This window comes from Ochlerotatus camptorhynchus, unplaced genomic scaffold, assembly GCF_037179485.1.
Source record: "Ochlerotatus camptorhynchus isolate MF236.1 unplaced genomic scaffold, CSIRO-AGI_Acam_v1.1 ptg000092l, whole genome shotgun sequence".
NCBI classification, from domain to species: Eukaryota; Metazoa; Arthropoda; class Insecta; order Diptera; family Culicidae; genus Ochlerotatus; species Ochlerotatus camptorhynchus.
Genome location: NW_027040582.1, coordinates 1,178,122 through 1,250,210, shown reverse-complemented (window position 1 = coordinate 1,250,210; position 72,089 = coordinate 1,178,122). Strand labels below are relative to the sequence as shown.

The 72,089-nt window shown below is 42.2% G+C and overlaps 4 protein-coding genes across 4 annotated transcripts; 2 read left to right on the top strand and 2 right to left on the bottom strand.

The window, feature by feature from the left end:
• The first annotated feature begins 12,776 nt into the window (after nucleotides 1–12,776).
• On the top strand, nucleotides 12,777–13,485 carry LOC135698631 (heterogeneous nuclear ribonucleoprotein L-like). The gene is made up of 2 exons (XM_065218689.1): nucleotides 12,777–13,146; nucleotides 13,211–13,485. The coding sequence occupies exons 1-2, from the start codon at nucleotides 12,777–12,779 to the stop codon at nucleotides 13,483–13,485; spliced, it is 645 nt and encodes a 214-aa protein (XP_065074761.1).
• Nucleotides 13,486–32,244: 18,759 nt separating this feature from the next.
• Nucleotides 32,245–34,884, top strand: LOC135698630 (uncharacterized). The gene has a single exon (XM_065218688.1). The coding sequence runs from the start codon at nucleotides 32,245–32,247 to the stop codon at nucleotides 34,882–34,884; it is 2,640 nt and encodes an 879-aa protein (XP_065074760.1).
• Nucleotides 34,885–35,637: 753 nt separating this feature from the next.
• Nucleotides 35,638–40,715, bottom strand: LOC135698629 (uncharacterized). The gene is made up of 3 exons (XM_065218687.1): nucleotides 40,493–40,715; nucleotides 36,135–40,428; nucleotides 35,638–35,698 (listed from the first exon to the last, which is right to left on the bottom strand). The coding sequence occupies exons 1-3, from the start codon at nucleotides 40,713–40,715 to the stop codon at nucleotides 35,638–35,640; spliced, it is 4,578 nt and encodes a 1,525-aa protein (XP_065074759.1).
• A 14,270-nt stretch (nucleotides 40,716–54,985) lies between these two features.
• Nucleotides 54,986–62,439, bottom strand: LOC135698641 (uncharacterized). The gene is made up of 3 exons (XM_065218699.1): nucleotides 61,702–62,439; nucleotides 55,714–55,970; nucleotides 54,986–55,634 (listed from the first exon to the last, which is right to left on the bottom strand). Exons 1-2 carry the CDS (start codon nucleotides 62,048–62,050, stop codon nucleotides 55,897–55,899), a joined length of 423 nt encoding a protein of 140 aa, XP_065074771.1. The 5' UTR covers nucleotides 62,051–62,439; the 3' UTR covers nucleotides 54,986–55,634; nucleotides 55,714–55,896.
• Between the last annotated feature and the right edge of the window lie 9,650 nt (nucleotides 62,440–72,089).

The window sequence follows — 72,089 nt, the reverse complement described above, 5'->3', positions numbered from 1 at the left end:
CCGGTCTTTTTGTGCGTACCAATTTACTTATAGTCAGCCTTTAGGTACAAATTCAGCCATGATGTCCCAAATCATTTCATTGAAATATCAACACATCCAGCTGATTCTAATGGTCGCCAGTCGATGCCGGAAATAGCAGCACTAATCGCAGCATACTCGGCTCGACGGAAATCCAGTGTACGATTATTTTCAGAACAATCCTCGAACACGATTTGCGCTGGGAGGTTCATCAGAACGTCTAAAGCAGGGTGGTCAGCATCAAGAAAAATCAGAGATTCTATGGCCAGAGTTGCAGCTTCGTTAGACAGAACAAGGTCTAGAAAGCGATCGTTCCTATTCGATGCACCGTTGATCTGCGTGAGGCCATGTAAAGCGAAATCGTCGACAAGTGTTGAACTAGATAGACCTTTCGTTCGACACCGTAGCAAAGGCTGGTTATAATCTCCGAGCTGCAGAGCATAGTCATTGAATTCCAAATTGGAAGCAATAGCACCGACAGAGTTCACATGGTCCTGAATACTAATGACATCGTTGTGGCGGTCAGGAGGTAAATAGATCACGCCTACACGAATAACTCGACTTGGTGTCTAACCCAAAGTTGTGCTAGAGAATCGGAAACAGGAGTCGGATCGATATAGCCTCCAAAGCTTCTAAATGCCTGAGCTTTATTTTTCGTGCTGCAAAAGAATTATCGGATATCCACTGATTGAAGACCCGGTATTGTTCCTTAGTTCGCTCTACATTGGAGTATGCAGTTGTGTTCTGGGCACCTAACTATTAGAACAGCACACAGCAAGTAGAAACTATCCAACATCAGTTTATTCGTTTTGCTCTTCGGCGTTTGCCTTGGAAGGATCCATATAATCTCCTTAGTTATGAAGATCGTTGTAAACAAATTGAGCTAGACCTTCTGGAGGTTAGTAGTCATTCATCAATCATTTTTTTTTATTTGAAGGGTGCGCGCAGCTAGCCACAGCAAAACACAACCCCCCCACGCCGTGAGAAATCCAACCAGCCACTGGCCACTCGTGGCACTGTTGTCGTAGCGGTGATAACAAATGTAAACAGCTGTCAAACGCGACTCGGTCTACGGCTTCAGCGGTCTACGGTCCATTTACAATTGTTCACGGGGCGTGGGGGTTGTTTTAGCTTCGTTAAAATCTCTAAAAAACTACTAAATGCAACATCTTTTTAAGGGCTTCATGTAATGATATCTACAGACAGTCTGGCAGGTTTGATCTAATCCTTGAAAGCCTTTTTTTTTAACTACAAGAAACTCTTCTATCCTAACCAAACTAGAATTTCTGCAGCCTGATATGGTTGGTTCAGCGCGCTAGTCAGTCAATAAAACACAGATACAAATGTAAATAATTGCAAAAACCAACAGATTTAGTAACGAAAGAAGTTCCAGAGCCTATGGGCTGGATATAGTGAAACACAGATAAATCGAAAAACTACAAGCTTTTCGTAAAATCATCACTTGAAAAATATTGTGATCCGCCTGTTCTGGAAAAGTTTGGTTTCATGCAGAAACTTCAGCAACCGCTTCTCAGAATCATCTTCGTTGCGTAACGCCGTAAAAAGGCTTGTGGAATCGATTCCGTATTTCGTCTTGGCCGCTTCAAATTTTCTGCAGTGCAGAATAATGTGACGAACGTCAACAACGGTCCCTCAGCATTCACATGCTGGCGGAGCTGTTTTCTTCAGCAGAAATTCATGCGGAACCCTAGTATGACCAATGCGCAGACGAGTGAGTATGCGTTGATCGGCAGAGCTGTACTGATCGATCGACTTCTTCGTTTCCCTTTTGACTTCCTTCAGCTTCACATCTGTCAATTGTGCCCAACGTGCTTCCCATAGCTGACGAAAGACTTGGTTCATGTTTTTGATGAAATCACCCAACAAACATTGAATGTTGAATAAGAGCTTATTCAGGCAAAAATAAGCTTCTTCAGCCAAAAAATGGCCTTTTCAGCTGTTTATCAACTCAAATTATTTGTTGGGCAATCCTTGGTACGGCGACGTTGATTGGTGGACTGTTTCGTGCTTCACTGGCTAGACGGTCTGCTTCTTCGTTACCGCGAATTCCGGCATGACCGGGGATCCAACAAAGGTGGATCGTCCGTCCACGTAGTAAGCGCTCGACAGCTGGCCGAATCAGACAGAATTATAACACATTCGAATGATGCTCTTGCAGCGATGACGGCCGACTTGATTGCAAAGGCCTCCGCCGAAAACACGCTACATTGCTTGCTGAATGCTGCTACTAAATACACCTGCTCCAACTATGTTCTCGCATTTAGAACCATCCGTATAAATAGCCAAAGCACGGTTAAATCGGTTAGCCAGCAACTCCTGCGATGGGACGCACTGTATTCGGGGGATCCGCAGCTTCCGTTTCAAATCCCAAACAATATGCGGCTTGGGTTCATACCACTCTCGGTTGGCGAGACGTGTTCGTACAGCGATGTTTGGAAGCTCTACATCAATCGTCGCCAGGCGATCGGACGCTCGTTTCACAACTGGAAGATCGATATTCCTGGAATCCTTCTCCATCAAACGAATTGCAGCACGAATTATGGCTTGCATAACCATTAAATCGAATGGAAAAGTGCCTGCTTCAGCCATAATCGCTGGAATCGGACTGGTGACGTACGCCCCTGAGGCGAACCCGACCATCCGGTTGTAGATGGGTGCAAGAGTCTGCACCACCGAATCCTTCGCTCTACTGACGAGCCGAATACCGTAGATAAGTCGCGACGTGACGATTGCTGATCCGATACACAACAGAGAATCGCGTTGCCCTCGTGGAAGTTTAGCCCCGATCATCTTCAAGATCCGCAGTCTAGAGTCACACGTGTTTTTGACTACCTTGTAATGGTGTTTGAAGGACAGCGACCGGTCAAGGTTGACGCCAACAACTTTCAGTTGATTCGTCCTCGGCACAGCTGTACGGTGGATGAATATATCGTTGCTGGGTTCTCGACGGGCGTTGGGACTGCCGTAGAAAATTTTTGATTTTGTTGCGGAAATTGTGAAGCCGACGCTTTTCGATCATTTGTTGACAGCTTTCACTGCAGCCTGTAGATCTCTATACAGAGGACGCTCCTTACTCCTCCGTACCACCAGCAAAATATCGTCCGCATAGAGAAGCACGGCAACAGTATGCGGCACCACTCTGAAAATCGGCTGATCGCTATAAGGAATAACGTGACAGACAACACTGACCCTTGGGGGACTCCGTTTTCCAATGACATTTCACCCGATAAATGTTCTTCCACGTTCACCCGGAAAGATCTGTCGGTGAGGAAACTGTTCAGTACGTTGAACATGCGCCCACCCATCTGCCACTTACGCAGAGTGCGCAAGATACCGTACCACCAAGTGGTGTCGTCCGATTTCGACAGATCAAGCGATGCAATCAAGCAGTGTTCGTCCCGATATGGCAATGACCTATCCAACTCCACCAAGTATGTATGGACGCCTCTCCCAGCTCTAAAGGCGTGCTGCCTCTTATCCAGTCGTCCATTCGACTCCAACTCAGTCGTCAATCTGCGGTTCACGATACGTTCGAACACTTTTGCGATGCAGTTGGTCAAAGTGATAGGTCGGAAGCAGCAGGTCCAGATTCAGAACAGTTTGGCTTCGGAATCTGAACTATTATTCCGGTTCGCCAGCTGATAGGGTAAACGCCACTACGCCAGATTCTGTTTAGAAGTTGCAACAGCGCGATTTTGACGGATACAGGCAGCTCATCCAGGGTGAAGTCCGCGTTATATATCTCGTCGTTGTCCGGAAGAAAATCCACGCGATCCCGTTCCGCTCTTTCCTTCGCTGTTTGAAACAGTTGGGGATAGCTTGAGGTTGCTGATCTCTCACAGTAGTGCTCGGCCAGTTCTTCTGCTATTTCTTCCACTTTCTCCGTGTAGCCATCGGGTCGCTTGATAACCGCCTTGCTGTATTGTCGTTTGCCTCTCAGGGTGTTCATCGTCTGCCACATTTCTGCCGTTGTGCTGCTAGGTGATATTTTTCCGACAAAGTCCTCCCACGAATGCTCCTTAGCTTCCTTCACTGCCTTCTTAGCCGCTGCCTCCGCTTCCTGGAACTGCTTCAAAACATCCGCTGTGTCCGATCCTGCTGTTCTGCTGCGCTTCAGTGCTCTCAGAAGTTTTCGACGCCGCTTAATCGTCGTTTTCACTTCCGGGCACCACCACGGTACCGATTTGGAACCAACTCGTCCTGATGTTCGAGGAATGCTAGCGGTTGCTGCTGATAATATCCGATCTACGAACTCATCAACGTCAATCTCGTCATCCGGTTTGATGCTGCTGGAAGCCATCTTCTTCGCTTCGTGGTGATCTGTGAGAATTCAGGTGAAGAGACGGTGATTGGAAAGTGGTCGCTGCTGTGGGTATCCGGAAGTGTTCGCCAGATAAATCTGGGAGCTAGCACCTCCGAACAGATCGAAAGATCTATGGCAGAAAATGAACCGTTTGCTGGATCCACCCGCGTGTGTGATCCGTCATTCAGGATTATCAGAGCTCCGTCAGTGTCTTTTCAGCGATGTAGCGGCCAAGCGCATTCGATGCCGTAGAACCCCAGGTAGGATGGTGTGCATTGAAGTCGCCAAGTAACAACATTGACGCGGGCAGACGCTCCAAGAAATCATTTAGTTCTGTTTGGCACTGTTGCTGGGAATTCGGAGATATTTAGATCGACACTACCGTCATTGGCGTCGGAAGATGGATGCGAACTGCAATGGCTTGAATATCACAATCGATATCGATGCGCTCGAATGGAACCCCTTCACGGATGGCAAGGCCCACTCCTTACTGCCAGTACCGACGACTACTGGTTTGAAGAAGCAGGGTGTAGTTCTGGCCGGCAAAGTCTGGCGCGACCACACGATTATCCACTTTCGTCTCTTGCAGCGCTATAACGGACGGTTCATGCTGGCTGATGAGCAATTTGAGCTCGCTGATGTTGGCACGTAGACCACGTATGTTCCACTGGAGGGCAATACATTTCGTGGGATGACTACTGCTGACTGTTGCTGATGACGAAGATGATGCTGACGGTCTACGCGTTGGACTTGACAAATCGGCTGGATTCCAGGAGGAAACAGAGGGTGCAAGACACTCGTGACTGGTCTCACTCTCGTCCCCCTGGACATCCACTTCCCTCCTGGGAAGGGGGGAGGTTACTTCACGCTCTCCCTCCCCACACCGATTTCGGAATACTGTCTGTTGCAGTAATGCTGACGGTGGAGATGCATCTCGACTTTGCTGTTGACGACGAACTTCAACGGCGGGAAAATTCTCGAACCGTTTACTAGGAATGATAGTGCCGGTGGCACTCACAATGTTGTGGTAGCTAGTGTTGGCTGACGGTGGATTTTCGATTGGCACTACATGTCGACGGTTGATTTCATTGGGTGTATTGGGTGTAAGCGGTAAATATCGAGGTGGTATTATGGTAGGTAGGTAAGTGGTCTGTGACTCTAATGTTTCATAATTGACCGCAGACGGGGATTCTCTATCAACGGGTTGGGGTAAGACGTCCCGAATGGATCCTCCAGCCTGCTGCGCTCTCTCCTGTGAGAGTGAAGGGGGTACTACACTTTCCCTCCCTTCAAGTCGATCGATGTCGTTGTCCGTTTCGCTTGTCCGGTATGTATTGCTGGTCGGTAAACGTTTGGAGGAATGAATCTTATCGAAGATGCTGACTAGGGGGCGTCTCTTCGATCTCATCCTCGTCGACGCTTATCGTTTCCTGGTCGAATGTCGGTGTTTTTCAACGGGCTTCTTCAGCGGTGGGCTTTGTCGGCCGGGTGAGTTGTTGTTGCTCCTGTCGTGCCTTTTTTTCTTCTTGTTGTGTCTAGATTCCGTTGTCGCTGGCGATCTACTTCTGAGATGCATCGACGGTGCGGCTACCTGTGAATCTCCGGATTTTCTCATGAGTTGAGAATGCAGGTTCGATTCGATTGCTTGGCTCGATTGACTTTCGGAAGGATGGATCGGTTTACTCGGCTGGGCCAGAGGGGTTTGTTGAACTTACGGTGTTCTAATCAGTTTAATGTGTCCCATTAATTTGTCAATCTTTTCGTGCTTCTTCTTCATCACTTCAAGAAGTAGAGCAATTTGGGCGTCTTTCTCCTCCATTTTCTTCTCCAGTTCCTCAAATTTTTTCCGGTCGGCAGTCTGCTGGGCTGCAGCTGCGGCGTAACTTCCTGTCCCTGTTTCGACTCGCTTGCGTGCTTCAGGGTACGTCAGATTATGATCCACTTTTAGACGGATCACTTCCACTTCCTTCTTATAAACCGGGCATTGACGGTTGTTCGGACGATGAGGTCCATCACAATTGATGCAGTGGGCAGCTGCTGCACACTGTTCATCCTCCGCCAGTTCATGATCGGCAGAACAGTTAAGGCAGCGTTTCGGACCAGGACATCGGACACGGGGATGACCGTATCGGACGCACCAATAGCACAAGAGAGGATTAGGGTAGTACGGACGGGTAGCGACACGAAGGACACCAATTTTTACATGCGACGGGAAGTTGCTCCTGTTAAACGTAAGGATCAGGGCTGACGTGTTGACTGGCTTATCGTGCTCTTTGCAAGTGATTCGCTGGACTCGAATGACCCCCTGGCTAATGAGACCAAGTAGGACATCCTTCTCCTCCATGCGGATCGCCTCAAAGCACGAAATAACACAACGGCTCACATTCAAGTTGGGATGCAGCTGAACAACGACCTCAGTACCATCCAAAAGAGTGGACAACTTTAGCAGCTTATTGACCTGGACTTGATTCCTAACTCTGAGCGTGTATCGAGTTCCTTGAGCTTCTGTCGATGCTCCTTCAATTGACCCGCCTGCAGCATCTTCTACCGACTTTCCAACAATGAAAGGATCCGACTTTAATGGTTTTTCTGCATCCTTACTGGTTAACAGAAGGTATGACAGTGCACCAAATTCACGCGTTGAATTTCCTAACCTTGGCCATTGTTCCCTTGACCCTCCAGGGTCGCCGCTACTAGCGGCCGTCATTACCGCCTTACCCTACTCTACCACTTTCTCGCGCTTACACACGGCGGACGTTGGAAAAAGGTAAAAAGTAACAACGGTCACTTCCCTTTTCAGTGAAATTCCAGAAAAATTCCATACGAATTGCACACAAGTAAATGAAAATTACTTTGACCCGCTTTACCTACTTTTGGGTTCCTGCACTATAGTGCCGAGATGAGTGAAAAGAACTTATTTTTTGGTACTTTTTTCTAACCGTGTAGAAGGCTGGTTCAAACTTGGATTTGTTGATTGATAAATTTTGATGGTCAAGTTGTGAACCCACCACAGCATGCTTTTGGCTCTACTGTATATGAATGATCAAATCTAGACTAACATTTAAAAGGGGCGGAAATGTCAAAATGTAAAAAAAAAAACATATTTTGCCACAAATAGAGAGAACAGTTAACAAACTACTCGATTAACACGAAAAAGCATAAGAAAATATCATTTCAAATCATCAAAAACGTTTCCTTTAATATGGCGTATTTCCAATTTTCAACTCTAGCTGTGTTTAAGATTTATCTTTTAAAAATATAATGTTTGCAAAACTGTTGAGGAGTGACATCTTCGTCCCCTTTAAACTACAACCCTGACGTCCACTGGATATAACTGCGACCGCTTCCTATTGTTCTGCCATGTCTACCTACAATGAGAGTAGCCGATACGGAGTGAGATGCCAGGCTGTATGGGAGATTGTAGGAGTCACTGCGTATTCTAAACGCAGTGGTGAATATGCTCGTGGGAGTTGAGGCAGTAGTAAGAGAGAGATCTCATTCTCCCTGTTCCAACGGATGGCCCCGAACTTCATCGATCGTCGGTCTGTGGATGACCAGTGGTATTTTAGGAGCAAATAGTCAGTTAGCATTGTCCGATCGTTAGCACCGGTCAAGAGCCACGCATGGCTAGTTTTTATCGTTTAGATTAAGTGTCTATTGTTAGTTTAAGACAATAAATGTAGTTTGTGTAGTTAGGGTTTTTTGGTTAAATAGAGTGTTTTAATTAAGCCGCGAGTGTAGTGATTTTACGGCGAAAGAATTCCCCACCAAAAACCTATCGATTACTACCATTAACCCATTCGAAGAGACCGAGTGTTGAGGATCCACCCAGTCGAAGGAGCCAATTATCCAGTTCCCCAACATAAACTTTTAAATTTTTTTGGCGACTGGACGACGTGAAGATTTATTTGATCATACTACAGCTCCTACTGTTACTAAAAGTACGCTTAAAAGTTGAGTTTGTATATTATATTTAATAGTTTTTCAATCGAGCAGAACTTTTGACAATACTTACCTCATCCCATGCCTCTTCCATTTTAAAAACGGCACCAAACTTGGTACATCTCAATAAACTTTTATAACGTGCCGTGAGCCTTAACGTGCCTTACAGAATGTCATATTGTGTTTCGGCACCGTGTGCAGAGTTGATTCCCCCTTGATTTGGCTTCAGATTATCAGCTTTAATACTATGCTGTAGCTGTCAGTTTCGTCGAATAATTTTTCCTGAAACGGCAATAGCATTTTGTCTTTAGCATTGATTTCTTTACGTGTTTGAATTCACTGATTGTGAGCATTCGATGCCTGTACCATTTTTGCATTAGTATAGTATGATTGTGTGACAAGTACAATCATATTATATGTCCAGGGAAGTCGGGAAATTTTCGTGCCTTTACCGACTTAGCTAAGGGAAGCCCGTTAACAAATCATTCCAAAATTTTGAACAAATGTCTCGTTGCATTTTTCGTTACCGATAATACTTGTACTAGTAAGTACAATTGCACCTCTGATAAAACAAGACCTCTCAAACACGAGCCCATACCACAATTGACCCTCATTGAAGCGTAACATTTCGGCTTCGTTGCATTGTCTGCCTATTTCGTGCACACCCTTACAGAGGCTAAAAGGGAAACATGCGTTTAATTTGATTCGGAAAGAGAGCATCGAATCCCTCATCTCGACCCGATCGAACTTCCTTCATTGCTCCAATCCATCGATACCCTGAGCGGTGATAATGATATGTAGATTAATAAGTATAAATTTTGTTTTATCTACTGCGACTAATCGGAAAATTGTAATTTATCGCTTTCGGGATCCCATCAACATCATTTGTGATTCGTGTGATTGACACGCTTTTTGGTCGCATCGCCGGGCAGCGTTCGATTGATGGGTAGCATATTCCCGGTTCCCAAATTTTTGACATGTTAATTTCCAAATGACTGCACGCTTCTTTGTCAGGTGGCCTCGGTGCCTCCGAAAAATAAAAGTCGAACAGATGTTCCACACGGTTGCCTGACGAAAGATATTTTGCATTTCCGCGCACGTCATTGACATAATTTCGATTTCGATTGCAGTGGATTTATTTAGATGCACGCACATGTGTTCCGGGCTTTTCCCGGGTATCTGTCATCGTAAATAATTGGACCGTGACTCGGCGGATCTCCGGCAGGACAATCTAATCCTCCCAGCAGCAGAAGCAAGTGTGTAAATAGTCCGACTGACTGCGGCTCCGGGAGTCAATTCGGTAAAGTACTCGGAATTAACCTCCCCCCGAAGGCTTTGGGCGTTTTTGCTGTTGCTTCTTATGTCGGCGAGAGGATATCGCAAGTGCCGGTCAGGCAGCGGCGAAAGGTGACGTGGCATATTTGGACATAAATCACCCTCCCGGTTCCGGAGTCCTGCAGAGTGCGTAGATGATTATTCATGATCAGGATGAGGATACCTACATTTTGGCTGGCGAAAATAAAAATACTCTTTTTGTGTGAGGGAGCGTCGTTTTGGGCATAAATCATACCGGCAGGGGGAGATATATTGTCACGGAAAGCGGCTAGGCCATTCGAGTGGCCAGCATAATCCATTTATAATCGACGCAAATTTCCATCCGAACTAAGGATGTGTGCAGGATCAGTAGGAATCTGAGCAAAAATATGTGCTGTTTTCTTTGACAGAAAATTGATTTATCGGGATCGGAAAAAAAGTTTGAATGGTTGGAAGGGATTAGGATAGACTAATTTGTTTATTGGAGACTTAATAATCATAGTGTTCAATGGAGCGTACTGCTTTGCTAAATATACATAGAACAAAGTTTTGACTGTGTGTTACATAGGGGCCTCAGATAGAAATTTTCTCGACTTCCCTTAGCATAGAGTACCTACCTGCTTACCACACAATATACAAATCCAAGCATGCTTAATAATCCAGGCCTCAGTCGTTCGGTAAATTTTGAACTACAGTTTGAAAATCAGTGAAAACCCTAATAATAATTTGTAAATTTGCTCGGAACTTGTACAGACTTTGTTCAGTTTACCCAATTTATTTATAAAAAATAAATCTCATGTGTAACGGTCATTTTACCGGCTTGTTCTGCTGTTCAAAAACCCGGTAAAATTCTACAGAGTTCGGTGACCTGAACTAGGTGTGTGTAAAGCTCGATTCAAAGTAAATATGGACGCACGGATTAATACACCACCGCACCACTGGTGGTTGGAACATAAAACGTTTGACAGGCATTTGTTGATGTTTCATTGAAAAAAAAAATTGTGAAAAGTTTTTTTCGATTGATCGACGCATGCCGAAATTACGGATCATGGAACTTGAGAAAAGAAAATTAATTGTGCACAAACATCTAGAGAACCCTTCGTGGTCTGCTTCAAAAATAGCAACAGTGTTGAAATACCCAAATTCAACGGTGAGTCTTGTAATCAAACGTTACAAGGATATTCTGAGTGTGGATAGAGCACAGCGCATCTTTCAGAAAAGTGGCACTAGGGACAAAGAGCTGAGGAGAAAGGTGTTGAGGTACGGGAAAAGCAACCCAAGTGTCTCCATACCTGATTTGGCAAAGAAATACGATTCCAACTATTCCACCATGCGTAACATCCTTTCAAGAGAAGGATAATAGTCTTTTTGTACCAGTAAACATCCGAATCGCTCCCTAAAACAAAATTTAGTGGCCAAAAAGCGAGCATGATTACTATGCGAACGAGTTTTGACGAACTTTGATGGCTGTATTTTAATGGATGACGAAACATATGTCAAAATGGATTACAAAGAAATCCCTGGACGAAAATTTTACCTGGCAACTAGTCGTGGGGATGTCCCTTCCAGGTATAAATTTGTTTTTGCTGATAAGTTTGCTCGGAAACTAATGATTTGTGGCCTTAAAACCAAGGTTTTCATCAAATCTCACACAATGACGTCGAAGATTTACATTAAAGAGTGTCTGAAAAAGCGGATTTTACCCTTCATTTGGCAACACAAGACCAACGTTATGTTTTGGCCGGATCTAGCCAGCTGCCACTACTTTAATGAGGTACTAGAATGGTATGATGCAAACAATGTTAATTTCGTCGCCAAAGAGATTAATCCTCCGAATTGTCCTGAGTTCAGACCGATCGAAAAATATTGGGCAATTGTCAAGCGAAAACTTCGAGGATGCGGTAAAAAAGTGATAAATGCACAACAAATGCGTTTAAAGTGGAATAATTTCGCCAGATCATGATGGCATCGATCACAAGTAAAGTGCGACAGTTCGTTCGAAACGGTGAAATGTAATAACTTGTTATATATCGTTTGAAAGCTGAATAAATACCTTTTTTTTTGATGTTTTGATCAACCGTGCATATTGTTTAATTCTTGAGTTATGATCATTTGAAAGCGTCCAAATTTTCTTTGAATCGGGCTTTATGGCACAGAAACAACAGAAGCGTGAAACGCTTTTGTTACGTATTTCATTACTTTACGTGATCTATAACATGTACATGCAAACCAAAAGTTTATTACAATGAATGTTAGTTCCTTTTCCTCCTCTCTGTTCAGGAAAACCGCAGCGAATGGCAGAAGTTGACATCGTCTGCAAGATGCAATTATTTTTTATATTTTTTTTTATTGTTATGTATAACACGAGGGGTGGTCATTCTACACACTTATTTTGCGCCAACTTTTTTCTCAGTGTGCCACAGCTGTGCTGACAGTACCGAGAAGTCATTGAACTGACTTTTGTTTGCTTGTGAATAATGCCTTTTTTTGCAACCCGGTTTTTTAACAGCTCTTGTTTATGTTTTGTTTTTCAATGTTTACAAAAACGACACGGACTCCAGTTGGGACTACACATTGGAAGCAGCCATCTCCAAGGATGCCTGCAACGGACGAGCCTCATTGCTACACGATCCAACCATCAACAATCAATACGAAACTAACGATTTTAAATTGGCTCACTACTTGACTAGCCTATTGGTCCCAAGCAAACGATTAACGTACCCCATTCTAGTCGAAATTCTACTACTACGCAATGTTTGTTTTGATTCGCTATGAAAGTTTGACAGATAACATGAGGGGTTATTAGTTTTTCCTATGTTTCGAGGGTTGAATCGATTAGCTTGGGACCGAAGATAGTACCAGAGCTGAGCCAAAAAGTTGAGCACGTTATTTCGGGACCTTCTAGTCTTAGAGTTACCTCTATGCTACCATCTTCAGCGGAAAGCCGACCCCGTACAACGACCGTCAATTTTTAGTCAACCCTGGTCCTAAACCAGCCCTTCTGGGAGCCGGCGGAAAAACGGATTTGCATCGAATTTTTCACCGCCCGAGTTTCATCCGTCGGAAAACTAGAAACCAACATCTGCCGGAACACACGTCGGACTGATAAAGGACGCACCGCCGACCCGAAATGGACCAACCAACTTTAAATATTCAACCAGCACAGCAACAGGGCGCAATGATGATGGTCTACAGACTCGAAAACAACACAGCCAACACCGATAAGCTATTCAATCTGTACGAAAATGTCAGGATAAAGTTTCTGAAGAGTAAAGAGGGTACCGCTATGGTCCAGATGGGAGACGCCATCGCAGTCGAACCAGTCGAACAAGTCAAAGCAGAACTAGAGGCCACCAACCTCTACGCCCTGCCGGACAATTCGATCAGCTTCAAGGACTACAGCGCCTCCAAAAACAATCGCGTCCTTTCGTTGACTCAGGCCAGCAAAAATCGCTTTGTGCCACCGAGCAAGATTCTCCTCTGCTTCAATATCCCACCCGAATCTGCTGCTGACTGCATTCGCCACCAAGGACTGTCACCCGTCGCAAGTGTGAATGTTCCCGCTGAAATCGGAACGTTCCTCCTTCGGATTGGTCGAGTTCTCAAGCGTAGCCCTGGTGGTGAACGCCATCATGTGCAACCACAGCGCAATCGATCATAAAGGCACACGATTCCCGTTCATTATGAAGCTGTGTTTCTCCTCCTCCAAGACGATAAACGGTGCGTGGAGCAACGAGAACATCGAAAACATGGGCATGGGCATGGCACCAGCACCTGGCAACACAATGTCGGCAGCGGCCGCGACAACCGCGACACCGTCCGGTGGAGTGACGCCCATTTCGGTGCCGGGCGGTTGTCTCAAATCCGAACACGATGAACCAATGTAAGATGGAGTCCATGTCCTTAGAAAGAAAGCTAAAGCAACTACGTAACTCGTTTGTCAGCTCTCACCCCACTATCAACGATCATCATCGTCATTTTCTGCACCATCCAAGACCACACATACACCCCCCTCCTATGTAATGGCCTTTCCAACTCGATTCGAGACTACACGGCGAAAGATCGATCTTGATAACATCCACTTATTGAAGGGAGAAAACATTGAAACAATATCAAAGCTGAATTTAAGGCACAGTCCAACGTCCGTCAAGACATAAACTAAATAGTGAATTGCTAGAGCCACGGCTACACGAAGTAGCAATACTGCTTCCACGGCTGCGGATGCTTCCTGCTGCTGCTGGTCCGTCTACTCAAAAATTCGTCAAAATAATGTTTTAGGAGACGGACCAGGAGCAGCAGCATTAGAAGCAGCCGCAGCCGTGGGAGCTGCATCGCTAGTTCGTGTAGCCGTGGCTGGAAACCTCGGTCCGGTCACGATACCGCTGTCAGCTGTTCTTCGGACAGGCATCAGGATGGGCGCTGACCATTCGATTTTGGAGAATCAATGGCGAGACTTGGTGCAGATTCACGGTTGTGTTTTGAAACAAATTGATTATATTGTGGCAACATCAATAACACATTTTGACACCTGCACACTGCGCTGGCGCCTCGGCAAACGCAGAAAAAGTCCAGTGTTGCCAGTAGCTTTAAAGATCATAAAAATTGTAACCATGGGTGCCAAACCGTGCCAATGACTGTGTCCAAGCTTGTTTTTGGCACACTATGCGGAGTGTACAGCTCCTTGGTTCCAATAAACTTTTACAACACGACGTATAAAAAACATGAACTTCATTTTGAAACGTATTCATATCATCATCATTTCTTATCTCTAAAAATAGTTTCATGTCATCAGCATAAATAAGCACTCTGAGATTTTTAAAAATAAAAGAGATATCGTTAACGTACAAAATGAAAAGAAGAGGTCCCAAGTGCGAGCCCTGTGGAACTCCTGACGTGACTTGAATTGGGTAAGATTTTTTCTCGCTGAATCTTACAATTTGCTGACGGTCCGTTAAATATGACTTAATCCAGATGAGGAGTTTCATCTCAATTCCCAATTTTTTTTTTCTTATTTAAAAGTCTATCCAACGCTTTACTGAAGTCAGTGTAAAGAGTTTCTATTTGGTTTCCCTTGTCCATTGCAGTTAAAGACTTTTTCACATGACTTTTACTTTTCATTCGATTTACGCGCAAAATAATAATTGAGCGCATCGTAATATTTTGCACATTTCCTGGTGCCATTAATTAACCAACTAATGTAAATTAATCAATAAATTTAGAATATTGTTTTTGATTCCAAAAACTAGTTGAATTTGAGAAGAACACGAAACATAAAGGTGATTGCATTTCTGTTCGATTGCAATACTCTCAAATTTAATCTATTTTTTTTTCCTAGGATTTGTTTTTCGTCGATCTTGTTTTCCGTGCTGAGCACCAATGCTACCGACCAGCTACCGATGCCAGGAAGGCAGCTCCCACACCTGGACCCTACCTACCGACCCATCAACTCATGAACCGGGGACCAACGGCTTTACTTCCATTCCGAAGGAAGGCGTGATCAGAGATGTTTTGCCTCAGAACATCCCGGCGGCACTGACTGGGATTGAAACCAGGCCTACTGGGGTGAGAGGCAATCACGCTTACCACTACACCACCGGCGCCGCTAAAAAATTTAATTTAGTAAGAATAAGAAATCATCGGAAAAATCTAATAGGAATGTTCGATTGGCTCAGATTTTGATAGTTTATTTGGCTCAAAACATTATCCCCGCGCATCTCTCCCTCTGAGTATTTCTAAGGCTCTGAACCATTTGGTGGATTATTTTAACTCGAGAGCCACATGTGAAAAGGACATACAAACTTTTTGTAAACAAACCTAATTAGGCCCTTTTCTCGCCAACCGAGGGTCGCCCACGCAAACCAACAACATCATCGGGAAGGGGAAAGTTCCTTTACCCGGTGATGTTGATGGGTTGCGTTGGTGTCATATGGGTGGCGAGAAAAGGGAATAAGAAGCTTTGTTTACAAAAAGCTTCTATGCCCTTTTCACATGTTGTTCTTGAACTTCGTTATCTTTTAACCCTGCTATTCGAGCGTGGTTACTTCTGACAGACAAGAAGTTAAATTTTGACAACCTTGGCTGAGTTCTTGTCAAAAACTGGTCGATCAACACCACAAGGATTTTCGAACATATAAAATAACTTTCGAAATGTCACTCGTGGTTAAAGAGTTAAATTCAACTCGTCAAATGGTTCATAGCCTAAGGAAAACCAGCTCCTGTTATTTCGTAAATGGATTAGTATCCGGCACAAGGGGTAGGTCACTCTGCACTCCAATCTTGGGTCAACATTTTTCTCAGTGTGCCGCAAATTTACCTCTGTGTGCCACTGATGTGGTGATTGTGCCGGCATAGAGCAAGCTGTGATTTTTTAACATACGTATTGTATGGTATATTTGGCAACCCGGTATTTCTGACAGCTTGACTGTTTAGGTTTTCAATCGCAACGGCCCCGAAAATGTCGAATATCGTGCTCGATAAGGATTCCTTCTACCGACGAATAAAACGCCTCTACGCCAGCTGGAAGGAACCAGAGTTTTCCCATGATGATTCGCTGCAGAAGGTGGATTGCATTCTGATGGCGATCGGCGTAGACGAGGAAACCATCTTCAACAAATCAACCTCGATGAAGACTTCGCTGCTGGAATACAAGCTGACCGATACAATTACAGTGCTGGGCGAAAAGTCAATATTTTTCCTGACCAGCACGAAGAATGTCGATTTCCTGAAGTAGATCGAGAAGGACGATGAGGAGGTCGTCGGTGAAGCTATTGGTTCTGCAAAAGAACGACAAAGACAAGGCCAATTTTGAAAAGCTGATGGAGGCGATTAAGGGATCCAAGGATGGCAAAACTTTGGGCGTCTTCTCCAAGGAAAACTTCTCGGATGAATTCTGTGAATCGTGGCGAGCCTTCATCAATAACAAGAGCTTCGACACGGTGGACATCAGCGTCCCAATCGCGTACATTATGTGCTCCAAGGAGGACTCCGAGGTTATCACCATCAGACGGTAGAAGTATTCAACAAGTACCTCAAGGATCACATCATGGAGATTATAGATGCTGATAAGAAAGTAAAACATGCCAAACTGTCGGAGGCCATCGAGCAGGCTCTGACGGGCAAAAGGTACGTCTCCGGTGTGGATACCAACTAGTTGGACTTGTGCTACCTGGCGATTATCCAGACGGGTGGCAATTACAGCTTGAAGTTCAGTGCATTCAGCGACAAGTACTATCTGCACTTTGGATCGATCATCTGTGCTCTGGGTGCGCGTTACAAGTCCTACTACTCCAAACTCGTCCGAACGTTGCTGATCAATCCGACGGAAACGATTGATAAGCAATACACCTTTCTGCTCAATCTGGAAGAGAAACTGCTGAAAGTGATGGTTCCGGGCAAGAAGCTCTCGAGGGCTTTCGACGTTGGAATGGTTTGTACCAAGAAGAAGGATCCCAAGCTAAGACGTTCGGTTTTACCATCGGGTTGGAGAATTCGATCGTAGTACATCAACAAGTGAAAATCGGTTTAAAAAGTAAGTTAATTAGGTTGAGTTGAAACAATAACATTTCCGTGTGATTTTGCCGTGAAAATTAGTTCGGTATTGTTCAAATGAATTTGGTTTGGTAGACGACCAATTGACCGACTACTTTTCGCGGCACAATCACACGGAATTTGTATTGCTTCCACTCAACCTAATTAACTTTTATTTTTGTTACAAAAATCGTATAAAATGACACATTACCGAAAAAATAAACAAATCTTTTACTTAATTCTAATTGAAACCGAAATTTCACTTCAAATTTACAAACGTCGAATCGGTGAAAGGGTCACCGTTTTTACCCTTCACCGCCATCGAAGCATATCCATCGTTGCCCTAGTAGTTGGATCAGGAGTTCTTGATTAGGCAGTAATCTTCTCCTTTGAGTTTTCCGTATCCAACCGCCACCACTGCATGACCCAATCCATCCAAATTGTTCTTGTATTCCGGATCGCAGTACATTCGATTTGCGTACTAGCTGAAAGACTTGTGACCGGCATCGATAGCAATTGACAGCCCTAGAAAGCCAACATTTCTAATTTAAATGTAAACCGAGAAGTGCATTGCTAGTCTGAGTTCCTTTAGTATATTCAATTAGAGTATGTTTCTGAACCACACAGTCAAACAGCACGTAATGTTATGAACAACTTCAATGACAGCTGTCAAGCAGTGCTGCCATTTTATTCAATGAACAATCCAATGCCTACGAGATTGTGCCGAAGGTGTGCTGAAGGATGTGCCGAATCTACTTTCGGCACACTGTGCTGAGTGACTTACCACTTGATCCGGCAGCACTATGACCAACAATCAATATGTAACTAACGATTTTAAATTGGCTCCCTACTTGACTAGCCTATTGGTCCCAAGCAAACGATTAACGTACCCCATTCTAGTCGAAATTCTAGTACTACGTAATGTTTGTTTTGATTCGCGATAAAAATTTGACAGATAAAATGAGGGGTTATTGGATTTTCCTATGTTTCGAGGGGTGAATCAATTTGCTTGGGACCGAAGAGAGTACCAGAGCTGAGTCAAAAAAGTTGAGCACGTTATTTCGGGACCTTCTAGTCTTAGAGTTACTATGACTGTTGACTCGCTTCTCTTCGACGAGGTTGATTCTTACGATGGGACGTCGAAGGTTTGCTCAAGGTAGCCAAACATTTTCAATAAACACACAACGGGAAAACGATCGTCACGTACGCTCACGCATACTGTCACGATCTTATATGTGGTTCTAAAATATTAATTTTGTTAAATCTAAAATACAAAATTTTGTAAAATATAAAAAAATATAATAATTTACTTGTAGCTTCTAGAAATGGTTTTTGTTTAACTGCAGAAGGATATAAATAGTCGGGAGTGCGCCGTCGTTGGAGTAGTCATCATAACTGACCAAGCCCCAAGCGATGGTCTGTTTTCTCGGCAGCAACCATTGTGTGGTCCTCGTCATTGTTCTTCATCAGCAGTTCTTTCGGTCGATTCGTCGTCAACTTTGGAAAGCAACCGTTTGTGATGAGTGTGTAAGTGCTGACCACGTTTTGTGTCCATTGCTGCAATGGAAGCGCTCTGACCTTCGTTGGCGTAACTGCCATACAATGAAACCACTGGAAGCGGCTCCAGTTCTGATGGAGGACAATAAACACTTTATCTTCCGCTATCCAAAAAGCCGGATAGCGGAAGATAAAGTGTTTATTGTGTAGTACCTTTTGACTATAATTTTAAGATATATTGTATAGTGACCAAGAATCCTCAGCTCTGTAAAGTTAATTCATTTGTGCCTTATCAAATAAATCAATAAACAACTATTTATGACACTTAACTTTACATCACTTAACAACTGATTAATCTTATCTAGACTTTACTGAAGGAGTTCAAGAAACATATTCTAGTCATCATTTTCTGTATATTCAAGATATTTGCATCAATAAACATTTTTCAATTTTGGACCCCGTCCCACCCCGTCTTACGGTACTCTCCGATTCTAGTGATGCAATTAAAACCAGAACAACCAACTGTTGAAAGGCAATCTACCTACAACATATTAAGTTCATTTGATATTGTCGAGTGGTTTGATTGGTAAACAAATTGCTCCCAAACCGCACTATTTTGCGGTTTGTTTGATGAGCACTCACACTTCCGTCATTCTTTTGCTACCTTATCAGGGCAATGTGCGTGCTCACGTGCGTGTCACGCATAATTCACCCATCCCAACTTTCTGCGGAACACACATACATACACCTATCGCATCTTAATGATAATCCATTTTATGATGTTGCTGCTGATGTTGAGCGGAGATTGTTTGCAGAACTGTCAGCAAGTATAGTAATTTTTTTTTCGTGGTTGACCAATAATTGCTGATTAATGAGCTCGGTCACGTTTTGTTTGCTTTAAGGCTACATTACTGCAGGCGTGTCTTAAAGTGATTGCAAAATCTCCAGCGTCCAGTTTTCGTCCTTCCACTTCGATAAGGTGCCGAATTGAATGTGAAATTTTAAGGAACACTTATGAATTATTGATGTGGGCAAGACGTACGATGTGTGTCTCAGGGGGACGATCCAAGAAGTGATAGATCTTCGGACTGTCCAATTTGGAATTTCCCAGATAATCCTTCAACAATCCCTTTGCCAGCAGCGTGGGTGTTCATAGTGGATCGAAACCGATTACAGATCTATTAGTAGGACGTGGACAATTGCCGAAAATAAAGAAATAGATCACCAGCTTGTTCTGTTTGTTCCGATTGTCCCTTCTTCATCGAGCCCGGTTTATTCGGTGGGAGGATTTATTGCTTTGGGTTGATGTATTTTCCCGGAGGGAATTCCCAACAACGGAAACATGTGCTAAAAGAATAGCATTGGAAATATGTTTTATTCATTTGTACCTTTTTCAGATACGTTGCTTTTATGTGTTTTTGATAAACCACCGCCGCATTCGGAAGGATTTACCTTCTTTTGACCACCAGTCAGTCGGAATTATGACAGATTTATTGCCACTGATAGTCGCTGATTTATGGAAGGGATATTTCTTCCTCAAAGAAAACGCAATCGCATATATCTCTGCATCCCATCTCGAAATTTCATTTCTTAAAATGCAAAATTGATCCAACCGTTTTTCCTCACAAATCGTCTCATCCCGAAGCCAAGGTAATAAATGAGAATTTAATTGTGTCCTTAGCAGACGGATCATTTTGACGAAATCAAGTGCATGTATTCATAAAAGCCAGATGATGGTGTCGTCGGTTTGGGTGAGAAGGTGTTTGGAGATGCAAACAATTTCCCCCTGCAACCAGAAATGGAACAAAGAAGCTCCCGGTCGGTTGGTTCGGAACGCTCGCAGTTGGCTTCAAGGACTTTGGTTTTTGTGAGCTGGCGGTAACCAACTTGCCTTGACTGGTGCTGCAACTGCCACCAAAGGTATTCATAAAGAGAGTGTGGGAGTGCATATGCTGATAAGGACGCTACTGGTGCTCGAGAGCCAACAGCGTGAATGCATATAAAGCTACAAAAAGCGAGACGAGGAGCTTTTATTATCCTCCCAACTGCAAGGTTTGGCCGTTGGGCGATGCAGGGTACTGGTTGTAAAGTGCTCGACGATGGGTGGAAAATGCTATGAATAATGAATGCTATTTACATAATTTTCACCAACTACGATGAGGACGACCAGGACGACAACGGAAGTTCGGAGATGTTAGTTTAAGCTTTTGCTGATGTGTGTTGTGTGTGATGTAAGATGAGATTGGGATATGGTTTGAATTTGACTCATGGACCAGCGGGAAACGTTTTGATTGATGAGAACACTGAAACGCAGACGAGGGATTTGGTGAAGTCATTTAGCAAAATTAAGAACAAATTAGAATTCTTAAACAGTCAATTCATCAATTCTTATTTTCCTTAACCTAGAGTACGACACAATGCGCCGTACTGTAAAACTCAGGAGTTTCCAAGTTTCAAACTAGGAACGAGTTCTATTAACACTCCAAACACGGTGGGTAACAAATTTTACGCCCACTACGAAGCCTCCGATAACGTGTGACGGTCAGTTTACAATGACATATCTTAGCCATATCCTGATGAATTTCAAAAATTTGGGTACCACTAGAATTCCTAAGGTAGGGGAAATGGATGTAATGTCGGCCTAAATGCCCCTAATTTGTGCCCATACATATATTCAGCAATCGAAGAAATTTTCAATAACGTTAGCGTTAGCGTTGTTATGATATACTTCGTAGATTGGATACTAGCGACACTCACGTCTCTTCTGAAATTCTCAGTTAGACTACTTTCAGGAATAATGCTGGGCAGTAAACATTGGTTCCAATCTAAACAAGAGTAACAGAAGCATGACTGTCGCTATTCCCGGCCACGCCCATCTTTACCATAACTAGGGATAGGGAAGAAAATGTTGATGTAGAACTTACTTAACGAGAGGCCACCGACTTAGCGACACCCTCATAAGTGCTACGGAGTTGGAGGGTTGGGTAGGGTATTCGGTTAGGATTCACCTCAAGTTGGCGATGCAACCAAAAGTATGTATTGTTTATTTGTTGTTTATTTAATCTCTCGATAGTCAGCTATCGAAAGAACATATTTATTTTGTTTAGTGATCATGAATTGTAAGAGTCATAACGGGGAGCTTGGGATTAAACCCATGATTTTCTGCTCAGTAAGCAAAAACGATCCCTCCAAGGTCATCGAGCATCTCATAACCATAACACTTCATGACAAAACGGATTCACGACAACAAGAAAAAAATGGTCTTCAGGAGAGTTTATGGATGTCATGAAAGTTTTCGGAACAAAATAAAATATTGACAAGTTCAAAGCAGTACCAAAAACTGCAATGAAGTTCAGAAAAAAATCAGGTTTTATAAGAGATTTTAGGGAAAGTTCCGAGAGTATCAAAAAAAAATTCAAAAATTTAGGAAAATTACGGGAAATTGCGGGAACTTTAAAAAAAAATACCCAGAAACTCAGGGAAGTCAAGAGAGATATTCGGAGCTCTTTTGTGTTGTTCTTATAACATCATGAAAGCACGCTTATACCATAGAGGTAACTCTAAGACCAGAAGATCCCGAAGAAACGAGCTGAACTTTTTGGCTCAGCTCTGGAACCCTCTTAGGTCCCAAGCTAATCGATGCACCCCTCAAAAACATGGGAAAATCCACGAACCCCTCATTTTATCTGTCAAATTTTCATAGTGAATCCAAACAAACATAGTGTAGTACTAGAATTTCGGTACGATAATCGGTAATGGTACGGTAGAATGGGGTACGTTAATCGATGTACTTGGGACCGATAGGCTAGTCCAAGGTGAGCCAATTTAAAATTGTTAGGTTCCACTGGTTGCTAATACCAACCGGTGAAACTAACGATTTTAAATTGGCTCACCGCCAGTCCCAAGCAAATCGATTAATGTACCCCATTCTTGTCAAAATTCTAGTACTACACTATTTTTGTTTTGATTCACCATGAAAGTTTGACAGATAAAATGAGGGGTTCGAGGATTTTCCTATGTTCCGAGGGGTGCATCGATTAGCTTGGGACCGAAGAGAGTACCAGAGCTGAGCCAAAAAGTTGAGCACATTTCTTCGGGACCTTCTGGTCTAAGAGTTACCTCTATGCTAATACCATAGAGGTAACTCTTAGACTAGACGGTCTCGAAATAACGTGCTCAACTTTTTGGCTCAGCTCTGGTACTCTCTTCGGTCCCAAGCTAATCGATTCACCCCTCAAAACATAGGAAAATCCAATAACCCCTCATTTTATCTGTCAAACTTTCATAGCGAATCAAAACAAACATTGTGTAGTAGTAGAATTTCGACTAGAATGGGATACGTTAATCGTTTCCTTGGGACCAAGAGGCTAGTCAAGTAGTGAGCCAATTTAAAATCGTTAAACTTTCGGGGTGGTTTAATTAAAACAAGAATCTCACAGCGAGTCACCTTAAATGGAGTAGTGCCATAACTGGTATCATTGTATATATGGGATACGGGTATACCTTGACATAACGTAACTGTCACTTTTCACTTCCATCGTTGATTTCTCAGAAACAACAACTCAATCACACCAATCAACAGCACCAATAGATGGGGAATTGTCTCATGTTTTTGATGGAGTTGTCAGTTTACATGATTGAATGATCGTTTGCGAAAAATCAACGAAGAAAGTGAAAAGTGACAGTTACGTTATATCGAGGTATACCTGTAGTGCCATAACTGGTGCACTTGCCATAACTGGTACACCTACCACAAAGGTTAGCTCAGAAATGGTAGTCTTAAGCCGACCCCTTTGTTTTTTTTTGCAGTGTATCGAAAGGTGAAGCAAAGTTTTGCATTATCGTTGTTATTTTTAAGTCAAATATTATGTTTTGTAATAATCTGAAAGCATTTTGGAATTTACCAAAATACATTAAAAAAAATCTATCGTTTTGGTCTAAACTATACAATTTGGGGTCGGTATGGGACCACTCTCCTTAACTGTTTGGCATTTATTCTGGAAAGATGGTTTCATGGGACTTTAACATTCTTTGCACACAGGGTACAGTTATCACTATTAATCACTTTTTGACTCTCGAAAATTCACTAGAAACAATTACGGACTATGAAGGAAATGGTGTGCTGAAGCAGAGACCATAAGCAATCAAAAGTAAAGAGCTGTCTACGTCAAAATTGGTTATTTTATGACAGTCCTCTACTGACACTACTGACAATTCGGTCAGTAGCACCATCGCTGAGAACCAATAGGGGGGGTGTCGGTTTAAGATATGACAAGCTTCCCCTATATATTATTAGGTGTATGGATACCACGTGGACAACTTGGCAAAATGGAATACTTTTACCATAGGTGACTTCCAAATGTATTTCCCTTTCCATACGTAATAGGAGATTTGCAAAAGAGTAACAACTCATTGCGAAATCTATCAAAATCTTACACCGCTGCTTAACGCTCATTTTTGGCTAACAGCCTGAAATTCGGCATTGAAATTCATTGGCGATTTTCTTCGGCCTATTGAAAGGCTGTATCCAAGACACGACCGTAGATTTGACGTAGGGTTACGAAAGGTAGTTTTGATGTCACAGCAAAAGTATAGTCTATATTGAATTGATTTCTTACCTGGTTATCAGAGAAAAAGTTCGATAGGTTGAAATTCGGAAGCAATTTGAGAGTTCCGTTTGTGAGGTGTTCTGTCGATTTACATGTAGTACAAGTTAATCCTGGACGGTATGTCTTGGATACAAGCTCTTACTCTTTAGTTAACTCTTTTATCAGTCATTTGTGGTCCTGAAAAGGACCGGTGGGTTGGAAGCTTGGAAGCCAGTTTAAAACAATGCTGTAGAAATTTGTCCTCGATGTTCTTGGAGATGATAGCGATGCGGAAATGAAATATGCATTAGGGAAAACGCATCAATCGCAGAATCAAGACGAGCAACCGAATCCGATCAGTGGTTGCGGGGAGCCTTGATAGCTAGCTGCTTCCGGGGAGCCTTTCGTTGTTTACTGGAGAACATCACCACTCACCAGCGTTTGTTGAGACCGGATGGAATTCAATTTTGAATTCTGTGTTAGGGAAAGCACTGTTCGCAGGCAATCGGTGATCATTTTATGATCATAGCAACACTTGCACATTTGTGCAATTTTGAAAAGTGACATTTTGAAAAATGGTTAATCCTATTCCTTTTCCTATTGGTTTGCGAATTCATAATTAAAACCCATCATCTCTGGATCAAATTAAGACCACTTACATGCCTCGACCAACTTTGGATTCAGAAATTGAACTGTCAATGTTGCCTTAAAATATATGGTATGTTAGATTTTAACATATTGGAACCGACATCCTTGAAAAATGCCCAAAAAGTACTCTTTATCAAATTTATTATTATTATTATTGAGTAATGCTGAGCTACTAGGGTGTTCAACACGGATGAGACTGGCAAGCTGTGAGTTGTTTGGAACGAAGGTGACCCGCTTGGCATAGATGGTCCACAGCGACTCACAAAGATAGATCTAACATACCATATATTTTAAGGCAACATTGGGGGTGCAATTTAAGAATCCAAAGTCGGTCGCGGCATGAAAGTGGTCTGATTTTGATCCAGAGATGATGGATTTTAATTCTGAGTACGCAAATCGATAGGATTTTTTTCTGCGAATCTGCTTAACAATCGATTCTCTTCGTTGATTTTCTCTTTATATAGCCAATATAACCAGTTACCACTCTGCATTGAACAAATTCTAGAAAATTGTTTCGCTTAGCTGTAGCAATGCAGAGAGAAAATCGACTAAGAGAATCGATCATTGCCTTTACGCCCTTATGCATGCTCACTGTCGAAGTGTTCATTTAAGCAGATTCGTAGAAAAGAAACCTATCGATTTGCGTACTCAGAATTAGTATTTTACGTCTCAGAAATCGATTGCTGACTAAAGAAATGGATGTTAGTTTTATTTAAATATATTGTCAACTAATTGCAGACGAATTCTTCCCATACCCCAGTGTCATTTAGAGGGAACTACATTGTGTGAACATGCAGTTATACAATTATGGGCACTCATGACAGGGAGCCCGTGGATTTGAGGATGGCGGAGCGCACACATCTAAAAACTCAGCGAGTAACTAGATCTAAATTAACCAAACGTCCCCGACTGTTCTGAGTCTCCCTTGGAATAGAGTAAATAGTAATCTCCCAGAAAATTTTCAGAATACTTCCAGGGATTGACGGCACCGGATTATCAAAGGAGTCGCAACGCAACTTTTAGAGACTGCTGGTCAGTTCTGAGAGGATTCCTCACTCAAGTATCCTGGGAATCTCCAGAGGTGCAGAGGGCCAACATGAGAAACCTCCATTCTGAGTCGGAAAAGAGAATCCATATTTAGTAATCTCTCGTGAACTGCGATGCAGAAGATATTAATAGCAAACTAATCTGGAACTGGTCTAAGACATATAACCCAGTGAGTATTGACACATTACAATGTTGTGATGGAGCACGGACGTGAGTAATAAATGCAAAATGCAAATGCAAAATAAAACTTGACAAAACATTGTCAATCCCCTTATTCTTGGGCAGGGCCTGACGATGTGAATCTGATTTTGATCAGTGAACGGGCCCCATATGGTACATTTTCTCACTATGAACCTGTCATTTCTAGCCTATCTGAACTATTTAATAAATGGAAACCATAACATGGGTTTCGCTCCCCCTAAGTGGGCTCTCCGCATCCTATCTCTGTCTTATCTCAAATGCCAATGGTTTGAATGTATCAATATAAACATTGGAATGTTGGATGTTCAATCAAACAAACCCATATCCCACTCACTTGACCAGGCTTCATAATCGTCCAGTGGGCAGTGCGCTCTACACTCCAAGCTCCCTTTTTTTCAAATTCACCCCAAATTTTATATTTTACCCCTTTGAGTGTTGATTAATCACAATGAAACATTGTGACAGAGCACGGACTTGAGGTTACTAGAGTATTAAATAATCTAGGTCCTATTTAGGATTATATTTGAAAAATCCAACTTTGGCCAACGCCCACCAAGAATTAGGTTTAAAGGTTCTTAAGAGGAAATTCAGAAATCTTTCAGCACTTGACAAAAGGGTTTCAAATGCATTTAAAGAGGTTTGCTAGATGGGTTTAGTAAAAAGGTTTATCCAGACGATTTGTCATCGAGAGTAAATCAGAGCATATCGAAAGGAATCTAAGGAGTAAAATATAATGTAGATTGATTTTGAAGTGCACTGAACATGTATTTAAAAGTCCATAAGACTAACCTCAGAAGTATTTTCGATATAACAATAACTACCATAAACCTTTGGATAATCTTATCTGAATACGTGAAAGATAACTTGAAATTTAGTTGAATTTCCTTTCCAGAAGCAATAATCTCGGCGAACACACGCAGATCTGCAGTCACCAAAAATACCACCACTTAATCATAATCTAAAATCAATGGCGATTTTATTGTGTCCTGTGAAGTGTCCAGCCAAACTTTCCTGCTACCAGCCAGCAGTGTGGCTGACAATGAACCGATCCTTTGTACACATTACTCGGAAGCTCTCCATCCCTAGAGGGGTGCTGTTCTCTCGTGTCGTTCTAACATGTGTCGCCTGCAAATATTTGTCGATTTTTCTCCACTTTTATCCATCCCATATCGATGTGGGAAGTGGAAAAATATCATTGCTGCACAGGAAAAATATTGCCAAAGTGGACTCCGTTTTCAAAGAATAACAGAGTGCTGGTCAGTGCGGTTCTTTGTTCTGTCTCTTGGCAGCGAGCAACTTCTTCAGAGCACACATGGTGAATTAATTTCGAATCATGCAATGAAATAAAAAAGCAACTCAAGTACCAGAAACGGAAAACAAACCGATCATAATTTAATCAGAACATAAAGGGACGAAAATTTCCTTATTATGTGTGGTGACTCGAGTTGGGATGGACCAGAAAATTACAACTATTCACCAAAATGGGTAATTGAATTTCGATGAAGAGCGAACGCGTGGTTCGGTCAATAAAAAAGAAGAAATGATTTTTTTTTCCGGACACCAACTGTCATAAATTACCGGGAGGAGTCGAATCTTCCGGGCTCGGAATGTCTGTCTCAGAAGAGCACATCTGAATAGATGATCCCGACAGTACGACTGCTACGGATGGTTAATCCAATAAAAAACGATAAGTGCTCGGTGACCGTTTCTTCGCTTGACCGGATGTAATATTCTCCTGTGCTCGTGTCGTGAGGGAAGTGAGCGCAACTGATGTTTTCGCTGTAGTTGCTGCTGGTTGTCAGGAAATGGATCGGAGCACAACCGGATGCTGCTACACTAATAAATAATTGTATTAGATATGCAACATTGCTTGCGAAGAAAGAATACGAACTTGGCGAAAATGATTCTAGATTTTGGAAAAAAAAACTCATGCAAGCGTGAAGAGTAAGCACTGAAAATGGCTTCTGTTTTTCTAAAACTCAATGCTAAATCACATTTTCCTGAGACAAAAAAAAAGCAGCATAGAAAAATGTATTTACACAAACCTCTCTTCTGAGGATGTAATCTTTGCTATCAAATTCGTTCGAAGCATTTACCTTTGAGCGGCAGATGACGCGATTGTACCTGTCTCATAGCGTTCGTATGAGAAAATAGAAGAGTTGCCAGTCTTCTTGATTTGTTGTCTTCGATTTTACGCTAGTTTACATTTCTAGATAGAGCTGGAATTAGGGCGTAACATCCTTTGTAAACAATGTCTTTTAAAGATGATTTCTAGGAACTCAAGGCATATCCACGTAAGCCATCATAACCGTCGGGTAGGTCATTGTTTACAAAAGCTGTTGCGCCCTAATTCCAGCTCTATCTAGATTTAGTGCCATTAGGTGTGATAGCTTTGAATTTCTGACAAAACGTTTTTTCATAACACTCTCCTCCCCCGCAGTTCCCTCAATGCATTTTAAATCTAATAACATAGACATCGATGTTTCAATCAAATCATATAAATTATTTCGATAGCAGCTGGAGCATATGTTGACGTATCGAAAACCTTCTGAATAATGCACCGTCAATCCTGCCATAAACCTTCCAGAGCGATTAAGTCATCTAGTTTACGACAACTCCCTGACATCATTAACCAATTTACGTCACCAGCAATCAACATAAACCCCGATATTTGAACCAACCGAAAATCTACTATCGCAGTTAATTGCTAGGCGTCTGCATGTCAGCAAACAACTCTATTAGAGAGAAGCCCAAATTCAACCTAATTGGATCCCCTATGCGCCGTTTAGAAACACTCAAATCCCTCCTGCAATGATAAGTGGCTGCTTATTCTAAACATCACCCACTGGGACCTGCCAGAGCTTCATGCATGTCCGGAGTGGTAAAAGCATGTAATAGCCTGACGCAGGATGACAGCAAACTTTCTCCCGAAAAAAAAACTGAAACACCCTCCTCCTGCCGTAAAACTACGCATTTTCTGCCTTTTCGGAAAAACCATAATTGAGATGCTGCCGTGGGTAGGACTGACATATGGCCCAAATTGTCAAAATTACACGTTGTAAAGTCAGTGCTGCTTGCGGTGACAATAATGTAGTAATTTTTATTACGACGATAGTTGCGTCGGTCGAGCTGACATGGGCTCTGGGAGTGGCGGGGAAGCCATGCATGAAGAGTTGAAGCATCCGAACGCGACTGCCAGATGACAGTTGTCCCACGCGCGCACTTTGACACGTGCTGCCCGGGTGGACTACATGCAGGCGGTGCCTTTGTTTTTGTCATTTTTATCGTTTGAGGTGATGATAAACTCCGAATGAGATTAGAAAACTGCTTGCGTTCTTCCCGTTTAATTATGTTTACATTGCGCCGAACGTATTTGCATACTGACCGTTGGTCAATTTTTGCAAACCCGCTCCGGGAAATCCCGGGAGATGTCTGCCCAAATGAAAAATCAACATCTGTCTCATAGGTCGTTTAATTGAATCACGTGGTCCTAGGTGACAAAAAGACCGTTCCTGGAGGAGTGTGTGTTAGATATTAGATCGTTTGGGCGATGGCAGCAATTAGCATAAATCTGTGATGGATGGGTATGAGTTTCCAACGGCAAAGGCCTATGGCAGACGCAGGAATTCGGGTAATTGATATTTATCGTTATGGGCCCGGAGCCAGTCAGCGACAACGAGCTCATCATCATGTTTGACAACATTAAATTTAATGTTTAATTGTATCTGTCCCGTTTCATCGGTTTGTCGGAGCATACGAAGCACCTCAAACGATCATATTCACTTCCACTAATAGCGTGATTAGGAACATGCTTCTGTGGTACGCACGGCAGGAACAGTCAATTAATTTATAGTAATTACTGGCAAATGGCTGCTGGTAATTTGTAGGGCAATTTAAAATCATTATTATGTACGGTGGCATACCGATGCAATGGCAATTCGTAGGTACAGTTACGTCAAAGATTTCGCAAACCCGCTTCGGATCCCACCCCATTGCATTGACTCAGGTCAGTAACGCGTTGTGTGTTTCACCCAGATTACTTGCCCCCAACTGTGAAGAAAAGAAAGAATCTGCAAGATTGCAATAAATTATGCATCCGAACCCCACTTGCACTTACATTACTTTTCTATTCCGATGCGAATCAACAACCTCTGCTCCGGGCTGAGATTTAATATTTGCATACATACGCACAAATGGACATTGTGCGTGTGTACCTAATGCATTCAATGCAATCCACCCAGTGCAAACAAATCTTGAGATGAACTCTTCCCCTCCGCCTTTCTGGAAGACCGGCAGCAACAACACCAGATGCAATTGAGTGCAATCTTTTGTCCTCGGCAAAGTAAAAGTAGGATAAGGATTTCTTAATCTTCAGTGATGCGAAAGCCACTTGAACGTGGAGAGAAAGAGCGAAGCAGGATAAGAAGTAAAGAGTGCACTTTCGATAAGTTACTTGCAATAGGGGTGGTTCTGCAGTTTAAGGTGATGGCATTTGGAACAACTCTCCCAGCTTGGCATACCATAATAATAGGTAGGATTAGTCGTCTATGGACATCAAGTTTATTTTCAGGGATATGGTGGACTTCCTATTGATAAGCGGAAACAGTGATCTTATCAAGATGTTGCACTTAGTGTTAGTTTTGTCAATGTGCTCCAAGAAGCTTGCTGTCTAGTGTTAGTTCGAGGTACACAACCTCTTTGGACCTTTCCACCACTGCAGTGCACTGTGCGGTTCAAGTTGATCTTATTATTCTCAGACGGAACAAGTCAGGGAAATTTGGAATGAGGAAATATGATGACCTAAGTCTTTGCCACGTTTATACGGCCTTCCAGCCGTTGAAATAATCAGACAGGACATCCAGTCCTCTCTGAAGTTTGGCGGTCAGAGCTCAGATGGATGTGTCACCTGCGAACAGAAACGACCATTTGGAAGCGGCCGGACTACTAGAGCACCTTTCTAACCCAACATTGCTGATGGAATTGGTGGAAATACTACCGCCCCACACCAAGATGCAATGGGCGGAACATATGCAGCGGTACCCGGTTATCAATCTTAAAACCTTCGGCGATTTCATGCACGGAGTGGTTACAGTGGTTAGCAGAGTAACAATGTATGTTGGTGGGAGCAGCAGAAGCACAAAGGAGCAGTCAACAGTCACCTTAGCGGAGCAGAACCCATCTGTGAGTCAGCGAGCCAGAAGGAGCGTGTATGTGTTTGCTGTAAGAAATTTGGTCATCGTATAGCAGAGTGCCCGGTGTTCAAGTCGTATACCGTGAACGATCGATGGAAGCTCGCACAAACAAACGGTCTATGCCGGAGTTGTCTCAACGCACACGGTAGGAGGAGTTGCAGAAGTGCGACACAATGCGTGATCGAAGGATGTCAATTCCGCCACCATCCACTGCTGCATTCAAACCGTTCGAGCGGTCAGCCTACGCCAAGGCTCTCAACGGTGCAGAATCACACTCATCGACAATATAAACAAACTCTACAATTTCGTATTGTTCCTGTCATCATCTCAGGACCCCGAGCGTCCATCGAAACGTTCGCTTTCCTGGACGACGGGTCAGATCTATTGCTGATTGAGAGCAGCCTGGTGGAGCAGCTCGGTATCGATGGATGGACGAAACCGTTGTGCCTCAAGTGGACAGGGAACGTTACCAGAGTCGAGTCGGAGTCGAAACATGTTCGAGTTTCGATTAGAGCGGCGAACAGTCAGAAACAGTTCACCCTCAATGACATTCGTAGTGTGAAGGAGCTAACTTTGCCGGAGCAGAGACTTAACTACAATGATCTTGCGCAACGTTACCGTTATCTTCAGGGTCTGCCAATTGCCAGCTACGAGAAGGCTGTTCCCCGCCTGTTAATCGGCGTAAATAACGTGAACCTTACGGTACCACTGCAAGTGAAAGAAGGCAAGAAAGGCGAGCCTATCGCGGTAAAGACCAGGTTAGGATGGAGCCTCTTCGGTGGAAATGGTAAGGAGGCATCACATACGCTGAATTTCCATGCCTGCAAATGTACGAGTGATCAGGAGCTACACAATGCGGTGAGAGATTATTTCACGGTGGAGGATGCAGGTGTGAAGCCAGCACCAGTGCCAGTACGATGACGTGGAGCTCCCAGATAGTTACAACATGGCAGCCAAGCGTTTCGAATGTCTGGCGCGCAAGATGGTTCGAGATCCAGCACTGGCAGCCAACCTGAAGAAGCACATTGCGGAGTACTTGCTTAAAGGCTATGCGCATCGCGCTACGGAAGAGGAACTAGAACGAGCTGATCCGAGGCGCGTATGGTATCTACCGTTGGGTACAGTAACAAATGCAAGGAAACCCGGTAAAGTCCGTCTAGTGTGCGATGCGGCAGCTACAGTCGATGGAATATCACTGAATTCCATGCTGCTTAAAGGTCCAGACCAGCTTACGTCGCTTCCGGCCGTGCTACTTCGTTTCCGGCAGTATATGGTGGGAGTTTCTGCAGACATTAGAGAAATGTTCCATCAGCTGTTGATTCAAGAGTCAGATCGTCATGCTTTACGATTCCTATTTCGGAGTGATCCATCGGAACAATTGGAAATCTATATAATGGACGTGGTGACCTTCGGAGTCACCTGTTCACCAGCGTCGGCGCAGTATGTAAAGAACACAAACGCTGCAGAATTTGCTGATGTCTTTCCACGGGCGGTTGAAGCTATTTTGAAGAATCACTATGTGGATGACTTTCTCGATAGTTTCGAGAGCGTTTATGTTTCCCAAGAAGTGAGAACCATACACCAAAAACGAGGTTTCCATCTCAGAAACTGGCTATCAAACAACGCTATAGTGCTAAACGAACTGAAGGAAGAGGAAACTTTGGGAACCAAGATCCTCTGCGTGAGTCCAACAGACGGATGCGACCGAGTATTACGAATGCTGTGGCTCACGGATGAAGATGAGCTGCGGTTTTCGATGAAAATGAAGGATGAAGTTCAGGAGGTAATTTGTAGAGGTGATCGGCCGACTAAACGGCAGATGCTGAAATGTCTGATGGGGATCTTCGATCCATTGGGACTTCTGAGCGTGTTCCTCATTCACGGCAAAATACTTCTTCAGGATGAATGGCGAGCTGACCTGCAGTGGGACGAAAAGTTGCCGGAAGCAATATTCGACCGATGGATCAGGTGGACTGGACTGTTTCGTAAGATTGGTGACTTACGAATCCCTCGCTGTTACTTCAAGAAAGCGACCACGCAAACATACGATCAACTTCAACTTCACATCTTCGTTGATGCAAGCGAAGCTGCATTCTCCGCTGTAGCTTACTTTAGAGTGGTCAACGCTGAATGCTCAATAGTTGCTGCCAAGACGAAGGTCGCACCGCTCAAGCCACTCTCAATTCCACGCTTGGAACTACAAGCAGCAGTCCTGGGAAGTCGCTTGATGTCTTTTGTACAGGAGGGTCACAGCGTCGAGGTGAAGCGACGATTTCTGTGGAGTGATTCCGCGACTGTATTGGCTTGGCTGCGAGCTGACCACCGCCGCTACAAACAATACGTAGCGTGTCGGATTGGAGAGCTACTATCAAAAACGGACATAGCAGAATGGCGATGGGTCCCCAGCAAACTCAACCCTGCGGATGCGGCGACAAAATGGGGAAAGAACTCGTGTCCTGAAGTCACTGACGAGTGGTTCAGAGGCCCGGAATACCTTCGTCTCCCTGAGAACGAATGGCCGAAGCAAACCAAGGAACTGGTGCAACCAAAAGAAGAACTACGGCCCTGTTTTGTGATACAAGGTATAACAATTCCAGCTACCATAGTAGATTTCTGTCGATTTTCGAGGTGGAGCCGGCTATTAGGAACAGTTGCGTACGTGCACCGTTTTGTGGACAATTGCAGGCGTAGAAGACGAGGAGAAGAAACACAATCATCGTATCTGAGCCAGGATGAGCTGAAGAAAGCGAAGAACACATTGATGCAAATGGTGCAGTGGGAGGAGTATCCTGAGGAGATGAACTTGATACTGGGAAGAAAAATGGAGCTACACAAAACGAGCGCCTTGTACCAGTTGACGCCAACAGTGGATCAATACGGAGTTCTACGGGTCGGTGGAAGAACTGGAGCTGCGCCACATACTACGTTTGATGCCAAGTTTCCAGTAATTCTCCCGAGGAAACATCCAGTAACCAGTTTGATTGTGGATGATTTTCACCGAGCTTTTCGCCACAGGAACTCCGAAGCATTGTGTAATGAAGTTCGCCAATTCTACTATATCTCTCGGCTGAGGACGGTAGTGAAGCAAGTAGCGGTTGCTTGTCAATGGTGCAAGTTGGCGAAGGCAAAACCGAAGGTACCGCAAATGGCACCACTCCCTATGGCTCGCCTGTCGTCCTTTACCCGACCGTTCACGTACGTTGGAATTGATCTGTTCGTCCCGCTGTCTGTGAAGGTAGGAAGGACTACTGCAAAACGCTGGATCTGCTTGTTCACCTGCTTGACAACTCGTGCTGTCCATGTGGAGGTTGTATACAGCCTTTCCACACCGTCCTGCGTGAAGTGCATTCGCCGTTTCGTTTGCCGCCTTGGAACGCCAGCGGAGATTTATACAGATAACGGCACCAATTTCCAGGGTGCAGAGAATCTGTTACGAAAGCAGATTAAGGAAATTCACGACGGACTGGCAGCAACTTTCACAAACACAGATACCAAATGGATCTTCATACCACCAGGAGCACCTCACATGGGCGGTGCTTGGGAAAGAATGGTGCGATCGATAAAGACGGCCATGCAGACCGCTTAAAACAACGATCGAAAATTGGACGACAAAGGATTGGAAACGCTGGTCGTTGAAGCCGAGGGTATCGTTAACAGTCGACCGCTCACGTACCTGCCACTGGATGCTGAAGAAGGTGAAGCCATTACACCGAACCACTTCCTGATGGGAAGCTCAAGAGGCGTACGCCAACCTACTGTAGCTGTTCAGGCTCTCCTGGCCTCGATTTTTTGTGGAATGTATTGCGAAATAACTATTTACACCATTTTTGTTCCATTTAACACTAAAACATTATTTATTTTCTCTAAAACTACATTTGTAAATTTCACTTGTGTCTCGCACAAAGGTTCAACTCCGAATCCTTAAAAACACGATGGCGGCGCACATCCGCTCGCACTTTTTTCTCTCGCTCGTTCGCTCGTTCCATTTTCCGTCCGTGTTGCCATGATTTCGTTGCTACACATTTCCTTGCCAGTGCAACCAAAATCGATCATAGCAACCGATCCAAATAAAAGTGAAAAAATATTGCACAGTGACAGTCAGTCTCGAAGTCCTCCTCAAGCGAACGGATGCTCGCTTACATTCTGCCCCGCGGCTGCGAAGCTGGAATACGAAGATTATCGTTGTCATCTGTCGGCAAGGGAGCCAACTTGCAAATGGATCGCTGAAAAGTTCCATTGCAAGTCTTCACGTCGACCACACGAACCAAGGAATCCTTTCCCGGGTGAGTAGCAACAACTACGCCAAGTTTCCACACTTGAGGTGGAAGGTTGTCCTCGATTAACAGCACCACTGTTCCGGGTTGGATGCTTGCTGATGCTGCAGTCCACTTGCCTCGTGTCTGCAACGTTGTCAGGTATTCCCGAGACCAACGTCCCCAGAAATGCTCACGAAGCTTATCAAGATATCGCCATCGGGAAAGGCGATTGTCAGGCACCCCTTCACAGGATGGTTTTGAAATGCAGACCAGCGGCCTTCCAATTTGCAGATGTGCAGGTGTGATCGGAAGAGGCTCATCAGGACTGCTGGAAACGTTGAATAACGGTCTAGAATTCAAAATCGATTCCACATGGGTGAGTATGGTGCTATACTCTTCGAACGTAAGTATTGCGTTCTGAAGAGTTCTTTTCAGGTGCGTTTTGACACTCTTCACCCAGGCTTCCCACAAGCCACCAAAGTTTGGTGCTCTGGGAGGGATGAAATGCCATTCTATCTCTCTAGCCAGCAAAACATCATTGATCTTTTGGCGATGGACTTCACCTTGAAAATCCACGTACAGCTGATGAAGTTCGTTTGAAGCCCCCACAAAATTGGTGCCATTGTCTGAAAACATTCTGCGAACCTGGCCCCGACGGTTGATGAAGCGCTCCAATGCTGCAATGAACGCTTCGGAGGTAAGATCTGACACTAACTCCAAATGCAGATTCTTTGTTGCCATGCACACAAACACTGCAATATATCCTTTCACTAATTTTGGCCGATATTTCCCTTGCTTGACCGTAACAGGACCGGCGTAGTCAACACCGGTGAATTCGAATGGAGCGGCAACATTGACACGTTCTTCAGGTAGACTGCCCATGAGCTGCTGAATTCCTCGAGGCTGGGTACGAAAACACTGGATACAACCTCGCGTAACCTTCCTGGTTGTGGATCGACCTTTCAAAGGCCAGAAATTTCGCCGAACAATTGCCAATAGGCCAGAAGGTCCCACGTGCAGGTTTTCGATGTGAAGAGCTCTGACGATCATTTCGGCTACTGGATGATTTGGCAAAACAAACGGATGTTTGGTCTCGTATGATAGTTCCGATTCCTGCAAACGACCTCCAACCCTCAACAGATGATCATCGTCGAGCAGTGGACTAAGGGTTGCGAGTCGCTGTGGAATTTCACCTTTCTCTACGCTATGGATTTCATTAGGTAACTCCAACATCTGGACTACCTTCACAATGCACTTGAGCGAGCTTCTCATTTCAGGAACTGTCACAAATTTTGATGAGATTCCTGGGCACTTAGTCGATTTGCGTCTACAATTCCGAACAAAACGCAGAACGTAGGCAATTACTCGTTGCAGCTTACGGAAACTGCTGAACTTTGCAAACACGGGCAGGGCCTCGATGTTTTCCGCAACAACCGCCGTCACCTTCAACTCTGGAATCTCCAATTCCCGAATCGGCGCGGGTTGAGGACTGCAGTACTCTTCTTGTCTCAGGAAATCAGGTCCACTCCACCAGAGGTTATTCTTACATAACATGGCTGGAGTCTGACCTCGGGACACCACGTCAGCAGGATTGTGTTTTGTGTTCACGTACTTCCAAGTGTAACGATTCGTGAGCCTGTTGATCTCTGCCACGCGATTTCGAACGAAAGTTTCCAAAGAACCGAGTGGTTTCTTCAACCAAGCCAATGCAATCTGACTGTCAGACCACAACGTAACCTCCGAGTAATCCATCTCCATCACTTCAATCACCTTTGCCCCCAGCCGCGCTAGAAGCAAAGCAGCAAGCAACTCTAGTCTTGGAATTGTTGTCGCCTTCAACGGTGCCACTCTTGATTTCGCACACATAAGACGCAGTTCCGCACTTCCGTCAGGCAACACACATCGCAAATATATGCAGGCTCCGTACGCTACTATCGAAGCATCCGCGAACCCGTGGATCTCGTACCGAATGGCACCAGATAGCTTAACACATCGTGGCACTTGAATCTGATTCAGCGTCGTCAACGAAGCTCGAAAATTCACCCACTCAACCAGAATGTCTTCCTCCAGTTCGTCATCCCAGTTTAACTTGGAAGACCAGAGTTTTTGCATTATGATCTTGGCACATACTATCACCGGTGAGACGAGTCCCAACGGATCATACAGCTTCGAAATTTCAGCAAGGACGCACCGCTTCGTTAGCGATCGGTTACTGACCTCTTCTGACCAACTCTCGAACGTGAACTGGTCATTCTTCGTATCCCAGAACATTCCGAGTGCTTTGATTCCTTCCTTGACACCACTTTCACCAATCCTCACTAATTTTTCTCGTTCTTCTTCAGGCACACTTTCAAGCACTACCGCTGAATTCGAGCTCCACTTGCGAATCGGAAATCCGCCTGCGGATAGCAACTGTTTCACTTCCAACAAGCGTTGAGCAGCTTCTTCTTCTGTATCTGCTCCAGATAGCATATCATCCACATATACATCTTCTATCACCATCTTCGATGCAACTGGGTACCGGTGTTTTTCTTCAACTGCTAATTGCACCAAGCTTCTGGTCGCAAGAAACGGTGCTGCAGCCGTTCCGTATGTCACTGTTACCAGTTCCAAAATTCTCAGGGGCTTTGAAGGATCCTCTCTCCAGAAAATCCTCAAAAATCGGGTGTGGGTTCCATCGACACCGACCTGCCGGTACATTTTGGTTACGTCGCCGGAAAATCCAAACGTATGGCGTCGGAAACGAAGATCCACGGAAAATATATCGTTCTGGACGGTTGGTCCAGTTTTCATCACGTCGTTCAGGGAGTACTTCGAAGATTTTGCGCTAGCATCAAATACTACCCTTACTTTGGTTGACGAACTCGCCAGCTTAAACACCGCGTGGTGCGGTAAGTAGTATCGCGGCAGTTCAGATACGTCTTCTTCTTCTCTGATCTCTTTGCAGTGCCCAAGCAATTGATATTCTCGCATGAATTCACAGTACTGGCTCCTCAGATCTGGAGCGCGGGATAGCTTTCGCTCGAGAGTGTAGAAACGCTTCAATGCTAGGTTTCTATTGTCATCAAGCTCAGCGACGGTTTCCCGAAACGGCATCTGGACCACGAAACGACCAGATTCGTCCCGGCGATAAGTTTCCAGGAAATGCTGCTCAACTTCTTGTTCTTCAGTGTTCAAGGGTGGAGATTCCGTCACCTCCTCAACGGACCAAAACTTCTCCAGTTTCTCAGCTAGTGGATCTTGTAATGCAACATTTGTGATCAAAATAGAGCCACTCACCTGTTGGTACGGGTCGTATGTACCAGTAACGATCCAGCCCAGATCCGTTTCTCGCAGTGACGTTGTACCATTTGACAGCGCCACCTTCTTGGTTCCAAGCAAATCCCAGACGTAATTAGAAGCAAGCACCAAATCAATTTCGTGTGGCTTGAAGAAATCTGGATCCGCCAACCGCAACCCTTGCGTTACGTTCCACGATGATACATCGATCGCCATCGATGGTACATTCCCAGTCGGCCTTTCCGAAATCAAGCACGTGATGTTGTCTTGAAGTGAGCAGTACCTCGACGAGAAATTCAGGTTCATTCCTTTCTTTGCTTGAGTCTTCACTGCGTTTGCTCCTACTACGGTAATGTTGCATTTCAGGGTCGGCAAACCGAGAACTCGTGCCATCGATTCCGACAAGATGTGTGCCTGTGAACCTGAGTCCAACAGCGCACGGCAAGGATAGAGACGACCGTGTACATCCTCCACATCGATTATTGCCGTCTGAAGCAGCACCTGCTTAGTCGATTGTGGCAACCCGCCGCCGAGACATGACGTTGTTACCGAAACACTACTTCTGCCTTCCTGTGGATCTGGATCGTTCCTGTCAGCAACACCCATTTGTGCTGCAGGTTGCTCCTCCGGTTTGTCCTTGGGCTTCTGTGGTACTTGCGCTTCTGGCTGATCCTGATGCAGCATGCTGTGGTGCTTCTGGTTACACTTTGAACACGTTCTCGTTGATAAACATGATCTGCCCATATGGCCCTTACGCAGACAGTTAAAGCAAACTCTGGCGTCCTTCACTTTAACCAACCGTTGCGCAACGCTCATGTTGCGAAAGGTGCTGCATTTGAAATTCGGATGGTCTCCACCGCACAGTTCACAGACAATCTCACTAGACGTTGTGACTGCAGCAGAAATTTTCGATGCTTTACTTGGTGGTGCCTTGGTAGCTGCTTGCTTGGTAGAAGACACCGACGATGTGGTCGACTCGCACCGCTCCAGTACCAAGCACCGCTTTCTGAGGAATTCCATCGTTTCATCATACTTCGGAAGGTCTCCATGGTCGAGAGTACCCTCCCATAACTCCCTTGTTTCTTGGTCGAGGGCACCTGCTAGAATGTGAACAACGATAAGCTCCGACACTCCTAACAGGTGCTGTTCGTGGAACTTCAGATTTTCCACATGTCTTGAACATTCATCAGTGAGGATACGCAACTCCTTAGAGGACTTCTTAGCCATCTTCTTCAGCTGCATGATACCTTGTACGTGAACGTCGATAATCAACCTCTTGTTTTCGAAGCGTTGTTCCAAAATCTGCCAGGCTTGCTGATAGTTGTTGTCTTGGATTGTTTTAGCGTCGATGATCCCTGCCGCACTTCCTACTAGCGACTTGTCCAGATGGAACAGCTTCACTGCATCCGAGTCTGGAGAATTCCTCATCAAATCCTTGAACATCGACTTGAATTTAGGCCAATTTTCGTACCGCCCATCGAAAGTTGGCAATGGGGCACGAAGAGCCTGCTGGTGGATGACAACCTGTGGTTGACCGTTCGGCTGGACTCCAGCGGGAAGAACAGCCCGATTCTGGTTGGCGTTCTGAGCGTGAGCTTCCAAGCGTCTCAATGAAAACTTGCGTCTCGTTGTAGATTGTCTCGAACTCGATGAGCTTACCTTCATGGTGTTCCTTTTGATTCTCCTGGATAGCTTGCATGATGGTGTCATGCACTTCGTTGAATTCGTCGTAATACTTGTCCACATTCTTTGCGTGGACACGAAGTTGTGGCATAGACATGCCTAGAAGATTTTCTTGCACTGCCTGGACCGCGGCATGGATCCTCGACAACTTGCTCTTCACTCCTCCGCGTTTAGAAATCAGCGACTTCAATTCCGCCATGTTTTCTTTCTTCGGTGTAGTTACTGGTGTTTTCTTTTCCTCCTTTATTTCTTCTTCGTGATCGGTGTCCGGGTGTCCTAGTAAAACGCGCCACATGGAATCGACAGATCAGCAGCGGGACTACTATCTGCCTGGATGAAAGCAGCGGGACTGCTTCCGGAAATGTTCCCGACCTTGGAACCAACAAACAAAATGGCGGCACGCATTCACTTTGCTTCACCTTTTTCACTTCACACTCCGAAATCAATTGTTTTCACTCTGCACCCATCGACTCGTCGATGATGCAAATAGCTGTCTTCAGTTTTCCAGTCACTTTTTAATGTTTTTAGAGTTCACACACACTGTTCACTGTCTCTGAAGATTCTTCAGTCCATTCAGGACGCCATTTTGTCTCTTCCACTTAGGATCTCATCCGGCTCCGATGGACCAATGTTCAGGCTCTCCTGGCCTCGATTTTTTGTGGACTGTATTGCGAAATAACTATTTACACCATTTTTGTTCCATTTAACACTAAAACATTATTTATTTTCTCTAAAACTACATTTGTAAATTTCACTTGTGTTTCGCACAAAGGTTCAACTCCGAATCCTTAAAAACACGATGGCGGCGCACATCCGCTCGCACTTTTTTCTCTCGCTCGTTCGCTCGTTCCATTTTCCGTCCGTGTTGCCATGATTTCGTTGCTACACATTTCCTTGCCAGTGCAACCAAAATCGATCATAGCAACCGATCCAAATAAAAGTGAAAAAATATTGCACAGTGACAGTCAGTCTCGAAGTCCTCCTCAAGCGAACGGATGCTCGCTTACAGTAGCCTTTAGTGATCCAGCTTCTGCAATGAGAAACTCCTGGAACCAGATTCAACACCAATTGGGTACGGGAATACCTCCCAAAGCTGACGAGGCGGATGAAATGGTTCGGCGATGTCAAACCCGTAGCTGAAGGAAACCTGGTCCTAATTGTCGACGAAACCTGCAGGAACGGTTGGATTCGTGGACGCGTTAAGGAGGTCGTGACAGCGAAGGATGGAAGAGTTCGGCAAGCTGTTGTACTAACTGCGAGGGGGATATTGCGTAGGCCAGTATCCAAGTTGGCTGTATTGGAGGTTGAGTCAGGGGGTAACACTGGGATCGATGGCCAGTGTTACGGGGGGGGGGGGAGGATGTTGCCGCTGGGTGCACTGCTTCAGGTTGGCGTTCCGCGTTGTCGCCCCAGCTGAACTTCAATGACGGCTGTCAACGGTCAGCTCAACATATGACAGGTGACAGTAAGGAAAGAAGGGGACAAAATACTTCCGACGAGGAGCAACAGAACGGATAGCGAAGCAACAAGCGAAATAGAGTCTACTCCAGCGAACATTTGTTATTCTAAAATTTATTAAACCCCAAACGATTCAATTTGTTACTAGTAGTTTGCCTAATTAAAAGCACATACATAAATTGTAAGTTGTACACTTTAAACCTATTAACACACAATTGTAATACCCTAAAATTTGTTGCACACAAGTAACAAACATAGATTTCAAGCATACCATTTGCACACGTAGAACACCGTAAGTGTAAGTAAACTAACCTATAATTTGTTAATCTATTCCTAATACACTGAATTACACTTGCAGTTTAAAGCTGCGCTAAATCGAAAAGATTTGTTTATGTGCTGCTCAAAACCCGGTGTCCAAAACGTATAATTTTTCATTCTGCCTGCCGTAACAAAACATTAAAACTTACGTTACTAAATCGCTTCAGAATATTCATAATTAATTCGGAAAGCACTCATTTCAGGAAGTACTGAATCACTTCAGAAAAATTTGGAATCACGCCGGAAAATAGAAGTTTGTTATCACTTCCGAAAGTACTGAATCACTTCAGAAAGAATTGAATCACTTTTGAACAGTTTGAAATCAATTCTGAAAGTAATGAATCACTTCAGAAAAGCTCTGAAATTCTTCGGATAGTATTGAATGACGTAAGAAAATTTCTGCATTTCAGTCTTTCCAGAAACTTTGCAATCGCTTCCGTAAAAACTAAATAATTCCGGAAAGAACTAATCTATATAATCCATAATCTACCAGGCGTTACTGGGCTTGTACTGGGTTAGAGGTCCATCTGTCATTAAAAAAAAACTACAAGGGACAGCCCTATGGTGTTGTACGCAATGATGACATAGAATTACGTGGTCTTATATAATAAATCTTATTTGTTAACTGCAGCAGGAGCTTGTGTTTTGTGTAGGAATAGGCATTTGAGCGGGGTTCTCTCTGTAGTTGGCCCACAGCAACTCACGAAGGGCTACTGATTCCGATCAATAGCGGTGTGGCTTCTTCTTCTTTCATTGGATGCTCATGTGGGCTGCAGCTAGCTGCTTCCAGACAGCCTTCGATTGTGTACTGGAGAACACCATCACTCACCACGCGGCGATTAAATAACCACCGTATGGTGAGACCGGATGGACTTCAACTTTGAAATCTGTGCTAGGGAAATCACTTTTCACAGGCAATCGGTGATAATTTAATTATCAAAGCAACAGTTGCACATTCGTGATATTTTCAAAAGTGACAACTTGAAAATGATAAAGTCTTAAATTTAATAGATGCGTAGAAAAATATCTGATCGATTGGTGATAACATTATTGAAATTGGTCAAGGGGAAGCTGAGTTATTAGCGTTCAAAATCTTTCATAATTTTGTATCATGTTCCATTTTCGGTTTTCACAAAGTGTACCCCCATATAGAAATCACACACGTGGTTCTACGTCAAAAAATGTCCAGAAACCATTAATATATATCTGAGGACAGTAATAGCACTGCAGTTAGAAAGGAATGTCCGGGAGTTTTGTTTTCTTCATTGAGTTGACCTCCTGCTTTCGAAAACTCAATGTAAATAGTATCCACTTGTTTCCACTTTTCGATTTTGTTGATGAACATATTAGTGACTCGAAGTAGTTTGAACTGTTGTTTCACCGATATTTTAGCCACCCATAGATGCCCGACAGCAAAAACGCAAAGTTCCACACGGAAAATCTTCCAAGAACCACCACACGTACGTGAAACAATGCAAATCCATTCTCGCATATCTCCACATCTTGCTCGGTGAACGGTTATGAATATCCACCAGGATGCAATTCCTGCAACGCGCAACGGGAGGAAGGCGTTGATTGCAGATCCGTTACAGGAGGGGAACAATTAATGCCCTATTTACCTATTTCGAACACGCAGAGCAAGCCCGTCTACTCCTTTCTTCTGGCATCTCGGAAAAGCGAAACAATAAGAAACTCGCGAGGTGTTAAGGTGATTTGCATATCCTAACAAATCATCATGCCTGCACCGTGCCGGGAGAAAAACGGAAAGGGGTCACCATTTCCGAGCACTTTTCTGAGACTTCTTTCCTCCTATAACTGCTGCTGCACATCTTGAAGGGATCAGGAGTGAGCGGACAGATGCATTCTACCCTATCCCATAATGGTTTTTTTTTTCGATAGCAGAAACAAAGAAATCCCAACGATTGTGCAACGGGATGCACGCACAATTTATGCAAATGGGTGCTGCCCGGTCCGGCCTCCGGTGGCACCTACGAATCTACCTCTACTCCATCGAAACGGGGGCATTAACCTGATGCTGCTGGAAACCCCTTTTCCAGTGTAGCAACAAGGCACTACTTTCTGTGTCAGTTTGCGAAAAGTGCCGTCGTGGTTTAATTGAATGTTGCACAAATGCAGTTCCCCTATTGTCATCTTCCTGGATTTGCATACGCACACACATATTGTTCTGGGCAGTCGCCCTTCGTCAGCTATGGTTGGGGTGAAAAATTGCATTCACGTCAGATATTGGTTTCTGCAAGTGACATTTATTTACTCGTCTCCCCGTGGAAAGACGATTCGGACCAGGATAAAAGAGGGGTGCATATGAATGGGTATGGATATTTGGCTTTTGCGAGAGTGCCGAGCGATGGTGCAGCATCTTTAAGGACGACGAAGATCGGGGGAAAGGAAAATCGTTGGTCGGTCACGCACTGCACCTGAACACCTGGTTTGGCAAGGGTCGTGAGACCGTGTCGGTTGGGATCAAAATCAGCGGCTGTGGGTTATGAAAGCAAATAGGCAAGGAACTATTGTGTTGCTGAAGAAGTTAATGGGAAAGGAAAATATACGATTCAATAGAATTGCGGACGGACAGCTATAGCATTTTTGTACTCATTAGATCAGATTAGAGGTGGATTTCAAAGTTGCTGCAATCTTTTGTGAACAACTTAAACGCCACAACATGATCAGCGTTAAAAAAAGGGAAAAATTACCATTTCAAAAATCGAGCTTTGAATTAATGTTTCCAGTTGAAAATGTAAACACTAGTCAGAAACGTAGTAGCTTTGAAATCAAACGTGGTAATTTTAAAATCCTTTTACTTTTACTAGAGTGCTTTAGGTGATTGAGAGACATACTTTATTTAAAAACAGATTACTTTCTACTTTATAGACGGTAATAAAAAGTACCCAACGTGATAGTTAAAATTACCCAAAATTATATGAATACCTAATAGTCATCTGTTGAATAGAAACATTAAGTTACTTTCACGTTAAATTTTCCCAATTATGAGTGTTTATGAAAATACTTAATAATAGACAAAAACCCTGTTGGAAAATCAAAACATTTCAATCTTCTTTCATATTAAAATAATGAATATTCCAAAACAAAAATAATGTATTACTATTATCACCATGTAAACAATGTACTTGTTGTAGTAAAAACCCATATGGATCCACCTTTGTTACAGAGTATAATCTCTTTTTTGATGTCTCAGTTTCTACACAGCCCAATTGAACACCAAATCCGCATACGACAAAATCGATCGATCGAGTTATGGCAGATTATGTACTAGTACGGATTTCCGTATAAACTGACGTGATATGTCAAGGTGACGATGGATCGAGTGATGTGCATTGTTCGAGTATCAGGGACACTCTCGAGTCTCTTTGGAGGTGTGATCAGAAGAGCTGGTACGATCTTCAGGAAATCCATCCAGCATCTTGGCCGATGACACCGATATCATAGCAAGGAACTTTGAGACGATGGTGGAAACGTACATCAGACTGAACACTGAAGCTAAGGCGGATTGGACTCGCATCAACGCATCGAAGACGAAATACATTAGAGGAAGAGGTTCTAGGGAAGACCATGTTAGCATCCCACCTCTAGTTCAGGTGACGAAATTGAGATGGTCAAGTTCGAGTGAGTTTGTGTAAGTGGGCTCACTGGTGATGGTCCAAAATGATACCAGCAGAAAAATTCAAAGACGCATTAAGGCAGGGAACCGTGCCTACATTGCACTCCAGAGGACGCTCGGGTCGAATAAAATTCATTGCCGCATGAAGTGGACTATCTACAAGACGCTGATCAGATCAGTGGTCCTCAACGGCCTCGAGACATAGACTATGCTCGTGTTTTCGAACGGAAGGTTTTGCGTACCATCTAAGTACGGTGAAGTGTAGATTAATGAAGGCAACAGGAACAAAAAGAAGAGGCGCCAGCGGACAAGAGGATCGACCAAGTTGGAGGCCACCTGCGGACCCTTCGACAGACTACGACATGTGGCCATGGATCGAGTAAAGGCCTTAGTCTGCTTGGTAAGGCAAGTGCCCCTGAAGCCATGTATTGGCGAATCAAAGCAAAGCCAAAATTGGTCATGCGTCACCTACTTTGTAGATCCGCAATTGAAAAAAAGTTCCAGCTATTTTCAACACCGAATGATTATCTTTTATAAGCGGAGAACGAATCGTGAAAGTTTACCCGCATATCGTATCAATGGAAAGCTTTTAATGAATTGGAAGATTGCCGTAAAAGCTCAATGTAGATGTCGCCACTGCATGATGATGATAATGTTGACAGACTGTATATAACATTCGTGAAAATAAGCGTTAAATCATAATTTTCATCAAGCCTGTGAAGAAAGTGAAGAAGAAAACGTTTTCACGATCAGACTGATGTGTATCTTTGACTTTTCCAGATGAACTTTCATAAGATATATTCATTTCATTTCACGGCTCCATCAACGCTGCATCGTAAATATAATGTAAACAGAAGTAAATTGCTCAATTACTCAAAATAAAGATGATTTGTCATATTCTTATCACTTTGAAAACCATCTAGCACCATTTTATAGCATGGTGTGTGTTGAGTAAATCAAGTTCCGTTGCGTTTTCCGTCAAAAATTGGTAGTATGCCTAAAAAGGCCAAAATGAACATTTATTGAATATTGGCGTCCTATACAACCATTTCTCCATTATCACCAGCATGATACAATCTTTTCTAAGTAAATTCACTTTATTTCCACTTTCATCTTAGTGGAAATCGTACTTATTTACCATTTTCCGAAAAATGCAGCTGCGCAGGAGGTAACCTCCTCCTGTGGGTGCAAACTTGTTATGCATAATTTGCCATGGAAAATCTCCGATCCATACCGCAATAATAACAAATAGTTTTCAAACACATTACACGATTCAAGCAAAAGTTTCCACAGGAAATTATTAGTTTTTACTTAAGGACCGATTTGCCCCAAAAATCATCTGTTTTACTTGGAGAATTCGGAAAGTATCCTCCTTCTAGTAGTTCTCAATTCGAAATGTAGATGGCGAAAGCTTGGAAAAGTTTCACTGCAAGACGCCAATTAGAATGCTCGAAATTTTAACAGAATCTGTTAAAGATAGTTGAGTTACCTAATACCTTTTCCTCTTAATGACAATATTTCTCATGTGAAATTGTGTGCTGAATCCAAAAATGTAGTCAGAAGAAAATCTCAGTAGGATCGTTTTCTAGATACAGAAACACGATTTTTTTTACTAATTTACAAATAACTTTGGCTGTAATGAAGTTAAATCAAATATTTTAACGCCAAATTAAAGGTAAGTTTGCTTTTGATCACCTGCCTTGTTTTTCAGTTCGATTAATGGTATTGTTGGCACAACCACTACAAAAAATACCTTTCTTTAAAACTTAGCTAAAATCTAATTTTTCTTAGAAGTATGAAAAAAAAAAAAAAACAACAACAAATTAATTTGCAACAATATCACTAATCCAACTGAAAAATAATCTCCCATTGATGGAAAGCAAATTTTCTCATCTCTAATTTAGCGTTAAAATAATTGAAATAACTTTATAACAGCCGGAGATAATCGTATTTTAAAAAAACAAACTTTTTTTAAATGAAATATCGTTTCTTAAACTGAATCTAAAAAACTATCCTACTGAGATTTTAAATAAGAAACTCCTACAGGAAAATGCCCAAATAATTGGAGAGAAGAGCCCAACCTTTATCCACAAAATGTTAGCTACAGGGAGCTGACATCTATACTTTCCCCATCCAAATCGTTTTAATTGGGTGCCCTGATGGTCCCTCTACACCCCGAATTGTTGAATATAATAATATTGAATATAATAATCAGATAGTCAGAAGCATAACGTCTACAAAAATGTGCGAGTCGATTGAAATCTGCCGAAAAAAAATATGAGGGCTAAGTTGATTCAACGGTCATCCAAGAACACTTTGCTTGAAGCCGATTTATTTGGTTCTTTGGCTCTATTGTACGTCAGTTATTGACAGATACTGTAAACATTACGAGTTTCAACTTTGTTCATGCTTATGTTTAAACGGCCATGGTATCGTTTCAGTATGGGTGAAAATTTAGCTAATGTATGTTTTGGTGTATTTCAGCTGTTTTTTGTATTGCTCGGTGAAACTATGAGAAGTGAATTCACGGTAGCATCAAGAACCAGTGGCCGTGCTATCGATTGGTCATACTCGGATGGGTGGATCTCATCGGCAAACCATGATGATAGTAACGTATGAACGATGCTTAAAATCATGCCGACATCAACGCCACCGCTATCACTGACGGCAGCTTCAAGAACCAATGGCCGTGTCAGAGGACCACTCATACTGTATAAGTCTTCTTCTTCTTCTTCTTCTTCTTCTTCTTCTTCTTCTTCAGGTTCGCTACCACCCGGAATGAACGCACAGAGCATCATATATTTGTTATGGTTAGTCATAACAAATAGTGTTACATGCAAACGAAAAAGAGATACAACCAGCACAGACAAACAGACGTAACTCTTTGAAAAAGTTTTTCTTGAAAACATAGTATCTCAAAACATAGGACCTCAGTAGCGACATCTTTCAGGCTTCTCGCGGAAAACAAGCTTGCTCGCTAACTCGCAAACAATATTGCATAAAAATTTTATAGTATGTATAGAAACGTCAAAGTGATCCGATGCCAGCGCTGCGGCGAGTAGTTCGCGGAACAGATAATATTCAAATCAACCGTTATATGCGTGAACGAAGATACACAATGAAGAGTTACGTCTGTTTGTCTGTGCAACCAGGATTAGTTTTTTAAAGTAATACTTTCATTTGAATACCCAACTAACCACATCGTATCTCAGTGAAATTTTCACACTCTGAACCTACATTTAAAGTTATTTTGTGATTATGGGAGCGGGGCATTTCCCCAAATGGGTCATTTCGCCGAAGAGCAAACTATTTTCTACGGTTTTGAAATTTTCTCAAAGCTTAGTAAAACACTGCTTAATATGTTAAATTCTGCTATCACAATGAGATTATATGTGTTTGATAGTTTGATGGAAATAGGACTAACTTTTCGGTCATCAAAACAAAACTTTATTCTGCTCGGATCGGTGCGGATGTTGATGTTACTTTCGACATAATGAAAATTTGCTCTATAAATTATTCACCACTAATGGCGGTAAGCTCCAACTCGGATTAACTTTTAATACCGTCCCTGTTTGGATGATCTGCGAATTGTTTGCATAGCATCGTGTTGAATAACTCTGATGTCGACATCAAATCAGTCGGACATTTTTGATCGGGACTTAATCCGAGGATAATACCGATTGGAGCTTACAGCCATAAGTTCGTAATAAACTAAGAGGAAGAGGAGACAACTGGCTTCCTTTTGTCTGTGACGCGTTCTTCTTCTTTCGTGGAAGCGACCGTGCAAAAACAATTTCAATATTTGCGACACAGTCGACTGTCAAAACATAAGAAAAAAGATACCCTGTTGTAAAAATTCTCACGTTCTATACGTTTACCCGACCAATCAATCGCTGGTTCGTATTTGACAGAACATTGGTTCAAAAAAGTCCCCTACCCAACAAACATTTTCAGCTTTGTAAGCCAACTTTTCCAGCGTTGTGCTGTATAGTAGCTGAAAAGAAGCTGCAGATACAGCTACAAGCAAAAGCTAGCAAAATGTTTTGGAGAGCGTTTACTCAACTTTCTCACAACCATTATTCAATTTGTCAGTCGCACTGAATAACATCATCAGCCAATAAACGCTAATGTCACTTGTATACACACACTACCCAACTTTCTACTTGTAGCTGCAAAACAAAGCTAACAAAGTGAATATATTACTCATTTGATGGCTTCTACACAACCAACCACTCTTGCTGAATAACATAAACATCAAAAGTGCTTTTTCAACAACTAAACAACCTGTACTCAGCTTATAAACTGTGTTATAGCAAATTCGGAAGCATTTTCACAGTCAACTAGGTTTATTTTTAGACGTGTGCAGTTTTACAGCTTTTACTCTGCTCTTTTATAACTAGTCGAGAAAAGTGATTCGTGTGCACTATTATAAAACCTCTATTCAGCAATTTTGTTGTAGAAGGGAATGTTGATTTGTTTACATAAGTTCAAAGTGTTGGCGTAGCACAGTTGGTAGTGTCAAGGTTTGCCAATGAGGTCGTCTCGAGTTCGATTCTAGGTTCCGGTGCAGGGTAAATAATTTGGTGATGATTTGTAACTAATTTCGATTAATTTTGATAGACAGCAAAATAAACTCAATAAATTCCTTCATAAAAAAGCGTAAACAGTATTTAACTCGGCTTCAAGAGAAAGCTGTGTAGTGAATATTGGATAACCGGGAAAAGGTTGAATAAGCGCCTTTCAAGTTCACACACAACTAAACAGCAGGATAACAGCTGTATTGAACCGTTAATGGATATGCAATAAGAGCTTCTCCCGACCGTTCCAACAGCCATAAGTAGCTGACTAAGTTCGCCAGATTTGCTTTTATAGAGGTTGAGTAAAAGTTTCCTCATATCGTATAACGTTTGAATACAGCTTGAGACTGTATAAATGAAATGAGTAAAGCCGTTTACATTGTGAAAATTGTTAGTTGGGTACAGAAGGAACAGCAGCAGCATTGGAAGCAGCCGCAACCGTGGTAGCTGCATCGCTAATTCGTGTAGCCGTAGCCGACGCTGGAAATCTTGATCTCGTCACGACAAGCGGTGCTTGAGTTTTCATCGGAAAGTCAACAACCAAATAAAAACTATACCATTCGAACTGCTCCAATACATCCATGGTGGTGGCTGCTTCACCAACCATTACATCGTCCTTCATATAATGTTGGAGGACCGTCTTGGCAAAATCTCAAATAGTTCAACAAATTATTTTTACTCTCCTGCCTTTTTGCACTTCCAACTAACATCTTCATAATGAACGGGAGTTTTGTGCATTTGTGATCGATCGCGATGTGGTTGCACTTCATGATGGCGTTCACCGCCAGGGCTACGCTTGGGAACTCGACCAATCCGGAAGAGGAACTTTCCGATTTCAGCGGGATCATTCGCACTTGCGACGGGTGGCAGTCCTTGGTGGTGAATGCAGTCAGCAGCAGATCCTCGGACGGCATACGGGTGGGGTATTGAAGAAGTGAAAAATGCAATTTTTGGTGGCCTGGGATACGATTGTTCTTGGAGGCGCTGTAGACCTTGAAGCTGATCGAATTGTCCGGCAGGGTGTACGGGTTGGTAAAACTTGACAAGTAGTTCTTGGAAAATTAGCTGGTCCGTTTCGGGTCAGCGGTGCGTCCTTCATCAGTCCGATGTGTGTTCCGGCCGGTGTTGGTTTCCAGTTTTCCGACGGATGATACTCGGGCGGTGAAAAATTTGGTGCTAATCCTTTTCCTCCGCCGGCTCCCAGAAGCGTTGGTTGACTAATGATTGACGTTCGTTGTGCGGGGTCGGCCTTCCGCCGAAGATGGAAGGATCGTGTAGCAGCGGAGCTCGTCCGTTGCAGGCATCCTTGGAGACGGATGCATCCAGTGTGTAGTCCCAACTGGAGTCCGTGTCGTTTTTGAAAACATTGAAAAAAAAACAAAAACAGGAGCTGTTAAAATACCGGGTTGCCAAACAAGGCATTATTCACAAGCAATCAAAAGTCAGTTCAATGACTTCTTTGCACTGCTGGTACAGCTGCGGCACACTGAGGTACACTGAGAAAAAAGTTGGCGCAAAACAAGTGTGTAGAGTGACCACCCCTTGAAGTAACCCTAATTACAAATGGGGTAAAATTTCACCAATTTTGAATAAAAGTGGCTCAACTATTTCATGAGTATGTGTTATCCGTTCATTAGTAACTGTTACACGTTAAATATCAATCATCGGTAACAATTACTCATTAAATGGGTAACAGACGCATTAATGAGTTAAGCCACTTTACTTCTAAATGGGGAAATTTTCATTGTTAATGTGCACTTTAAATTTAGCGTGGACAGAAGTTAATCTGGGTTGCCAGAATCTATTTTCGATCCAGCTGGTTATTAATTAAGTTTTTTTTTGTTAAATCGTTGCAATTTTTCCGCTGCTCAGAACATTTAAAGAAGGAAATTCCACCTTTTCACCTGCTGAGAATAGTGCTGCCTCCAGGTCATAGCTTGTAAATGCGTTTTTCAGGTGATATTATAGCCTTTTGCTACACCTCCAATATACGAGTAATACCACGTTCACATTACAGCCTATATCACGTAATATAGGCTTTCTTGCAATGAGCACTCATACATAGGATTTGGTCTTCATTATGGCCCAAAATCTTTCCACCGGACGAATCTCTGGTGAATTTGGGGGGTTGGCGGTTTTTGGTACAAAAAAACGTTATTGTCTCTGTACCAATCCAACGCCGATCGCGCGTAATGGCATGATGCCAGGTCCGGCCAAAATAATGTCTCGCCTCCGTGGGACCGCAGGAAGGGCAACAGACGCTTCTAGAGGCACTCGGTGCGGAAAATTTCGCTGTTGATGGTACCCATTGTGATGTACGGTTTACTCAGTTTACCGCATTGGCCTGCCAGAGCAAGTAATTTTTGGCGAATTTGTCCACTTTCTTCTTCCTTATGTCTTCCGGAACATCAAACCGTGATTTGGCAACGTAGAACTCCAGCCCCGGTATCTGCTTTGCGTCTGCCTTGATGTAGGTTTCGTCATCCATAACCACACACATCGGTTTCGTTAACCACTCTCGATACAGCTTCCTTGCGCGGGATTTGGCCGCCGTGTTTTATTGATCACGCCGGTTCGGTGCCTTCCGGACCTTGAATACACGAAGCCCAGCTCGTTTCTTGGTTTGCTGAACGAACCAGGCGGAACACTTTGCCTTCAGAGCCGCGTCGCGAATCTAAAGGTTCGGATTACGGGCCTTCACAGGGTCAGTCTTCTTCGATTTTCTTCCACATCCAGCCCGCTGCTTGGTCTTCTGGGACTCCATAAACGATTTTACCACCCGAGACACAGTTTTATGGGTGATTCCCAGTTGTCTTCCGATCCATCTCATGGTAGCAGTCGGATTTTCCATGACAGCGCGCAAAATTCTCTGGCGATTTTATTTTTGTTTCGATTACATCTCAATAACCACTTAACCGATTGTTATGAAATTTTGCACATGTAAACTTCACTCTAAACTAGTTTTACCCAGATTTTCATCAATTTTTACCCACGGATAAACAAGTTACACACGGATAAAATGGTGCATTTTTTTCGAGTACAAGCCTTAAGGTGGACGATCGAAGAGTGCTGTTCTGGATTTTTTTAACAGGAAAGTGATATTGATGAGGAACGGATGCTTGAATTTCCTGAATCGAGTTCCACAGTCTGCGGATTGTGTCGGACGGCCAAGAGGTGTTTCAAGACTACATTCGGGATATTCTGTGCCAGCTCTACCACAAACCGGATTACCCCGTGAAGCGAACCGTCTACAATTGTGACTTGCTTGTTGGGTTCACTTGGCCAGATTTGGTGAGTTCGTTCTATTGTGTCCTTTATAATATTTTCATACTTCATTTCCGAGTACAAGTACTGGTACTAGTGATATTGCTGATTTACAGAAATCATGGCATGCATAAAAATTTCACAAATGAGAAGAAGCAACATCCACAGCTGTCAAACATAAGCAGAAAATGAAACAAATCACAACCGGATAATAACTGTAATTCTTCGAAGCCTCAGTAAAAGATGGATCGATCTGTTTGATGTATACAATCCGATCCGCTGGAAATATGTGTGGAGACGGGTGTCCTCATGAAATTAAGTAGTGTAGTAGTCCATAGGTTGGTCGGAGGATCTTCTTGTGCCAATGCGCTGAAATGCAGTTTTCATTTACTTTTCTATTCAAATAGCATCAGATTTTTTTCAATTTATCTTGCAAGCTATCATCGGACTAGTTGTTTTAAATGTTGTCTTGAATGTTTTATGTGTAACCATGTGACCAAGGTCTCCAACTCGGTCTTCAAGGAACGATTTTGGTTCAGTGTTCGAAAATCCCAAAAGCAGCTGTCAGTGACGATTGTCAATTTCGGTTCTCAAATATGACGCCAAATGCTAATTTTACAACATTTCCAACTAATTAAATACGCGTTAATCAAGCAATACAGTTTAATTGAAAGTTCCAGTACATAATTGATGATTCCCACATTGTAATGTATTGGAGCGGAATGCTTGTGTTCTTGAAATGGGCTTTTGGAGTTGCGATAATGCTGTCACCTTCTAACTGCCGGATTTAAGCTTCTAGTCAAGCTTCTTGCAATTATTTATATAAAAGATGGTTGCAGGAGGATTCTATCCATAATGTAACTGCCAGTCAGTGGGAGTTAGATTGTACCTCCAATATACGAGTAAGGTAGATTTATGAATTTTATCCGTTGCATGAAATAATTTTGGTGTATTTCCCTGTCCCTGTTAGAGCCGATCAAAATCCATAATTTTCCGACGAAGCAAAGCTAAAAAAATAAATCGTACCCCTTAAGTATTCTTTGGAATGCTTTCTTTCACAGGACTAAACATGGATTTACGAAAATTAAGAACTCAAATTAAGTTTATTTTCTTAAAATAAAACTAGCACAAATAAAGAAGTAAACAATGCATGATTCTTACCATAAAGTGATTGAAACACAATTTTCCTAAATCGATGACATGATGAAATAATGAATTAGAAGAAAAGAAAAATAAACTGTGGTACTATCTGATGAAACTCCCAACGGAGTCGCAGCAGCTGAGCCTTACGAAACTAGAACTGAGATCATCTTCCTTGGCATCGAACGGAAGTGGCTGATTGTTTTCGAATTCGGTAACGTCCCCTGGCCCTGGTTCTCACTCTGGTCTGGGAACGTTTCCAAATTTTGGGAAATCTTAGAAATTGTCTTCGCTTGTCTTTGAATATCTTATTTTCTATGAGGGGAAGGGATTTTTAAACCGAGGATCAAATTATGTGAGTACTAACATAAAGGAAAAAAAAAAATAAGAGAAGGAAACACCTAGATGCTAGTCAGTACTTGGACCTAATATCGACAATACGCATTTCAAGTTATCGTAACAACTTGTTTTACAAAAAAAAAACAGTGTTTATAAAAATCATATTGACGAAGCAAAATCAAAAAAGTTAAACCATTCCTTGTCTTTTGATCAAATTGCCTTACGCCTTACGCTTATGCTAGCTAACTAAATATATTTCTCGCTTGGAAACTCAAATGCCTTCAGTTACGATTGCTTTCATCACAGGAAACCGACCGGCGAGGAGGAAGTGCTTGCTTCGGAGTGTCTTTCTCAAATCGGGATTAAAGATGGCTGCTTGGCAACGCTGTTCGATGGAAGGAAAATGAAACGAAACCAGTCAAAAGGTGTGTTAGGAAGAACGATGATTGCAAGATATGACTTACCATCAACTTTGTTGAATTGATAGACAGCAATCCAGTCCGGTCGGTTGGTAAGCTTTGATGATTGTGTTTTTTGTAATTTTTGTTGATTTTGTTTTTTCGTAATAAAATTTAATTGATTTTTACTGGAACTTTAGTTTTCAGTGCAGAATACACTTCCGATGCGTAATGCGATCCGATCCGATGTCAGTAGAGCAGCTGGAACAGATAGTAAATCCGGTTGCAGAAGATGCAGGATGTTTGGTCTGGACCGAGGACACCTGGAATGGAGTGGATAAAAGATGTTGTGATTAGAATTTGGGATTTATGAAAATTGAAAAATAAGCTTTATTGAATTAAAAATATACATATATGCACTGCAAGTTGTGCCTAATTAAAAAAAAAGTGTATCAAAAACTGTGAGTGGGCGTGTAGGTAAAAATTCATTTACTTTCACTGCCTTAAACGCAAACTTTTAAAGTTTTTCACCCTGGCAAACTAAAAATGCGCATAGTAGATAGATCGTAGACCCGTTGATGAAGCCCAGAGGCGGTGGATGTCAGGTGAGACCGTACATCTTTGGCGCAGGGTCCCGCTACGTTTGGTTACCAAAACATCTAGCAGATAGTCCCAGAGGCGGTGGATGCATTCCCAGTTCCAGCGGAGTCACGGATAATCGGGAACTGGAACCATATGTTGCACAAAATTAAGGGGCGCAGTGTCACCATAGAGGTAACTCTAAGACCAGAAGGTCGCAAAGATACGTGCTCAACTTTTTGGCTCAGCTCTGGTACTATCTTCGGTCCCAAGCTAATCGATTCACCCCTCGAAACATAAGATAATCCATGAACCCCTCATTTTATCTGTCAAACTTTCATAGCAAATCAAAACAAACATAGTGTAGTACTAGAATTTCGACTAGAATGGGATACGTTAATCGTTTGCTTGGGACCAATAGGCTAGTCAAGCAGTGAGCCATTTTAAAATCGTTAGTTTCGAATTGATTGTTGGTGTCACCGCCGTCTTCGGCCAGACATAAAACAGCCTTGTTACCTGACAGAGAGCTGGTGTCCTACTAGACCGTAGACCCGATGATGAAACCTTAAAAAATCTTAGTATGTTCCTTGAAATTAATCAAACTGCCCTAAATATCTCTAAGCTTCACGAAGTTTTCAGCTGTAGCACTTTTTTTTGTGTGTGTGGAGCTTCTGGCATTTGTCTTGTTCTCTAAACCTCCTGACAGTGTTGGCAAAATCATCAATCAAATGATATTTTCCGCTCTCAATGCTCTGAACATCTCGCGTGATATGGGAACATCGTTCTCTTTGAAAGAGAAAGTATGCACCCAAATTCGAGTAGAATCCACCCAAATCGGCCAAAAATGGGTAAACTATGTTGGGAGTGACAAGTTGACAAATTAACAACGACAATCGGATTCATTTCGATGTTGTCCGTGTGTCAACTTGTCACTCCCAACATAGTTTACCCACTTTTGGGTACGTTCAGTTTTGAGCGATCTGGGTGGATTCTTCCCAAATTTTGGCGGTTTTGAAATAGCGTGTAGTTTGCTATCTCTTTTCTCTTCACCGACGGCAGACACGAAGCTATTGCTGCCACTAACAGCAATGAAGGTAGTAGGTGAAATGGCTCTAATGTTGGCATATGGCCTATCTAAGATTAGGCCCATCGCTAAAAATCTGCTATTTATCAATTTTTTTCTAAATGAACGCGTCATGGGGACGGTACAAATTAATATTTTTGGTCGCTATTGAAAATTTCAGTCGATTGCTGAATTTATGTATGGGCCCAAATTAGGGGCATTTAGACCAACATTAAATTCATTTCCCCTATTGGTTTTGTATTCGGGTGTAAAGCAAAAATCATAAAACTCAAACTTACCACGGTTTGGTTAGAATTGTAGCTGGTTGGTTATGTTAGCTTGATATTCATAGCTACGGTATCCACTGCTCGGAATATCATCCGCAGTTGCTTGATTGTTGATTTTTGTCCTCAAAAATCAAGGGAGATCTTGGGCATTGGTGAGCTTTGATTTTTTATATTTTCCCAAAACTGTCTCCTGATGTTCTTTAGACTGTCATTAAGTTTTGGATATTCTTGCAGGAACTGCCCTAAAGGAGTCAAAATTTATATGAAGATCTCCAATCTTCCCTGAAGTTTCCATGATTTTCATGATAATCATGAAACTGCCTGAAGTTACATAACTTTTTTTTTATGATCCTCAAAACTCATGACGTTCCTGAAATATTGCTTAGTTTAATCAATCTGCTCTGACGCTCTTTTATCTCTTCCCTGAAGCTGTCGAATCTTTCCAGAAATCTATGGAACCTACCCTTATGATCTTAAAACTTCTGTGTTGTTCTGAAAATTCTTTATGTTTTCGGATCTTCCTTTATATTCTTGAAATTTCCATAAAATTGTCAGATCTTCCTGAAGGTTCTGGCATTTTTTCGGATGTTAATGAAAATAACAAAGTTAACAAAATTTTCCTAAAGTTCTTGAAACTTCGTTTAAGTTTCTGCAATTTGACGGTGAAGTTCTCTAGAGTTTGTTCGTGGAAAATTCTGAAAAGTTTATGCAATTATTATGAACTTAATCGAACGGACCTGAAGTTCATAAAATTGTCTTGAAGTTTTTGGAACCTCCCTCAATTTTCCACAATTTCCCGGATGTTCGTGGAACCGCCATCAAGTTCTCAGCATGTGATAGCTCTCTGAATTTTCAATAAGACTTTGAACTTACCTTAACATAGTTTTTTTTTTAAAGGTCTTCAATTTTCTTAAAGTTTATGGAAGTATCGTCAAGTTCTCTGATCGTCATCTGAGTTCTAGGCGAGTAAGAGAGGTGCCACAGTCGGAAGAAGTGTTAGTTTGTTTACTAAAATGAACCGCCCATTTGGTTATGGCAAGTTTTGCTATAAGAAATGCTCCTCGTGTTTATTAGAGAAATTCACATCAAAGATTGATTAATTGCGTAGGAAATCAGTTTGGCAGGGCATTTGTAACCAGCATACACCTTCCGGTCGTATGAAACAGGTCAAAAACTGTCCAAATCCGCAGATAAAAAGTTTTGTTTTGAATTTCTGTAAGGCAAAATAGTGAACTTTTCTTGAACATTAACAGCAAAGAACTCACCAACACTGGGAGACCGTGAGTTCCTGCCCACCTGTCTTAAAAACATCTCGATCTAAGTTCACGAAAATGTAATGAAGTTTAAAGCACTGAACTTAAATTCTCGGAACCTACCCATAAATATCTTTAATCTTGATAATTCTTGATATTCTAAGCGTCGATAGACCAGTGGTAAAGACACAAGCCTGATAATCTCAATGTTGGTGGTTCGAAACCATTTTTACACTTTGACAACCGAGTGGATGAGATACGGACCTTGCAAGCGCAGCGTCTGTTAATCGACACCCAGGTTCACACACAAAGTTTTGAAGATTCATGTAGTTCTCGGAACTTTCCTGAAGTTTGTGGAAGTTCGCTGAACGCATAGGATGTTTCCTAAGGTTTTTGAAACATCGATAATGTATCCAAACTTAAGCTAATGGTCTTGGAACTTTCCTGACCTTTTTTGAAGTTCCCCGAATTTCTCCGAACTTCAAAAAAAATCCTTTAATTTTCCTGAAAATAATGCAACTGTTCTGAAATTCTCTGATACGTACCATGAAAACAAAACGTATATAAACTGACATGCTAAAATATGTTCAAATGTTTGCATAATGTTTTCTAAAGTAAATTTAGCATGCTAGAGTTAATTCTATATTTTTTAATTCGATGAAATTCATTTCAAGCGATTGTTTTCATCACCATGGGTGGAGCTATATTTCTCCATTCAACAGTGCCAAATGAAAATTGAAGGGCTAAAACTATGCAGGTTTAGAAAACTGGCTTAAAATACTCAAGTACCACAGCAGGAACATTGTAAAAACACTTAGATATATATCATAACAATTAAGGCTGATAAGTTAATGTAGTAGCTGGAGCACCTAGGTTGAAATGAAATGTAATTCATTTTAAATTTGGAACAAATATTGTTAAAAAAAGAGTGCCAAAACTCCTTTATGCCTTTGGAATTTTAGGTAGGTACATCTCTTCATAGGACCATTCCTAAGGCGGTCCAAATAATACATCCTAAGGCGGATGATATTACAAGCTGTGATATCGTAGCTACGAATCTCAAGCAAACAAAACTCACCAGCTACAGTTCTAACCAAATCGTGGTGAGTTTGAGTTTTAAAATGTTTGGTTAACACCCGAATGCGACCCGAAACTACCTTCACTGCTGGCAGCAGTAGATTCGTGTCTTCCATCGGTGAAGAGTAAAGAGAGATAGTAAACTATACTTTCTCTTTCTAAGAAAACGATGTGCAACGGAATCATTGTTGTGTCGAGTCAACTCTCAGCTACAATTTTACACGTTGTGAATAGTCTCGGGATATCAAAGTGCTTGTAAAATCAATATCAAGCATGATATTTTGTTCCAATATCACGCGTGATATTGATAGTGTACGGGAGCTGAAAAATATCATTTGATAACACTGATTATGTTAAGTAAGTTTGCAGCGCATTTTTGCTTAAATTGGCGTACAGTAATTCAAGTCTTCCCTTATGCATTTTAATGCACAGCTTTTATAAGTAAAACGCATGTTGATTGATATGTCTGCGCCCAGTTATTGTTGATAAAAAAAAAACAAATGGGTTTTCGCAGCTGCATCATCATGGAGTAACTTTGAGACTGGCCTGTTAACATCCATACCTCTTACGCCAAAGTCACGAGTTCAAATCACATCCCCGAAAAAAAACGCATTATCTAATAGTGTTTAAGTGACTTTAATAAATGATAATATAAACATAGGGACGATTCCCAAACACTGAAAGGACCTTGCTTTCTCACGATGATGCAGATTGCGGAAACATCAGTATTCATGCCAACATCATCAGAAATTACATCCACGGAAATTCGGTTTATGACAACAACCAACACTCGTCACATATGATTCATTTAGATAATCATCCCCTTCATCGGATACCATCAAAAGGTTCCTAAAATGCTGCTTTGAGAGCAACTTTAAAGATACAAAGGACGACGATAATGTGTAAAGCATGTGGCAGAATCTGGACAAGCAGTGACATGTCATTTGCATTTTGAAACCTTCTGGTTCAACCACTCTCTGTTCGCTCTGAAATTTTTACCAACTGCAAAAACTGAGCCAGCATTGCATGTAATGCTAACATGATTCTTGAGAAACGTGTCAGCTCGTTGTATTCATTCTTTCTCAAGCCAAAGTTTGATTCAATCATGAAGGACAACTCCTAAGCATTATTAAAACATGTGTTACGAACCATGTCAATTGGCTTATATAGCGTCGAAAAATATACCGATTTTTAATCATCATCTGATAGAGCTTCGTTTTCTGATTACAACGATATTTTTATCGATCCCGTAGACATTCATCTCGGTTTTTAAATCAATATTTAAATTTTTGATCGTTGACACTAAATCTATTCGTTCACAGCACGCTCCCATACAAAGTCCCTTCAAGGAGCGCTAAGATGGGGATTTTTGCTAATGTAATTGTACTTATTTAAAATTGTTCCAGTATACCAAAATTTATGAACTTTTAGATGTCGGTTCCATTTTTAATGCAGATAACGAATATGTATTTACCTCAATACCCCTAAACAACCCATTTGCTTTTAAACTTTTTTTTTTTCTTAAAAGACCTCACTGCCGCTTAGTAAGTATTTAGAAAATTTATTATCATTAACCATTCATCATTTTACAACCATTCACCCAAGCTCAAGTTCAATCCAATTATCAAAATCACATGTTTCCACAAGCTCGAACCCATCAGCCCCACATCTCCCATATGACACAACACGTCCACCGCATTTCATCACCCACCACAAGCCACACTCACACACAACGCATCACAACACAAAAGCCGGAGCTGTAAGCACCGCAATTTCACTCCGACTTCTCACTTACCTTCCATCGTGTACCGGTACAGCACCTGGTGCAGGACTCGCATCAACTGCCGGTTGCTACTGTGCACGGTAGCTGCACCGTGCTGCACTTCACCGCTGCTTCCACCACTTTCACCACCATCACCGCCGTGCAGTGCACAGTTGTTATTATTCTCGTCAACAACAGTGCCCTGGCCACTGCCGGCATGCTGATGCTGCTGTGGTCCTACCGCAACACCATGCTGAGCTTGCTGCTGATGGTGGTGGTGGTTGTGCTGGTGGTATCCATAGGCAGCCGCGTAATAGGCTTGACTACTGCCGGTGTACTGCATCTTGGGATCTTCGTCCTCACAGTAGAATGCGATTGCCATCGTTTGTTATTTGCCTCCAGTCCACTCGATTTCTACGTTTTCGCAAATCAATTATTTTAATCTTTTCTTAACAAAATTCAACCGTTTATAGAAATCCATCTGCGTTCACTCGACTTAAAAATTAGCACTTTGTTACTGTCCAGCCTACAGGGAAGCGTTTGCAGCAAGTCCAGACACTGCGAAACCTGTTCCGTCTTGAGGCAGAGACGCACACGTGAAAGTCAAAAAAAAAAAAATCAAGCGCCCAACAGGATGAGAGAAAATTACAACACAGCACAAAGCACGACTGAACTGAAGGTGCGGAAAATGTTACACACTCAAAACGCAACTACACAACCAAATGACAGCGAGAGAAAGGGATTAGCTGGAGAGCACCACATCCACACAGGTTCACTGCCAATCGAGAACTGAAGTGCTGCAGCAGGATCGGTTCTTCGGGTTTGCACCTCATATGGTATGAGGTTTGTTCTCCTCAGCTTCGTGCTGCACCCATCAGCATCGTCGTCCTCGGTCGGATGCAACACGCTGGCCGAATCGGAACCGAACTCGAAACCGAGCCGAACACACACACGATCACACGGAATGTGAGTGTATTGGTTGCAACGCTGCGACGTAGCACCCATGTTGCGCAGCAACATGGAATAATACGCAACATAATCGCTAAATGTCGCGAAACAAATCGGTCATGTAGCATCACATCCCCTCCACAAAAAAGTGAAACGTCGCGCGACAAAGCGAAAGTGTATGATTCATCACAATAGAATTCCAGACGGGAAGCGAGTTTAGGCCGTACAGGAAGAACGGTGACTGTGACGTGACAAATTTTTCCCGAGCGGTTGCTGCTGCAATAGAAACGCAAAAAGGGCGGTTCCTGGTGTTCACTGGCGGATGGAAACAGTGGAAAATGTGAAATCGTAGTTTTGTGGTGTGAGATGACGTGATGAAAAGGGGGAGTGTCTTGAGGATGACGGTAACACATTAGGGACAGGAGTGAGGCTATCCTGCGGGATGAGGCGGAGACGGTTGGTGGTAATACGAAAGGATGGGTGTCTTGGAAGGATGGAAAGGAATTGTTCGGGTGTCCATTTTGTCTATTGACTGTATGTCTTATGGCGTTATTAAATTTAAAATATTCTATTGTATTTCAGATTACTTTGCAGAGGTTAATGCAGTCATATGTTTCGTAATTACGGTTTGATTTATGTTTACTGTGATTTAAAATTCAAATATGCAGTGTGCAAGAAATGAAGAAAAGTTATTATCAAAAATGTTGTTTGTACTTGGGCCGCAACAAATAAAAAGTTTACTGTTGTCCAAGTTTCTGACAATCATGAAGAAGATTAAAATAAAACTTGCGAAATTTGATACAAACGGTGATAATCTGTAAAATGATTTAGTGGTATTGAAATGATAAACAATATTTTTAACTGATTTTAACTGATTTTGAAATGTCAATGGAAATTGAACTAGAGGCAATTTTTTGGAGCGAATTTAAACCTTTTAGTAAACTGCTCATAAAACTTAACTTGTGGCAGGGTTTTTAAGTTGATGACTAAAAACTTTTATTTCAAGAATTTCCTTGGAAGTATCCGAAGATTTGTCCACTAAATTTGAATTCTTTCCAAAATTTCCATGAAATTATAGCCACAAAATTCTAGGACTCCTCTACATAACACAACACTCGAATGATTGTCTCCAAAGAAACCGTGGCATTTATTTTACAATACTCTATTTTTTCAATGTTCTTGCAAAAAATTGCTGAAATTTGTTTTTATAGTTATGATTGTCAATACTGTCGCAGCTTGTTATCGGCAGTACGGGTTGAATCCATGCCATCGCTAATGCGTTTAATGACGTTTATGCATCGTTCTACTTTAATGCACCGTTAACTGTTTCAATTTTTCAATGTTTCTGCGTTTATTAATATTATTATTAATTTTTATTCATTTTGACAACCATATGTCAGATGCATCATTAGTACTGTAAGCAAAAGACAATTCAGCTGCAACGGTGGTGTAGTGGTAAGCGTGAGTGCCTCTGTCTGCAAAGGGCCTGTGTTCAATCTCAGTCGACGCCGCCGGGATTTTCTGAGGCATAAAATCTCTGATCACGCCTGCCTTCGGAAGGGAAGTTAAGCCGTTGGTCCCCGGTCCTTGAGTTGATGGGTCAATAGGTAGGGTTCAGTTGTGGGAGCTGCCTCCCTGGCCTCAGTAGCATTGGTACTCAGTACAGAAAACAGGATCGACGGAAAACAAATCAAGGGAAAAAACAATAACCAATAAGGAATCGCAAACGAACTATTGAATCTTTAATTTTAATAATATTATATTAATGCTTTATTCCTACAGACATGATGTTTAAACATGCTGGCAAATGACACATCAGTGGGAACCTGGACGAATTTTTAATTTTTCAAACTTTTTTAAAACATCCAGAGAACTTTATTGCAATCATAATGAAAAACTTACTAAGATCAATAAAACTTATACGAAGATTCCTGTACTGCAACAAAGATTCTTTAATAATATTCCATGAACTCAAACAAAGCTCCCTGAACTTCTTTCCAATCCATGTAACTTATCCCTGACCTTCAATGAAGTTCCCTAAATTTTTGGAAAGTTCTACGAAGTTTTCTGAACTTAAACAATATTTTATAGCTAAGTGACGAGCCAGCCACTGGCTGAAAGTCTGTCTAATAAAAAAATATAGCTTACACAAACTACATCTACATTTTTATCAACTTGTAAATATTTCCTATGTTTCATTCATTGTTCCCGGAAATTTGATCATCATGCTAGAACATCTTCAATTTCTACAATATTCCTATCTACAAAACTCCCTGAATTCCACGAATTTCTCGAAAACCTAGCCGAACTTCTATGAAGTTCCTCAAACTTCTACATAATGATTTGCTCTTCCAAGAAGTTTTGCGAAGTTTCACGATTTTATATTTAATGTGCTCAACTCATAAAAAGATCGCTGAACTATTTACTATACATTCCCTGCCCTTCTATGAAACTTTTCGGATTTTCAAGAATTTCTTTATTTTCTGTTTCCTGAAGTATTTGTATACAATATGAAAGTCTAAACAAGTCCTTAAAACACTCTATTTTGCTGAAGACAAAAGAAACTCTCAGGATTTTAATAGAGTTTCCTTTAATAAAAAAAAGTTTCGTTAACTGCATTGAAGTTTCTTATACATGTACGTTTTTCGTACTTGTACCATAGAGGTAACTCTAAGACTAGAAGGTCCCGAAGAAACGTGCTCAACTTTTTGGCTCAGCTCTGGTACTATCTTCGGTCCCAAGCTAATCGATGAAACATAGGAAAATCCACTAACCCCTCATTTTATCTGTCAAACTTTCATAGCTTATCAAAACAAACATAGTGTAGTACTAAAATTTTGACTATAATGGAGTACGTTAATCGTTTGCTTGTGACCAATAGGCTAGTCAAGTAGTGAGCCAATTTAAAATCGTTAGTTTCGTATTGATTGTTGCTTGTACGCTGTTTTCTTAAAAAATAAACTGAGAAACTCTTCGAATTTATATTAAATTCCAAGAATTTCTAAAATTTCACTGGAACATCTTTAAAGCCACTAAAGATCAAAGAAACTCAATGAAGGTAAAACAAATGCCAAACTTTAATAAGCTTCCTAATATTTCTGAATAAAAAATTAAAGTTTGATAAAGTTCTACTACATAATTTGAAATTTTACTGAAGTTTAACGAAGTTCCCTGGATTTCTATGAACTTCTATGAGCTTTTACCCTAAGAACTGAACTCCTATAAAATTTTATTCACTTCTAGAAAATGTCCATAATGTCCAGGGGTGGGAAACTTCCACTTTGTATGAAGTTTTCAACGTAGTAGAACGAATTCAAATAAAAGGTGTGAAACCCAAGGAAGACTATCTTCTTCTATTAATAGAAAAGCTACTTATTTGTGGTTTGAAAATCGAACTTCATACATCGGGTATTATTTATTTCCACATTTAACCTCACTACAAACTACTACGTGATCACGTTTTTAACTTGTTTGTGTATGTGTTTGTCTACCAATTTAACAATTTTAACAATTTTCGTGCTTTGTCTTATGTCCTAACTCTGCATGCATATCGGTTTTCAACAAAAAAAACATAACCAGCGCGACTTACTGTTTCTCAGGAGGGTGCTGTGGTGGTGGTGGTGACTTACGGACGCAGGTACTGATGAACTACGGTGGTTATTGGTGGTGATCCACTGCTCTTCAATGGCCACCTGACCGTCGATCCAGTCAACCGGGAGGCCTCAGGTGATGGTCAATTTCAATGGCCGCTTTCCGTGGTGACTTCCAGCCAAAGTGGCCGAAACAATGGCCTTATCCAGGGGACGCAAGGCTTCCCAAAATGGCTGACACAGTGGATGGTCCCAGCCTTTGTTCTGGCGATGTGTAACTCCCAGAGTGACCGAAACAATGGCCGATCTTAGCCGTCGTTCTGCCACTAAAATGGCGTACTTGGAGAGATGTGGTGGACCTTACCGCTCGAATGAATCCCTCATCTGCCGTGGCCTCCATTGGAGCACCCGCAGGGACGATTTCTGGCTCAGGGATGTATTTTCCGGAGGACAACAATGTCCACGTGGTATTTGACCGTCGATTAACGTGCTGTGTGGTCCTAGATCTATCTAGACGAACGGAAAAAGGCCTCACTTGGCCTGTTAAAGTTTAGATTAGTCTTACGTCACCAAATTTAGGGTACATTTTCAAAAGCCATACCTAATATCGCTCAAAAGATTAACTTTTTTACCTTTGCACTCCGGTAACTCTTCGTATTGGAGATGGACAGTGGTCCCTTTCTCCGGCACAGCACCCCTAGGTAGGTAATACTAACATTTAGGACATACTTTTATTAATCAAACTAACACTTTTACCTCTACTAACACGTACTAACACTCTGACTTCTCTACCACTAGTTAATAATTAATCTTAAATAGAAAAAAAAAATATAAATTTATAAAGAGAACCACACACTTTTTACACAACGTACAACCTCGATTATATTAACGCGCCGCGCCCTTCTAACCTCCTTGAAGTCTTGACCCAGAAAGAACGAATCAGTCCGACCGAAGTAACTAGAAAGTTCTAGAATTGCAGGGTGCCTACAATTTTCCTGTTCATTTTTTGGACAAGCCCCCCACTGTTCAACCCGATAATTATGTTTCTTCCCTAGCTTGGATTTACAGTGTAATGCCTTGTTCAGACTACAGAGTTATAACATGTTATAGCGCTATCTTGATGGTGGTTTCTGTGTTGCAATTATTGACAACCGTTATAACATGTTATAACTGCTCAGTCTGGACAGCGTTTAAGACATCCTGGAGTAGACCCAATTCATTTGCTTAGAAAATGGACACAGATTTGTGACATATAGATGGCAGCACTTGACTACCAAATGCAAGGTGCGTTGAAAGGCGTAACTCTATGTTAGTGCACTTGACAAAGTCAATGCAAATAGGTATATGAAACCAACGGTTACAGTAGAAACGACGGCACGTGGAATGCACTCAACTAGCTGTAACTTTCTTCCCACTGGACAGAAATCAACCATATTTTACATAGTATCTCTTTGAAGTGTATTGTTTACATACTCTTAACTGCGTAATAAATCTTATCTTCAGGCCATTTTCTACAGAGATGGCGCTGTTCGGCTGGTAGGAAGTAATGAGAATCTCCATATTAGCGATTCGTTCACCGTCTCTGAATTTATACACAGTGTTACCATAGAGGTAACTCTAAGACCAGTAGGTCCCGAAGAAACGTGCTCAACTTTTTGGCTCAGCTCTGGTACTATCTTCGGTCCCAAGCTAATCGATGCACCCCTCGAAACATAGGAAAATCCACGAACCCCTCATTTTATCTGTCAAACTTTCATGGCAAATCAAAACAAACATTGTGTAGTACTAGAATTTCGACTGGAATGGGATACGTTAATTGATTTGCTTGGGACCAATAGGCTAGTCAAGTAGTGAGCCAATTTAAAATCGTTAGTTTCCACCGGTTGGTATTACCCTCCCGGCGAAACCTGTTCTCATTTCACTGGACATGAAAGTACTGTTCACGTCGATACCCAAGTCGTTAGTGTCCAACACGATTAACAAAAGATGGAACGAAATCAGTCCAAACACCAACATATGTTGGATCAGTTTTTTCCCTTGATTTGTTTGCCGTCGATCTTGTTTTCCGTGCTGAGCATCAATGCTAGCGACCCCAAGGAGGCAGCTCCTACAACTAGACCCTACCATTGACCCATCAAATCAAGTACCGGTGACCAACGGCTTTACTTCCCTTCCAAAGGAAGGCGTGATCAGAGAGTTTATATGCCTCAGAAAATCCTAGCGGCGCCGACTGGTATTGAACCCAGGCCTTTTGGAGTGAGAGGCAATCACGGTTACCACTGCACCACCGGCGTTGGTGGATGTTTTTAGTGATAGTAGAGTTTTGCATTTTAAATTTGACGGCCAACACTACGAACAAGTTTTCGGAACGGCCATGGGCAACTCCATCTCACCGGTTATTGCAGATTAGTGGATTGAAACACTGCTGGACACGTATGTTGAATCACTACCGTCCATACTCAAATTCGTCGAAGATCTAAACAGCGTAAATGCATCTAAACTCATGCAATATGGGTATCTAAGGAATTGGCTCGATTACTAGAAGCGGAAAAACGACATTGATGTTCCGCTTCTACCATAGAGGTAACTCTAAGAATAGTAGGTCCCAAAGAAAAGTGCTCATTTTTTTGGCTCCGCTCTGGTACCATAGAGGTAACTCTAAGACTAGAAGGTCCCGAAATAACGTGCTCAACATTTTGGCTCAGCTCTGGTACTCTCTTCGGTCCCAAGCTAATCGATTCACCCCTCGAAACATAGGAAAAACCAATAACCCCTCATTTTATCTGTCAAACTTTCATAGCGAATCAAAACAAACATTGCGTAGTACTAGAATTTCGACTAGAATGGGGTACGTTAATCGTTTGCTTAGGACCAATAGGCTAGTCAAGTACACGGATAGAAATCTCCTTATACCTTTTGGAAAATTTCTATTGCTGATTATTCATAAAATGTATAAGTCAACTAATAAGCAGACGCCTTGCAAAAAGTTAATGAAGCTCATGTCTCGGCTCATGTGTCAAATGAAATGTATAAAATAATTGATTTTCGTTTCGTGTAGTGAGCCAATTTAAAATCGTTAGTTTCGTATTGATTGTTGCTGGTACTATCTTCGGTCCCAAACAAACATTGTGTAGTACTAGAATTTCGACTGGAATGGGGTACGTTTATCGATGTACCAGTGTGAGTCAATTTAAAATCGTAAATTTCCACCGGTTGAGATACACTGTAACATAATAGTACCGATTAATGAGTACAATTTCAGCCATTTTAAAATAAAGTAGTTTAGCCCATTATATGGGTATAAAATTACCCATTAATGAGTAACGTTTACCCACTAATGGGTAACAATTACTCATTTATGAGTATTATACACCCATATACCATAGAGGTAACTCTAAGACCACTGGGTCCCGAAGAAAATCATTATTATTTTTGGCTCACTCAGTACCAGAACAACGGTCCCAAGCAGTCCCAAGCTATTTCACTCACCCCTGCATGTTCTGCATGAATCCACACACCCCTGATGTTATCTGTCAAATTTTCATAGCGAATCAAAACAAACATAGTGTAGTAATAGAATTTCAACTAGAATAGGGTACGTTAATCGTTTGCTTGGGACCAATAGGCTACTAAAGTGGTGAGCCAATTTAAAATCGTTAGTTTCGTATTGATTGTTGCATATACCCATTAAGTTTGTTAACCTACTTTACTTCAAAATGGGTGAAATTGTACCAATTAATGGGTCTATCCAGTTACAGTGTAGTGCAGAAAGCCAAAAGTAGGTAAAGCGGGTCAAAGTAGTTTTCATTAACTTGTGTGCAATTCGTATGGAATTTTTCGCTTTATACCCAAAAGTAAGTAAAGTACCCAAAATTAGGTAAATATGATTATATTCAACGTTTTGTTCCCACAATTTAATACCCCTGTTATGTAATTTTGCTCCTCCGTTTTTAACAAAATTAGAAGGGGAAGAGGAGAAAAACTAGTCAAAAGCTGGGTACTGCGGAATCACTCAATGTGCTTGTCACTTGGGAGCCAGTCAGAACTGTCAAACGGGAGTCAAACATTCAGAAGCAATACACTCAGTTACTGTTCTTACCTCTCTTCAAGCATTGCAATCTCATAAAAATGATTCAAACTTTTTCATAACACATTCTTAATTGTAAACTCAAAGACAAAATCCAACAGGCTCAATGATGAAAGTATAAAAACCAGCATAGTTTTTATGACACAGCTGTGTTTTCAATATCAGTAAAACATACTTTGGCGAAACATGTATGTAAACAAACTTTGATAGAGTCATGATGGCTCGAGCACTCCTGGCTCAGAGCTTTTGGCAGAATCAACTGAGAAAGAACAAAACTATTTTAAACTTGAACAAATTTTCAAGCAGTTTTCCATTGGCTTGCAAAATGAAATCGATTTACTCTGCAGTACTCAGGTCAAAAGTAGGCAAAAGTGAACTAGCCGTTGAGGGCTTTTTTCTTACCGTGCATGTTTTTCGGATACTTTGAAGTACTTGTCTTTCTCTCCATTACCAAAATTACTACGATTACTTGAATAATTTTAGGAAATACTTTGGAATTACTCAATTATTCAATCATTAACAATAATAGGCTGCACAGCAAAAAACAAAACCGGAATCATGTTAAACTCATATTTCAAACTGAGTTAAAAAAAGTATCATTAAAAAATCGGAATATGAAAGTTTTACTGTAAATACTGTGTACACTGAAACAAGGTCCATTTTTTTTCCTTTGGTTTGTTTTTTTCCGTCGATCTTGTTTTCCGTGCTGAGCACCATAGCTACCGACGTGCCAGGAAGGCAGCTGCCACACCTGGACCCTACCTTTCGACCCATCAACTTAAGAACTGGGGACCAACGGCTTTACTTCCCATCCGAAGGAAGGCGTGATCAGAGATGTTATGCCTCAGAACATCCCGGCGGCGCCGACTGGTATTGAACCCAGGCCTGCTGGGGTGAGAGGTTATCACGCTTACCACTACACCACCGGCGCAAACAAGGACTATAGTTAGGAATACTATTTTGCAGAAAACACTTAACATCAAAATAATTAGAATTCAGTATAGTTGACTATGAATGTTAACACATTTACTATGATTCTGGCAAAACTACTATGCTTGCTCAAAATGCATAGTAATTTTGATAGAAATAATAGTAAAATTAAATTAAATTGTGTTCTGCAAAAATCTATTGGTGAGGATATTAAATCTAAACCATCAATATAGTATTTCTGCCAATGGATTTTGTTTCAGTATAGCAAGACTTGTCTGTTGCTTTTGTTTTGATTTGGATTTGGAAATTTTCGCGCGTTAATCCGAATGTAAACACGGCGAATGAGAACGACTCAAATTTAAGTTTAGTTCACTCATAATCGCCAAAAGTGCAGGAACTCAGCGATGAGTAAAATTTGTCTCATGGTTTTCTGTGGAAAACCTAAAAAATCTGGCGAAAAGTGAGGAAATTGACGAAAATTTTATTCAGTCTCCTAGTAGTACCAATAGACTGAGTGAATGTAATCTTTACTTTTCTCAAATTCAGGAATTTTTCCCTGGAAAATCCTGGAAAAACCTGGGAGAACATGAGGCAAATTAACTCGCTGAGTTCCTGCACTTTGGCGATTATGAGTGAACTAAACTGAAATGTGGGTTGTTCTCATTCGCCGTGAACATAATTGGCAATCAAATCTCGATTATCGCGCTAAGGGTTGATGCATATATTATGTCACACTCGAGGAGGGGGGGTCTAAGATTTTGTGACAAGCAATGCATTAGGAATAGGAAAAACGTCACGATAGGGGGTGGGGGTGTAAATTTCTCCTCGATTTAGCGTGACATAATAAATGCATGAGCCCTAAGAGA

Coding starts and splice junctions, on each gene's coding strand:
- LOC135698631 (XM_065218689.1), top strand. CDS start 12,777: ATGATGATGGTCTACAGACTCGAAAACAACACAGCCAACACCGATAAG. Junction 13,147..13,210: donor AGGACTGTCACCCGTCGCAA/GTGTGAATGTTC, acceptor TCTCAAGCGTAG/CCCTGGTGGTGAACGCCATC.
- LOC135698630 (XM_065218688.1), top strand. CDS start 32,245: ATGGCAGCCAAGCGTTTCGAATGTCTGGCGCGCAAGATGGTTCGAGAT.
- LOC135698629 (XM_065218687.1), bottom strand. CDS start 40,715: ATGGCGGAATTGAAGTCGCTGATTTCTAAACGCGGAGGAGTGAAGAGC. Junction 40,429..40,492: donor TCAAAAGGAACACCATGAAG/GTAAGCTCATCG, acceptor GACGCTTGGAAG/CTCACGCTCAGAACGCCAAC. Junction 35,699..36,134: donor TCAAACGAACTTCATCAGCT/GTACGTGGATTT, acceptor ACAACGTTGCAG/ACACGAGGCAAGTGGACTGC.
- LOC135698641 (XM_065218699.1), bottom strand. CDS start 62,050: ATGGCAATCGCATTCTACTGTGAGGACGAAGATCCCAAGATGCAGTAC. Junction 55,971..61,701: donor GTACCGGTACACGATGGAAG/GTAAGTGAGAAG, acceptor ACTCCATTCCAG/GTGTCCTCGGTCCAGACCAA.